At 42.4% G+C, this 60,948-nt stretch overlaps 1 protein-coding gene across 7 annotated transcripts; it reads left to right on the forward strand.

Annotated features, from left to right (window-relative positions):
* The first annotated feature begins 9,386 nt into the window (after positions 1–9,386).
* On the forward strand, positions 9,387–58,474 carry MRAP2 (melanocortin 2 receptor accessory protein 2). Of its 7 annotated transcripts, none has more exons than XM_055330233.1 (4): positions 9,391–9,506; positions 32,222–32,355; positions 44,222–44,321; positions 56,887–58,474. In XM_055330233.1, exons 2-4 carry the CDS (start codon positions 32,229–32,231, stop codon positions 57,278–57,280), a joined length of 621 nt encoding a protein of 206 aa, XP_055186208.1. In that variant the 5' UTR covers positions 9,391–9,506; positions 32,222–32,228; the 3' UTR covers positions 57,281–58,474. The 7 variants fall into 7 exon arrangements, with proteins under 7 accessions (XP_055186212.1, XP_055186208.1, XP_055186209.1 ...); XM_055330234.1 differs by lacking the exon at positions 9,391–9,506 and adding an exon at positions 9,513–9,667; XM_055330235.1 differs by lacking the exon at positions 9,391–9,506 and adding an exon at positions 9,932–9,963.
* The last annotated feature ends 2,474 nt before the right edge of the window (positions 58,475–60,948 follow it).

Below are 60,948 nucleotides of genomic sequence, written 5' to 3' on the forward strand. Positions count from 1 at the left end.
GCCTGCCTCCCCCTAAGGCCACAAACCAATTCTCCCCCAATTCCTTCACCTTCAAATATTTGGTTGTCATCTCTCCCTGCCCTCAGATTTCTCACATCCAGGTTAAATTGAGTGGTTTCTCATTTATGAACTTATATGCTTCATAACTAGATTTCTTGTTAATAGGATAATTAGAGATTTACAGTTTGTAAATAAAAACAAAACAAAAACTTTTACTAGTATACATCTGCTATTATTTATAGTGGGCTCTTGCAAAGGTGGTTGTTGTTAACTCCACTTATGGGCATGCATCTGAAAAATGTTTGGAAATGTAAAATGAATAGTAAGGTACAGAGAGCATAACTGCTGTGTCTTTTGTTATATCTGCCATTATATAAGATAAATACAAATATTGCAGCAAAACTTATAGTAGAAAAAACCTGGAATCTAAATGTCTATCAATAATGAGACAGTTGGAGTAATTATGGCACCTACTTAATGAACTATTACAGCCATTAAGGTTGATGCTTACCAAAAATATACAATAAAATAGAAAATGCTTACAATATAACAGGATTAAGTGAAATTGATATGTATTATCATATACATATATATCATATATATACATATCATATATGTATATGATAATCACATATATATTCACATACATTTACAGGTACTATATGATTATAATGTAAACAACCATGTTTTACAGCAGTCTAAAAGGAAATGCAAAAATGCTGTAATTGGTAGCTTTATGGTAGTGAAGTTACAGGTGCTTTTTTTTCTTCTTTTTGGCGTTCCATAAAGTGCTGATGCTACTTTAAAAATAATAATTTAAATGTTTTTGCATTTAACATTTCTTTGATATTTTATACACAAGTACACATACTTCGATACATGCATGTACACGTGTGCAAGCATGTGCGCACACATACATCTTCCCTTCCTTCTGTTCCTCCTCATTATTATTCATCTTCTGTTATTCATCATTGGGTCAGTTTCTACAAATAGAGACATGCCCTTTGGGGGAATCAGAAACATTAAGAATGGGTATTAGTGATGATTTGAGGAGAGGTAGAAGTACGCTGAATGATTTCAGCACATAGGAGCATATTTCTATCTTTGTTAAGCCGTAGTTTCTTCCACTGTAAAATGGGGATTGTGATAATAGCAGTAGCTATTTCATAGGGTTGTTGTGAGGCTTGAATATGATGTTTGCAAAATGCTTGGAAAGGCGCAGTGCTGAGTGTTGTTATTGGCTTCTCCTCTAAGATAACTGTAAAATTGCAATGGATGGAAGTTGTGTGTGTGTGTTTATGTAATGTGTGAGCTGTCAAGCAAGGCCTGAGGGGAAGGTGGCCAGGGTGACAAGACTGTGGCTGAGAGGTAGAGGCAGTCTCCCCTGGGGCTAGTCCCCCAGAGGCCTGACTTCCTGATGCTCCTGGGAGATGAGGGAGAAGCAAAGAGGGTATGCATAGGTTCTGGGCCAGCAGTGCTAAAGAGCCTGCGGAAATTCAGCAAATGCAGGTGACGGTGGGCTGCCATTGAAGCAGGTGGCACTTTAGGGTTTGCATCTGGGTCAATTTGTGTTTTGTGAGGGCAGGGTATACTGGCTTGGTCATAGACTAAAACCGGAAAATGAAATCTTTCATGTAAAGATGATGAGTGCAGTAGACCCCCGAGGCAAAGGGATCAGGAAGAGAAAAATGGGGAGAAAGGTAGACTCTGTGGGAGCGTGAAGCCGTGCAGAGTTGCAAGATTTCATTCTGTCCTCATCTACCTACCTGCATGTAGGTAGGCATGCAGACCCAGAGATGTATGAATACTTGGGACACACACGTGGGCATAATCTCCAATATCAGAGTGGAGTCAACATGTTTTTCCATTTTGGAATCATTCTTGCATGCCTTATACTGGCTGGGATATACTTTAAGGAATGATAGGAAGCAAGGAGCCAAAACAAACTATCTCTTCTTTCCATTTGCTTTCGGTGAGTCAATGAGCCCAGAGCCAATAAACTGCAGCTTTGTCATCATTGTGTGATAGTAAACAAATAAGAAGACAGCAGAAATTCACTCTAAATGCACAATTTGATTTTGAGAAAAGCAAATATGAGTGTTAGAGCCTAGGGCTACGAGTTACCACTGAGAGACTGTAGTGTCTCCCTGGTACACTCTGTCTCTCTCTCTCTGGTGGTGTACAATGCATTCAGGTTGACATTTCAGAGTGGCTCAAAGCTCCGTCTTCCTGATTGAATGTCAAACATGAACTAAAATACATTAGATGTTTTGTCTGCTTGGTCCCACGCTCTGTGGGTGGAAGTCTGTGCTGCTCTGCCAGAGGAACAATAGGATTAGCTGCCAGAGGGAAGCTCCAAACAAATGTGTGAGCCCTGGAAGGGAAGGAATGGGATACATACCATGAGGAGGGGTCCTGTCTGTGCACATGCATGTGTATGACATTCACTGGTACGTGTTTGCTCCATAGAGTAAAAGGAAGCAGTTGGCAAGGGAGAGCAGTTTACATAGCACTCAGGAATAATTGCACTAATTTAAAAAGAACAACAGTATAAAGCCAAGATAAGGCACTAACATACAATATATGCACAGTACGGAAAAGGTGACAATTCTCAAATCATCTAGGATATTAGGTGGAGAGCTACCACTATTAATGACTTGGAAGAGATTCATGATTAAAAATGTTACTGACTGCAGCCCGCATACCTCACATCTTAGAAGTATCAGCATTTCTTTTTTTATTATTTTTAAGATTTTATTTATTTATTCATGAGAGACATGGAGAGAGAGAGAGAGAGAGAGAGAGAGAGAGAGAGAGAGAGAGAGGCAGAGACACAGGCAGAGGGAGAAGCAGCCTCCATGCAGGGAGCCTGACGTGGGACTGGATGTCGGGTCTCCAGGATCATGCCCTGGGCTGAAGACAGGTGCTCAACCGCTGAGCCACCCAGGGATCCCCAAGTCTCAGCATTCTAAACACCATTCTATTTATTTTCAGAAACTTAATTGAGCAACTATATCACCTAAGTGAGTTGTGCTTCCTGCCCCTTGGATAACTGCATAGTGGAGTGCCTGTGTCCATGTGTGTGTATGTGTATGTGTGTGATTTCACCTTTGATGTGAGTTGATGATGGATTATCCTGTTCTTTGAAGAAAACAATCAAGTTAGAGAGGTAACTGTGTTATATATTTTAACATCTGAAAACAATGTCTATTTTTCTTTCTCATTTTCTTCATTTGGTTCTGGCCATATTTATTATTGGACTCTCTGAAACACTGCCAAATTTTCCTCACCCAGACAGATTAGCCATTAGGGAGGTGTCCTTCTCTGAGACAGGTCTGGATTTTTACTGCTTCCTGCTGGGCGCATTGGCCTGGGTCCTAGTTAACTGAAAATAAGTGGAGCTGTCTCAGGTCCTGGGGCGACACTGAGGCCCTGCCTTCCAGATGCTGAAAACTGCCGGCCAGCCCATTGCCAGCAGGCCAAACCAGAAGCCACCTTCCTCTCGTTCTTCTCTGCTTCGTTTTCCCTATTTCCTCTCCTTTTCTGCAGTGGATTTTCCTAATGCCTCCAGGTTTTCTATCTGTTCATTCTGCTTCCAAGTCTTTATTACTCAGACACTTGGGATCATCCTTGCTGTGTTTCATCATTGTTTATCTTTTTCCATGAGAAATTTCTTAACTAGATAGTGCCATCCCGAATAGCTGGAAGGGAGTAGCTCTTTTGTTTGTTTTTGTACTACCTTCCCCTTCCTAGAAGTTCCCCATGCCCTGTAGGATCCAAGATAAGGCAAGGTAGTTACCGCTGAATGAATAAAGGAATTTCCCAAAGGATGATTCAGATAAAATTTTTCTTTGTCTCTAGTATTTATGTTGATTTATTTTCTTACTCTGTTCCCCAGTATCTTATTTCATCAATTCTTTCCTCTCTCAAATCTTCAGCTTCTCTCCTCCTTCTGGGTCCTTCCTCTTAATCTATAAATATGTTTAAGACTTTTTCATCTGAAACAAATTAATAAATGATGGTAAAACAAAACAAATACAACCTGCCACTTGACTCTGCATCCCATTCATTTATTCAGCATATGTTACTATACCTACTGTGTGCCAGGAGCCGCAGTGAGTGCCTGACGGAGACAAAACAGTTGCTGCTCTCATGGAGCAGGAGGGGAGACCCTCCCAATAATAAATAGACAAATCAGAAAAGCTCTAGTTACAGCCTTGTTATTCAAGGCTAGGCAATTTGGTGCCTCTGCCAGAAGACCTTCCATCGACCTGCAGGCTGAGGCAGGGGACAGAATATGGGGCTGGGGTTTAGTCCTGGATCCCTGGACCTTCCTACGCCTGCACAGAGGTCCTCAACAGTCTCACCTCCAGCTGCTCCTCAGCCTCCTTAAGGGAGTAGCCCCTTACTGCCGTCCTGACTCCCTAACCAACAGAAATCTGACCTCAGTTTACAGCACATGACCTCTATGCAAAGACAAATGGGCTCTAGTTCTTAATCGCATAACCTTGGGCCTTTGACACTATTGCCCATTTCTCCATCAGGTTCCACCTTCTCTCATTCATCTCCTATTTCTCTAGTTTCTCTCTCTCTGTCTTCCTTCCAGGTTTGTATTCCAAGCTTCTGATACCTACCCTTTCTCTCCTCTTGTCTTTTCACTGTGTGTTCCTGGGGAGCAATTGCTCCCATTCCCAAAGCTTTAGTCACGCCTCTTCGCTCCCAGATCCCAAGTTTTCTGAAGATTGTCACTCCCCTGTTCCCAAGACCTGCCTGTGACCAGTAGAGTGGCACTAGATTCCATGCTTAGGAAGGACCTCATTTGAGATTTAATGTTTTGTGGCCACCATATTAAATTTCTTAAAACTTTCATCTTTGAATTTACTTTTTGTAAATCTATTAGTTTTCTAGGGCTATCACAATAAAATATCACAGGCTAAATGGCTTAAACAACAGAAATGTATTGTTTCATTGTTTTAGAGACTGGAAGTCCAAGATCAAGGTACCAACAAGATTAATTTCCTCTAAGGACTCTCTTCTTGGCTGGCACATGGCCTTCCTTGGTGCCTCTCCCCATGGCCATCCCTCTGTGTACACAAGTCTCTGTATGCCTTTACTCTTCTTATAAAGACATAAATCAAATAGGATTAGGGCCCGTTCTTATGGCCTCATTTAAACTCAATCACTTCTTCAAAGGCCCTGTCTCCAAATACTATCATATTGTGAGGTATTGGGGGTTAAGACTTCAGCATAAGAAGTTGGGGTGGGGTCATAAGTCTGGTAGGGCAATGGAGCAGGCACTGAGGGTTTAGAATCTTGGTTCACTGTCGTCCTGCTTTCCACTGCCTCCCTGGTAAACGTTCTCAGCTGTCAGCTCCCTACCTTCTGGTATGTTGGCTGCCCAACTACTCCCTCCTTCTGTCCTGGGAGGGGATCTGGGTGCAGGTGCTGGGAGGGTCAGGGGTCAGCTATCCTTACTCAGGGCTGGCAATGCACTGCATATTTGGAGATGACTTGGCAGGAGTGAGCCTTGTGCCTCCCCCCCATTCCTGCTGCTGCCATCCCTTGTGGGTTTGCCTGTGTTCTGTGGATTGGGCAGCAGATCATGGCAAGGGAAACTGACTGCCCCACCTCCTGGCCCTGGGGCAGTCAACCCCTTGGAGAATTTCACTAGAGCTCTCAGACCTCTTCCCTGGAAAGCACACATACAGACATCCAGAAATTTGTACATTTTCAGAAGGTAATGGGCTCCATGCAGCCAATCCACGGACCCCTGTGTTTTGACTGTGCCTACCTTTCCAGCTTCATCTCAGTACTGCTCTTACCATGCTGCAGCCCCCTTGTATCACTGTAGTCATTCCCCAGATGTGCCTTATTCCTCCTTGCTTCCATATTTTTGCATATGCTCTTGTCTTTGCCTACTGTATGCTTTTCTCCATTATCATTGTAACACAGTATTATATATCCTTCAAAATTAAAATTATATTCAATCTTCTCAGTGAATCCTTATTGTCATTATCTAATCTAAAACAAAGGGCCCCTTTAGGGCCTCTCCTCATCCCTTTGATAAGATTTATAATGCTGAAGTCTGAGCATTTCTAGCTTGTCTGTCCCTTCTACTAGATCGCAAGCAGTTTTGAGGGCGACAACTCTGTTTTTCCGCCCAGTTTTATGGAGATGTAAATGACAGACATCACTGTATAGGTTAAAGGTGTGTACCATGATGGTTGGACTTACGTATATTGTGAAGTGATTGCTGCCACACATTTAGTTAGCATCCATTATCTCATACAGATACAGTAAAAAGAAAAGACAAAAACAGGACAAAAGTTTCCTCATGATGAGAAATCTTAGCACCTATCTTCTTAGCAACTTTCACACATATCCTGCAGCAGTCATTGGGTCCTACATTATCTCCTCATGCCTGACTATTTATCTTATAACTGGAAGTTTGTTCCTTTGGATCACCTCCCTTCAGTTCCCCAAGGACTGTGTTTGAATCATTGCTATTTTGTCAATGCCTGCTGCAGAGTAGAGACAGTAAATCTAAATATTGATTGAAAGCCCAACGAATGTATGCATCAATGGATGATGGAATAAGGAGCAGCATGAGCTTGTAGTGAAGAGCATGCACCTTGGAGTCTTGGCTCAAGCAATGATTAGTATTGTGACCTTAGAGAAATTACCCTTAAGCCTCAGTTTTCTTTCTTTCTTTCTTTCTTGCTTTCTTTCTTTCTTTCTTTCTTTCTTTCTTTCTTTCTTTCTTTCTTTCTTCTTTTTTTAAAGATTTTATTTATGAGAGAGAGAGAGAGGCAGAGACACAGGCAGAGGGAGAAGCAGGCTCCATGCAGGGAGCCCGATATGGAACTCGATCCCAGGACTCCAGGATCACACCCTGGGCGGAAGGCAGGCGCTAAACTGCTGAGCCACCCAGGGATCCCCAAACCTCAGTTTTTGAAGGTCAGAATGGGGTAAATAGAATGTAGCTCAAAGTAAAACTGTTGTCAATGTATATTGACAATCAAAGCTATAGGTACATATAACTCAGTCTTGCACTAAATTACTGGGGGCTTAAAAACTATTTTGGAATGAAAAAACAAAATTAAGGAACACCTGGGTAGCTCAGTGGTTAAGTGCCTGCCTTAGGCTCAGGGTGTGATCCCAGAGTCCTGGGATCGAGTCCCACGTTGGGCTTCCTGCATGGAGCCTCCTTCTCCCTCAGCCTGTGTCTCTGCCTTTCTCTTTCTCTGTGTCTCTCATGAATAAATAAAATCTTAAAAAAAAAAAGACAAAATTAAGAGACAATGAAATGGTATTTTCATAAATTAATTTATTAACAACAAAATACTCATTAAAGGTCCACTGGGTGCAAGGCAGTATGCTACGACATGTGGATAAATTAAACAGAAAGCAGGCCTATGGAGGGACAGGAGGAGGCTGTTTTAGAGCTAAACTTCAAATTACAGATGCTGTAAGAGAAGGATCAGAGTTTAGAAGAAGAGTTCATTTGTAGCTGGAGCAATGAGGAAGGCTTCCTGAAACCAGTGGCATTTGGGGCAGACCTTGGAGGACAGGTGGGAAAATGCTGCTGGCACTGGGGCAGGGAAGAAGGGAATGGAATGGATGCAGCCAGGAGAAGGCAGGGAGGCCTAGGAGAGAAAAGGGAGCCCCACTATCCTATTGATGGTGTCACTTGCACAGGAGGCTGCAGTCCCAGCCCCTGAAACTGATGGTTCTTGATCTCTGCCACATAGGACAATGTGCCCTAGTTTTCTGCCTCATGAACCGTTGGGACTCTGCCCCAAAGAAGCCATCAGATTCTGACGGCTAAGGCAGAGACCGGTTGGTTTGCTGTTGCCTCAGTGCGGGTGGTTCTGCTACCCTGCTCTCTGATGGCTTCACTGCTCCCTACTGACATGCGTGCAGGCTCCAAGGCTGGGGTGATGGATGGTGTCCACATAAACGAGTGTGTGCCGCTGAAAGCAATGCACAGAGTTAGGGGACAACTAATGAATCTCATCACAGATGGTCAGATTATGTCATTGAGAACTGAACTGCCTGAGGACTGAGGATTGTACACACAGCAGTAAAGACGGCTTGCAAAATAGTTCATATTATGAGTAATAATGAAACTAGCAGCTGAAAAAAATCAATGAAATCAGGAAATATTTTTCTGACGCTGTGAGATGGAGTTAATCACACAGCCACCAGCCTGCCTGTGTGCTGCTAGAGTTGCGTTTCCCCCACTGCACTGTAGTCCTGTTTTTTTAAATAAATTTATTTTTTATTGGTGTTCAATTTGTCAACATACAGAATAACACCCAGTGCTCATCCCGTCAAGTGCCCACCTCAGTGCCCCAGTCACCCCCACCCCCTGCCCACCTCCCCTTCTATCACCCCTAGTTCGTTTCCCAGAGTTAGGAGTCTTTCATGTGTAGTCCTGGTTAAACCACCCTTGTGGGGGCACCAGGCTTCCTGAGCTCCTCCATTTACAAATCTGTGGCCTCAGGCAATTCGTTTAACCTCCCTAAACTCCAGTTTCCTCATCTGTAAACTGGCAATAATACTGCCTGATAAGGCACGCATGAGTAGTAAAGGAAATGCCTCCCACAATTAAGAACATCTCAGTCCGTGGAGCATAGCAAGGGCTTTCTCCCCAGATGCCAGCAGAACTTGCTTTCCCATCTTCAGTTCTTCTTTTTTTTTTTTTTTTTTTAAAGATTTTATTTATCTACTCATGAGAGACACAGAGAAGCAGAGACACAGGCAGCTGATCTGTGGCACTATTGTATTGCTACAGATTTCAGGAGAGAGAGCCAAAAGAATGAAGCTAAAACACATGCAAAAAGATTAAAACCAGTTTTGAATGCTTGGGAGCAAAGGAGGACAGGAGTTTACAAACACAACTTAAAATATGTTGAGGATGAAAAACTTACATATATATTTTAAAGACTTTATTTATTTATTCGTGGGAGACACACAGAGAGAGAGAGAGGCAGAGGGAGAAGCAGGCTCCATGCAGGGAGCCCGATGTGGGACTCGACCCTGGGTCTCCAGGATCACGCCCTGGGCCAAAGGCGGTCCGCCGAGCCACCCAGGGATCCCCCTCATCTCCAGTTCTTTGCTCAAAGCCACCTTCCCTTTGGGGCCACCTCCCATCACCGAATTAAGACCCCTCCCCATCAACATCCTTTAAGCCCTTCCTGAGTTATTTTTCCTCTGTAGCTCTTACTGCGACTGCGGATGCTACGCCTCTCCCGTATTTCTGTGTCCTGGGTGCCTCCTTAGGGGAATATAAGCTGCAGGAGGTGGTACCCCCAGCGCCCAGGGCAAGGTCTGGCGTGGAACGCGGACTCAGCAAATGTTTCCTGGGAGGGAGGAGTGAGCCACGTCTGCTAACTCGAAACTACTCTTGGTCCAGTCCTATCCTTTCGAGGCCCTGTTGGGGGGGACATTTCCACGGTCCGTTTCCTCCAGCGCCCAGAAGCGGAGGGAAGAAGTGAATTGAGGTAATTTTAGCAGCTCGCGAGGGAGGACCCCTTGGCCTTAGTGAACTTGCACTCGACGCGGAGGCTCTCGCATAGATCTCTCTGCTGCGTGCCCCCCACTCCTCCTTGCTCAGCTCGTCAGTCAAAATTGGCCCGAGGGACCCGCCGCGGAGCTGGGGCGGGTAAAGAATCCTCGGGTTCCTCTTCCCTATCGTCGCGGGCAGCGGTCCTCCAGACGGCGAGGGGCCGCCGAGCAGGGCGCGGCGCTGCCAGGCAAGCCCGGGGCTCCGGAGGCGGCCCCCGCGGCCCCCGCGCCCCTCGCCGCCCGGGCTGCGGGGCGGGAGCGCGCGTCCCCGCCGCACCGCGGCGCCTGGAGCGGCTCGCCGAGGCCCGGGCGGCCGCAGGGGGCGGAGGCGGAGGTGGAGGTGGAGGTGGAGGTGGGGGCCGGGGCGGCGCTCAGGCCCCTCGGAGGAGCCAGGTAACCGCGGGCGGGACGGGGCGCCCAGGGCCACGCAAGCCGAGGCGCCGGGGTCTGGGGGGAGGGGGGCTCGGGGGCTCGGGGTCAGGCAGTCGGGCTCCATCGGGTTTGGCGGGGGTTTTTAGTCGGGGGGGATGTGTGGGAGGACGGCATCGGCAAGGGGGCAGCCGGGTTTTGAGGGTGCCCGGGGGCAGGGGTGAGACCCCGCGCAGAGCATCCTAGTTCCAGAGCTCCCCGGCAGCCCGCGGACGCCGGCGTCCTGCCCGAGGCGGTCGGGAGGGGCCGGGCGCGCTGGAGCGGGGGGGGGGGGCGGAGCGGGGGGCCTGGGCGGGTTCCCTGCCCTCGGCTGCGAGGAGGGCCCTGGGACACCCTCTCCCCCCGGTGAGAAAACTTCCCGCGCCCTGGCCCGCCTGCCACGGCTGCGCCCTCCGACGGAGCCCCTCTGGGCGCGGGCGCCCTGCGCATCCCGGGCGAACGCTTGGCCGCTCGGGCCCGGGGTGCGCGCCCCCCGCAGGGGGCAGGGTTCCCAGGATCAGTCCGGGCCTGTCAGTTCGTTCCTTTCGTTTGCACTAGGGAGCCTGCCTGCGGGTCGTCCTGCTGATTAGAGGGAGACAGTTGTTTCGTTTTTCTTCCTGTTCCATGCTTTCCGCATAATGAACTGAGGAAGACAAAAGGTGGCCTCCTTGGAAACTTGTTCTGAGGCTTTGTGGTTTCCGCAGCGGTGTAGAGGACTTGAGGGGTCCCAGCTATTACTCGGGATTTAAAATCATGACAAAAGGAAACATTTAATGGTGTCCGGAAAGCAAAGGGGACGCGCGGGGTGGGGTGGGGTGGGGTGGGGGTGCGGGACTGTCCATGCTACTCCAGGGAAAAGAAGCACACTTCCATATAGATAGATCCTCATGAAAGCCCCAAAGGTAAGTGGTGGTGTTTCCAGTTTGCACATGGAAGAAAGAAAAAAAAAAAAAAAGCAACTTAGGTTGAGGTATAAGAGAAGTTATCCAACCCAATCCCCCAGTCAATAGTGGGGTGTAGGGGCCTGAGAACTAGGACTGTGAGGCCAGTGGCCCTCAGCTACATCAGGTGGGGTGCATTGCCAAGAATGCAGGCAAGGAAAGTGGTCTGGACCTGCCAAGGGTAGGGTCCCGAATGGGAGAGGCTTCCACGAGCTGGGGTGCCCACGTCAAGGAATTAGGTTCTGGTCAGGAAGATGAGACGATATCAACAGGTACAGGAGAAGGCAGGGTTGCCCCCGGTTTATTTCTCCCTGGGAGCAAAGAAATAAGACCCCTTTAAGAGGTCTTGAAACCCGACTGGGCTGGCTTGCTCGACGTCCAAACAACAGGCATCCGAAAGCAGTGGGAGTGGTCACAGTCACCTTTGAGCTGGCTTGATAGAAGAGCACCGAGCCAGACTTTTCAAAACAGACAAACGTTGGATCCTGGCAACATTCCAGAACAGCTTTGTAAAGGAGAAAGCTCAAGACCTCCTAGGAAAGGATTTGCAAAGACCATTTATGCCAAACTAACCTCTTTCCTTTTCTAGCAATTTACCCGGTGGCCGGTTGGGACACGCCATATCCATCGTTTTTCAAATGTGGGTTATGAATGTAGTGAGTTGCACCAGCCTTTTTTTTTTTTTTTTTGAAAACATGACATTAAATAGAAGGGAGGAGAACACACCAGAGTGTGTTATATATGCAAGGGAGAATATTGTTTTGTGAAACATGAGTCAGTGTATTCTGTGTTGTTTATCCTGCTCCCTCTGCAGAGGTGTGCATACTTACCTCTGGCTGCCCCCACTGATCCTTCTGGCTAACGCCACTCTGGTGGGAGTCACCTTTTACTGTGCAAATTATATCATCTATGCATTCTAGAAAATGTAGCCTTCCTCCTCTTCCGTTCTCTAGGCCTGATAATTTGCCAATCAGAATTCCCCTGAATCCTTTATTTTTGACCTCTTGTTTATTTTTTTGAAGTGTTTAATTCCAGTTAGCATACAGTGTTATCTTAGTTTTAGGAGTACAATATAGTGATTCTACAATTCCATACATCACCCAGTGCTCATCACAACAGGTGCACTCCTTAATCCCCATCACCTGTTTCACCAATCCCCCACCCATCCCCTCTGGTAACCCGCAATTTGTTCTCTATAGTTAACAGTCTGTTTCTTAGTTTGCCTCTCTTTATCCCTTTGCTCATTTGTTTTGTTTCTTAAATTCCACATGTAAGTAAAATCATATGGTATTTGTCTTTCTCTGACAGACTTACTTCGCTTGGCATAATACTCTCTAGTTCATCCATGTAGTCGCAAATGGCAAGATTTCATTTTTCTTACACTGAGTAATATTCCATTGTTTATAAACACTGCTGCTGCTTTATCCATTCATCAGTCGATGGACATTTGGGCTCTTTCCATAATTTGGCTATTGTTGATAATGCCGCTATAAACATTGGGGTGCATGTATCCCTCTGAATTATTGTTTTTGTATTCTTTGGGTATATACCAAATAACGTAATGACTAAACTGTAGTAAATTGTAAAGCTAAATTTTAGCTTTCTTGGGAAGCTCCATACTGTTTGCCACAGTGGCTGCACCAGTTTGCATTCCCACAAACAGGGTGAGCAGGTTCCCCTTTCTCCACATCCTCACCAACACCTGTTTTGTTTCATGTGTTGTTGATTTTAGTCACACCTCACAGGTGTGAGATATCTCATTGTATTGACTTGCAGTTGATAAGTGATGTTAAGCATCTATTCATGTGTCGGTTGACCATCTGGATGTCTTCTTTGGAAGAATGTCTATTCATGTCTTCTGCCCGTTAAGTGTATTATTTGTTTTTTGAATATTGAGTTTATAAGTTCTTCATGTATTTTGTTGACTAGCCCTTTATCTGATATGTCATTTGCAAATATCTTCTCCCATTCCACAGGTTTCCTTTTAGGTTTGTTGATGGTTTCCTTTGCTGTGCAGAAGCTTTTTATTTTGATGTAATCCCAATTGTATATTTTGTTTTCTTTGCTTCAAGAGACCTATCTAGAAAAGGTTGCTACAGCCAGTGTCAGAGAAATTATTGCCTATGATCTCTTCAAGGATTTTTATGGTTTCAGGTCTCACATTTAGGTCTGTAATCCATTTTGAGTTTATCTTTGTGTATGGTGTAAGAGAATGGTCCAGTTTCATTCTTTTGCATGTTGCTGTCCAGTTTTCCCAGCACCAGTTATTGAAGAGACTGTTTTTTTCCCCCCATTGCATATTCTTGCCTGCTTTGTTGGAGATTGACCATATAATTGTGGGTTCATTCGTGTTTTCTATTCTGCTCTATTGATGTATGTATCTGTTTTTGTGCCAGTACCATACTGTTTTGATTACTACGGCTTAGTAATATAACTTGAAGTCCAGAATTGTGATGCCTCCAGCTTTGCATTTCTTTTTCAATATTGAATTGGCATTCTGGGTCTTTAGTTAATAGTTTAACATTTGTTCTTCTAATCAATGACTATGGACAGTCTTTCCATTTCTTTGAATCATCTTCAGTCTCTTTCATCAGTGTTTTGTAGTTTTCAGAGTATAGATCTTTGGTTAGGTTTATTCCTAAACCAGACCATTCCTGGATATCTATTTTTGGTGCAATTGTAAATGTGACTGTTTTCTTAATTTCTCTTTCTGCTGCTTCATTCTTAGTGTATAGAAATGTAACAGATTTCTGTATATTAATTTTGTATCCTGTAACTTTACTGAATTCATTTATGAATTCTAGTAGTTTTTTGGTGGAGTCTTTCAGGTTTTCTATATAGAGTATCATGTCATCTGTGAATAGTGAAAATTTTACTTCTAGTCAATTAGGATGCCTCTTTATTTCTTTTAGTTGTCTGACTGCTGAGGCTGAGATTTCAAGTACTATATTGAATAAAAATGGTAAGAGTGGACCTCTTTGTCTTGTTCCTGACCTTAGGGGAAAAGCTCTCACTTTTTCCCTATTTAGGATCATATTAACTGTGGAGTTTTCATATATGGCCTTTATTATGTTGAGGTATGTTCCCTCTAAACCTACTTTGTTGAGTTTTTATCATGAGTAGATGTTGTACTTGTCAAATGCTTTATCTGCATCGATTCAAATGATTATATGGTTCTTGTCTTTTATTAATGTGATGTATCCTGTTTATTTGCAAATATTGAACCATGCTTGCAACCCAGGGAAAAAAAAATCCCATGATTTATTTTTTAAAATGTTTTAAAAATAATTTATTCATGAGAGACACATAGAGGCAGAGACACAGGCAGAGGGAGAAGCAGGCTCCATGCAGAGAGCCCGACATGGGACTCAATCCTGAGACCCCAGGATCAAGCCCTGAGCTGAAGGCAGACGCCCAACCGCTGAGCCACCCAGGCGTCCCCCATGATTTTTTTTTAATGTATTGTTGGATTTGATCTGCTAAAAGTATTTTATTGAGGATATTTGTGTCTGTTCACCAGAGGTATTGGCCTATAGTTCTCTTTTTTGTGTGTGGTGTCTTTATCTGGTTTTGATACCAAGGTAAAGCTGGCTTCATAGAATAAATTTGCAAATTTTCCTTCCATTTCTATTTTTTGGAATAGTTTGAGAATAATAAGTATTAGCTCTATCTCAAATGTTTGATAAAGTTCGCCTGTGAAGCCGTCTGGCCTAAGACTTTTGTTGGGGTTTTTTTGACTACTAATTCAATTTCCTTGCTGATTATCAGTCTCTTCAAATTTCTTTTTCTTCCTGTTTCAGTTTTGTAGTTTGTATATTTCTACAAACTTGTCCATTTCTTCTAGGTTGTCTAATTTGTTGGCATATAGTTTTTCATAGTTCTTTTATAATTGTATTTCTGTGGCATTGGTTGTGATTTCTCCTCTCTCATTTGTAATATTATTTATTTGACTCTTTTTTTCTTGATAAGTCTCGCTAAGGGTTTATCAATTTTCTTGATTTTTTTTTTTTCAAAGAACTAGCTCCTGGTTTCATTGATTTATTCTATTTGTTTTTTTTTTCAGTTTCTATATCATTTCTGCTCTAATATTTATTGTTTTCTTCCTTTTGTTGTTTTTAGGCTTTCTTTTTTTCTTTTTCTAGCTCCTATAGGTGTAAGAAGAGGTTTTTATTTGAGACTTTTCTTGCTTCTTCAGATAGCCCTGTATTGTGTACTTTCCTCCTAGGACCACTTTTTCTGCATCCCAAAGGTTTTGGACCATTGTGTTCTTATTTTCATTTGTTTCCATGTATTTTTTAAATTTCTTTTTTTAATTTCCTGGTTGACCCATTCATTATTTAGTAGCATATAATTTAACCTCCATGTATTTGTGGTCTTTCCAGATTTTTTTTCCTTGTGGTTGACTTTTAGTTTCATAGTGTTGTGGTCAGAAAAGGGGCATGGTATGACTTTGATCTTCTTGTATTTGTTGAGACTGGGTTTATAGCCTAATATGTGATCCCTTCCAGAGAATGTTTATTTTTGACCTAATAATGTTTTTAGTGTGACAATGACTTGGCTCAATGCTTCCTAATGCACAGTCTCCTTTACTATTCACAGCTAGGTGGCTTTGGTTATTTACATTTTGCAAAGAGGGGTTCCCAAAGCTAGGGGCATACATATAATTCATCACTGGTCCCTGCCTCCCATTATGGATCATCCAAAGTGTGTTCTGCCTTTGCAGAAGCATTTTACAAAGTCTCATACTATCCCTAAGGAAAAAGTCGGGGAAGAGAGGATGTACAACAAGACTCTGTCCCTGTCCCTGCACCTCTTTGATATTATTCACTGGGAGGAAGACATGGAGGGGACGTACATCCGAGATGTGGCAACTCTAAATCTGGGAGGGTACTCTACGAGGCACATTTGATATCTGGACAAGAGATAATAATACAGAAGGTTGAGCTCACAGAAGGTTGAAGTTCTAGTCCTGTACTTAGGTTCATAGTCAATTTAAAAATAAAAGATAGATTGGCCTCCTGAGTAGCAATTCATGTGAAAAAAAATTCCAGGGATTTCAATGCTCCCCACCCCCCCCCCAAGCTCTGAATGGACCATCATGTGAAGTAGCTGCTCAATAGCAAACTTAGGTTGCACTGACAAGGACAGACCTTTACTTATAGACATTTGTGTGAAGCTTATTATGTGCCAAGCATATTTATGAGTGTTTTGCAGCTTTATCTCAATCCCTGTAACAAGCAAATAAAGTAGGGAATATAATCACCATTCTCATATAACAGATAAAGAAGTTGAAGCACAGAAGGATTAAGTAATTTGCCTAAGATTACATAGCCAATAAGTAGTAGAGCAGGATTAGAACCTGGGCCCATAGTCACTATCATCTACCTGACTGAATCAAGGGAGCCCAGGGTCCTTCCACCATAGCATCCCCTTCTGGTGGCCCCTTAGTATAGGACAGAAATGAACTTTGCAGCATCCAGAGGAAGGTAACCTAGATGATGAGGGTCTGAAGACTAGGCCATATGAGGAACAGTGAGTGTTTAACCTGCCGGAGAGGAGCTCTGGCCAGTTATAAGGCAAGTCCTCAGATATCTGAGGAAGAGGAAATGGGTTTGTTCCCAGTGTCCGATCAAGCCAATGCTGGGTGATCTTGTGTCAGGAGTGGGGGAGGATTCTTCACCAGTGAGGTAGTATTGACTTTTATATCTCTGAATGCCCCTTTCAATGGTTGAATTCCTCAACTTAACTAGATATGTAAGAGTAAAATACACTTTAAAAATAATTGGGAATTAATAATCTATCCTAAACATTTATGTGTGTGTATATATAAAGTACTGAATTCAAGTTTTGACTGAGCCACACATTCAGATTATGTGAAAATCAAAAGGAAAGTGCTAGACACCCCCCCACCCCCGCCCAAGTAGAAACTTTAATGTAGATATTTGAGAACTTTTTGTTAGGGTAAGAGATGCCAGAGGATTTCCAGGTGGGACCATGTGGGAGAGGACTGGCCTGGGGCCACTGTAAATTCAGCCCAAGAGTGGGACACCCTAGCAGCTAGATTTTCCAGAAATTCAGAGGCTAAGGTAAGACTGAGCAGTCAGCTGAAGGAAAATGAATATCACTAAAGCACCCATAAACAGTGTGTGCAAAGGCAGTTAATACAGTCCTGTACTACTTTGATCTTGGTGGGGTGAGAAACTGGCTGGCAGTTGGACATTAGGTAGAAAAAAAGAAAAGAGGTCAACTTTCCCTCAGTCCCTGCAGGAGACCAACATGCAGCAGGACCTAGCTGGCATAGGGCAGGACATTTAATGTTATAACCAAGTTGGAGTTTATTTTGTTTCCAGACTGCACATTTGAATTCTTTTGGAACTTTTAAATGGTTGCTTGAGCAGAAAAGTCATAGGATCTACTCAAGTGTTCATCTGAGAACAGGGAGGGTAAATCCATTGAATCCATATTAAAAGGGCAATGGAAGAGAATAATAAATTTGACATTTGATCAGGTCCCATAGTTGTGCCAGCTCAGAATATGGATTATATATGCTTGGTTTGAACTAGTGAAGAGTAATAATCTGTTTGCTTGACGTTACATGTATTTTAGACGTGGAGGTAGAAACACTTAGAAAAGGAAATACTTACTTGCCTACAGCTCAAAGGAGTCAGGCTCAGAAGACTGGCTCATCAAATAAAAACACAATAAATACTTAAGAGAAAATACTCCATGAGATTATCAGAGTTCTCAAGTGTACATTAATTAGTCTGTTGTTCATGGTTGAAAGCAACTTTTGCGCATGATTACCATATTCCCCAGAGTCATGACTTATCTTTAGATATTCTGTAGCAAATAAAAAGGAAGAATATTGTTTTTCTGTAGGGAGTCCAGGTTTATGGGACATGTTCTGGGTTTTATTTTGGAGACCAACTTTCAGGCAGGATGATCATGTTATTTTTGGCTTATCTCAGGGTGCAAAGTGATTTTTCTTTCTGACTGGAGAATAAGAAATGCTTAGTCCAAGATGTGGTTTATGTATACAATGGAATATTACTCAGCCATTAGAAACGACAAATACCCACCATTTGTTTCGACGTGGATGGAACTGGAGGGTATTATGCTGAGTGAAATAAGTCAATCGGGGATCCCTGGGTGGCGCAGCGGTTTGGCGCCTGCCTTTGGCCCAGGGCACGATCCTGGAGACCCAGGATCGAATCCCACATCGGGTTCCCGGTGCATGGAGCCTGCTTCTCCCTCTGCCTGTGTCTCTGCCTCTCTCTCTCTCTCTCTCTCTCTCTCTCTCTCTGTGACTATCATAAATCAATAAATTAAAATAAATAAATAAGTCAATCGGAGAAGGACAAAAATTATATGGTCTCATTCATTTGGGGAATATAAAAAATAGTGAAAGGGAATAAAGGGGAAAGGAGAAAAAACAAGTGGGAAATATCAGAAAGGGAGAGAGAACATGAAAGACTCCTAACTCTGGGAAACGAACTAGGGGAGGTGGGCGGCAGGTGGGGGTTGACTGGGTGGCGGGCACTGAGGTGGGCACTTAACGGGATGAGCACTGGGTGTTATTCTGTATGTTGACGAATTGAACACCAATAAAAAATAAATTTATTTAAAAAAAAGAAATGCTTAGTCCTATTAGGAAGGGAGAAAGTCTACATATTTTACTTCTCCTTCCTTGCAAACATGATTCTTTTATCCATTATGGCGTTGCTGAGATATGAAGTAAAAAAGCAGAAGTTGAGCATCTTTTTATGGGATGCTAAAATTATGGCTATTAAAGTCTGGGTAGAATTGTTGTTTGTGTCTCTGTTACCAAGATCTATGGGATTTTCACTTGACTAGAGAACACTAATAAATTGTATAACCCTTCAAGTGCAAATAATTTATAAGCTTCAAATAGTTATCCTCCCCAAAGGTGCCTTCGTTTTCCTCATGTCCTTGATAACAGCAAAAACAATTAAAGGCAAAGGCGGGGCAGCCTGAGGGAGCTGCCTCCTACAGGTCAGCTCTACAGTTGCCTAGTTGATCAAGAAAGACTTCTTTCTTCAAGATAAGTGAGGATATGTGGGTGTATACAGCGCCTGTCTTTCTATAAACCTTTGTGCAGATTTTCCCCCAAAATATCATTCTCTTGTGAAGAAAAAAAAAAAGGGGGAAAGAAACAGATGACCTAAAGATCTGGAAACTGTATCCTGTAAACTGACATATATTCCTACCAGGGCTCCACTAAGATCTCCATTAAATTACTTCAACAGGAGAGGATGATTAACCCACATTTCTGGGATGCTGAAGCAGAGGCCAGGGCAACCAGAACCAAGTATGTGTTCATCTTGAACATTCATTCATTTGATATTTGCAGTTTACTCTATAACATATCTGTACATATTTAATATAAAAAATCATCTTTCAAGACTTCTCTTAAAAGTGATGATCCAGGTATGTTCTAAGATGGGGGGCTGACATCCCCAGTACCTAGGAAGGCAGAACAGGGAACTGACTTTCTGACCCTTGCTGTGCTGGCTTGGTCTGGCTCTCTTCTGACCAGCCCCTCCCTGCAGATGAGGAGCCTGGAGCCTGCCTGGCCTTGCTCTCCCAGACTATGGTTGGCATACAATTTGGGATTGTACTAGGTTGGCAGTGGGTGTGGTAGCTGGAGAAACTAGAAGAGACCCACATCCTAGTTTAAGAATCCAAGATTGAGGAGGATAAGATGATCATTAGAAAATGTAGCCTTCCTGTGGCTCTGTCTGGAGCTCTGCTTTAGTTTACATTTCTGTTTCTGTGGAATGGGTATTGAAACACCTGGTCCTTCTTTTGGCTTGTTTTGTCAAAAGAATGATTCAGCTCAGGGCTGTAAAGAACAGTGAGTGCTGTTTGGAGGCAGATAGCATGAGCAATAAATACAACACAGGCTTGTTTGCTAGATCATCCTCAAAGTGATTTAAGATATGGCCAGTCTCATTCTCCTTAGCCCTATTATGCCAAGTGTTTCAACAACTCCAGTAATTAAAATGGAAAGGGTGGTTGTTTCCCTAGTACTGTTAAAATGGTAATTCACCTGGCTGTGATGTTTTATAATAGCAGCTCTATAAATTGGCAAGAGAATTCAGCGACAGGCGAAGTCTGATCCTGAGGGAGTCTGATTTATACTCTCATTATCTGAGAGATTCTGGTAATCCATGGGATGGGATTTGAAGGAAGGGAGACAGTCCTTTTGGGCTTGGGCAGGACACTGTGGGTGAAATGATGACTGAGCACTACTCTCAAAGGATGGCAGGAATCTCAAGTGGGGGTAGATGACAGTCCATGCTGGCAAGTGGAATAGAGTAGGCAAGGGCTCAGAGGGACTGTCTTTGAGCCCCCCCCCCCCCCCCGCCCCGGCTCCTGTGCTATAATGAGTCTCCCTTTTGTGATGAACCTGTTCACCTGTTGCCTACTTGTGTCATCGGGTTTTTGTGTCACACCTTAATCTCCCCATGTGCATATTTGAAGGGCTGACATTTAACAGGAGAGTTCGATTTCAAATACAAGCCCAAATTCTTTGAGGGCACAGGCCTTGACTTCTCAACGTCCACTAAATCTTTCATGGTTGAGCTCATAGTGTTTAAAATATCCTCAGTGGGCTGAATTGACCCAAACTAGTTTTAGCATGTGCAAAACTAGTGAGTGCTCTTTCTTCCTGAAGGAACGTCAGAAATGTATTTGTTGAAGATGGCGTATAGTGGGGCAGATTAATGACATTTTGAAAATGGTTTTCTTTCCAGAAATATATTTGTTTTTTAGGTACAGTAAAAGTGGTTGGTATAAAGCAAGTCATTTTTAATGGGCTTTCTAGGACAGTTTTTATCTAATTAATCAAAGCTGTATTAGTTCACTATGGCTGTCATAACAAAATACCAAAGACTGAGTTGCTTACACATCAGAAATTTGTTTTCATACAGTTCTGGAGATTAGAAGTCCAAGATCAAGGTGTCAAGACTGGTTTCTCCTGTGAACTAAGGGAAAGATCTGTTCTGGGCCGTTTTCCTTGCTTTGTAAGTGGCCATCCATTGGCTCCTTCTCATGGTTTTCCCTCTGTGCACAAGTGGCCTTGGTGTCTCTGTGTGTCCTTATCACTTCCTGTAAGAACACCAGTCAGATTGAATTAGGGCCTACCCTGATGCCTTCATTTTAACTTACTTTTGTAAAGACCCTATCTTTTTTTTTTTTTTAAATTTTTTTTTTAATTTATTTATTTATGATAGTCACGCAGAGAGAGAGAGAGAGAGAGAGGCAGAGACACAGGCAGAGGGAGAAGCAGGCTCCACGCACCGGGAGCCCGATATGGGACTCGATCCCAGGTCTCCAGGATCGCGCCCTGAGCCAAAGGCAGGCGCCAAATGGCTGCGCCACCCAAAGACCCTATCTTAAAATATAGCCACATTCTGAGGTATGGGAGGTTTTAGGGCTACAGCATTTCAATTTTAGAGGGACACAGCTCAGCCTGTGACAGCACCATATCCATACTGCACTATGTATATACACACACAGGCACGCATACACAGTTTTTACAAATAGACACACATCGTTGACTTTGTGCCGCAAATGGGAAGCAACTGGGTATTAAGTTACAGAATCATTGATTCTGTAGAAAAGCAATCTTACGTTGTCCCTCTCAGTCCTTTCCTTTGGTTTCAGAGAGAATGAATATGTAAGCCATTTTAGTCAGCTATCACGTGAATGCAGGGGACAGAGGCGATGTAATGCACACCCACGTAAGAGTATCTGCTTGCTATGAAGATGTGGATGTCAGACTGCTAACTTTCCTTTCTTGCAGAGGACCACTGTTACTGCGAGGTTATCTCTTCCTCACTTAGAAGGTGCTTAAAATGACTTTTTGTTTATGGGACGCTAATTGTCTTAAAAAAATTTCCTTATTTGGCAAAAAAAAAAAAATATATATTGGGCAGTTCTGTTTTCCAAGGCCATGAATTCTAGCTGGTCTCCAAAGAACATTCCCCCAGGGCCTTGAGCTAGTTTTAGGAGATTATGTGCCTCCTCTTTGTGACTTTATTTTTTTAAGACTTACCTATATGAGAAAGGGAGAGAGCGCGTGTGTGCAAGCTATGGGCAAAGACAGAGGCTGAGGGAGAGAATCCTCAAGCAGACAGTGTCAGACACCGGGCTTGATCTCACGATCCTGAGGTTAGGACCTGAGCCAAAATCAAGAGCCAGGGCAGCCCGGGTGGCTCGGCGGTTTGGCGCCGCCTTCAGCCCAGGGCATGATCCTGGAGACCTGGGGTCAAGTCCCACGTCGAGTCCCACATCGGGCTCCCTGCATGGAGCCTGCTTCTCCCTTTGCCTGTGTCTCTGCCTCTCTGTCTCTGTGTGTCTCTCATGCATACATAAATAAAATCTTTAAAAAAAACCCAAAAAAACAAAATCAAGAGCCAGCTGCTTAACCCACTGAGCCACCTGGGTGTCCTGTCCTCTCTGTGACTTTAAAGGTAATCCACAAGAATGTTCTGGAAGCTTTGGAAGGATAATATGGACTTCTGCTGAAATGAGGTTGGCTAATGACAGGGACAGCAGAAGGCGAAGCTGGTCAGAAGGAGAGCTTGGGAAGCAGTCAGTGCATTTCCAGGCCTGGCAGAGGTAAGGGGACCACAGCTAGGGCAGCACCAGTATTCTCACAGCTGCCCAGGGCTCTCTCCGACACGGAGAAGGAGGATTCCTCCCAACCGAGACAGAATATTCCTTTTACCTGGAAAGGAATCACCACAGGGTCTCTTGAAAAGAGCAAAGCCAAATACAACTTGAAGGTTGGCCATAGAAGAAGGACCCACACGGGGTGCCTGGAAGTCCCCAAGTGGGATATTTTGCTTTGGAGAGCTCTCAATTACATTTCCCTCAGGTACACTGGGTGGAAAGTGCTGATTTTTATTATTTTCTTATGAGAAAAATTTTTAGAAGTTTAAAAAATGTTGGTAAAATGTATATAATATAAAATTCACATTGTTGTGCAACCACCGCTACTGTCTCCAGAACCTTTTCATCATCTCAAACTGAAACTCTGAATCCACTCAACAGTAACTTCCCATCCCCTGTTTCTCCCAGCCCTCAGCATCCACCCTTCAACTTTCTGTCTCTCCAAATAGGAGTACTCTGGGTACCTCATATAAGGGCAATTATGCAATATTTGTCCTCGTATGCCCAGCTTATTTCACTTAGCATAATGTTTTGAGGATTCATCCACATTGTAGCATGTGTCATAATTTCTTTTTAAGGCTGAATAATATCCCACTGCGTGTACGTACTACATTTTGATTATCCATTCATCTGCCAATCTACATTTGGATTGCTTCCAGCTTGTGGCTATTGTGAGTAATGCTGCTGTGGACCTCAGTGTACAAATATCTGTTGGAGTCTCTGCTTTCGATTCTTTGGGGAATATTCCCAGAGGCAAAATTGCCAGATTATAAAGTATTCATGTTTAAATTTTTGAGGAGCCACATTACTGCCTTTGATAGCAGCTGCAACACTTTGCATTCCCACCAACAACACACAAGGGTCCCAATTTCTCTACATCCTTGCTAACACTGATATTTTATTTTTTGTTTTTTTTTCTGTAGAACAGCTATCCTATGAGTGTGAAGTGATATCTCATTGTGAAGCCCTGCTTTTTGACAGTTTTTTTTTCTTTAGTGATTTTTAACATTTTATAAAGATTTTACTTAGCATGAGTGGGGAGGAGGGGCAGGAGAAGCAGACTCCCTGCTGAGCAGGGAGCCCAACATGGGACTTGATCCCAGGATCCTTGGATCATGACCTGAGCCAAAGGCAGATGCTTATCTGACTGAGCCACCTAGGTACCCAACCTTAGTAAAAGCACCTATTTTTTCTGAAGGCTCGGGAATAGAGCAAAAATAAATAGACAATATTGAGGACTGAGAAAACCTGCTGTAATAGAGTGGCCAACTTGGGATTCTACCGATATGCTCAAAATCCCTAGAATTTCTCGAAGTCCACACCAAGGAAAGCAAGGTGTGTAGAAAGAGGTAAGAGTTAAACTTCTGGCATTTCTGGGGCAAAGATCCCAACCCACCATAGGTAGGCCTACAGCAGGACAAACATGTTGGGATATACAGCATGGCATCTTGACATTCGTGTAGTGGAGTAAAGGAGTAGAACCCTGTTTTATTATTTGACTCCTTTGCCCTAACTCCACAGTCATCCTTAATCTTTGGATCTTTAGAGTTTGTTTTGGAGATCATGTGAAGTACTTGCTCTGGTCTGCTTGGCCATTTTATTCCTCGTTGTAGTTCACCAAATTGATGCTGTGGTTATAAATCATTCTCCTATGCTTGGTCAGTGTGACTCAGTTCATTACCTTTCTCATCCCTGGAGGACTGGGAAAACGCAGCTTCCTTAATCTTAAGAGCTGGGGCTGAGGTGTGGTTGCTAGGAGCTGTGTGCCTTCCACCCCCACATCTATCTCTGAGCCATGCCTCATCTCTTTTTGGGAAATTCATTCCAGATGGAGGCATCTTGGCTTTCTTATGGGGTGTTTTTCTCCCCCTGTGTGAGTATGATGTTCTTCTCACTGTCCAGCTGAAGTTTCTGTTCGAATGGGAGAATTCTGCTCTCAGGTTAAGGGTCGAGTAAGAGAATGAAAGAAGATAATTCTGTGGCTTCTCCACAGAATGAGAAATGAGTTCAACAAGTATTTATTGCATTTCCGCTATGAACCAGGCCTTGTGTGGGTTGCTGGAAATACAGGGGAGCGAAGCAGAAGAGGCTCTGCCCTGTTGGTGCTTATGGAAAAGAGACCAGCGTGAAGAGAAGGGCACTGTGGACTGGTCTGCACAGTCCCAGCACAGGCTGTTCTATGGTGTAATGCAAAGATCTCTTACCATCCCCAAAGGGCTCAAGGATAGTCTTTGTATCCCAGCACCTAGTAGTTCATGCAGTAACCATTTGCTGGACTGAAGTAGGGAGTCTGACAGAGTCAGGAAATGATAACTCTAAAAAAAATTACTTTCTAATCTACCTACTATGTGGATGCCCAGGGCATAAGTGGAGGAGGTAGATTTAAGAGTCTAAACCGCTGTCCTCTTGGAGGCACCCACTGATGGAAGAAGGAAGCCCACCTGTTATTTAAGCATCTCTCCATTTCAGATGGTGACTGAATATCTGCACAAAATATAAAGTCCTGTGTCTAGCTTTGGAAGTCATTCTTCTATCAGCATTGATTCTGATTTTAATTCCGAGGTAGTCTCCAAGCCTGGGAACACTGTCCATTCCATGCTTTGCTCCTGGAACAAGTTGCTACTGTGAGGCAGAGATGTGAGGATAGGCAGGAAGAAGATGCATTCAGAATTTCTCTGCCAAATGTCAGTCACCACATTTTTGAAGTCTGCTGGGTAACTGAGTATGTTCTAGGAAATACTGAGGAATAGCATAAAACTTGGTAGTGTAGAGACCTTTGGGAATATGTCCATTTGAGAAGGGAACAGGTGCATGTGTATGTATATTTGTGTGTGAGTGTGTGATATCTCTAGGCCGACCTAAGTGGCCAGAGATTCAGAATTCAAAAGTAAGATGCACGCTCCACTCAAAAGATAGTAGTTAGGAGGAGAAGACTTCAAAATCCCAGAGGCAAGACCTCTTCAACTGGAAGAAATAAAAATCCACACTCCGTGAAAGAAGTTGCTGATTTAAAATGGGTTCACAGAAAAGAAATCTGCAAACTTGAGAATTAAAGTGATGAGTCCAAACAGAAGGTAGTGGCTCACACATAATCTATAAAAAGGAAAAGTAAACTGGGGGAAAACGTCTGCAGTTTTTTTTTAAGCACTGCCCTGGGAGGAGACCACAGAGGCTCCAATTTTAGAAGGTAAGGCATACATAATTCCTTGCTGGGATGTGTTGCCTTATGGAAATGCTTTAGGAATACTCAGGGGCTCTAATGAATCTGACTCATAATCTTGCAGACTCTCATCTGATCTCTGTGTGGTCCTACTCACTGAGATGCAGGTCAACTGAGTGCACCAACAGTCTTCACTTGGGGGCCTCATCACATCTCTGTGCAATGAGAGAATTAAGCTTCTAAAGATACGATTCAGAAGATCTGACCTTGGGCTCCTTAGCCACCAGAGTGCAGCCTAACCAGGCTTTACTTTTGGTTTCTGAAATGCCTTTGCTTGGAGAGACCAAGGATGATGACTTAAGAGAGTGACTTCTCTGTGTTTTGCTGGGGAAGTTTGTTCTTAGGAATAGAAGGGAGAAAGAGATGAGAACAGATAACCAATGAGACCTGGATAGGACAGAACAGAGATTGCATCCTGGGTGGTAGGCCCACTACTGGAGTTTGGAGATTAAAGAAAAAGAAGATAGTGCACAATTGGAAATTTTGACCTCAAATCTGAATGGGTCATTCGGTCTTCCTCCAGACATGCTGGTTACTATGGGCTTCCCATCTGTGGCACTGGTCAGAAGCTTTGTGGAGTACCTTTCTGGCTAGGCTGCCATGTGTGTGTACGTGTGTGCTCATTTTGTAGGGTTTATAGGCATCTTCGGCATCTTCTGGATCTCCTTAATGTTCTAGTCCTGTGACTGAATTGGTAGCCACTGGGAAAACACTTTTGCTGATGTTTACACTTTAATATGGAAATCAAGGTCCAACTTCAAGAAAATAGCCCTGCTGGCATGCCTACAGAGCATGGCCCTCCAAGGAGATGGATGAAGGGCCTTTATTCTCTCCACAGGTATCGTCCCAGTTTGAAGGTGGTGGAGAGAGTTGCTTGACCTGTCTTTTTTTTTTTTTTTTATAAATTAATTTTTATTGGTGTTCAATTTACCAACATACAGAATAACACCCAGTGCTCATCCCGTCAAGTGTCCCCCTCCGTGCCCGTCACCCATTCACCCCCACCCCCCGCCCTCCTCCCCTTCCACCACCCCTAGTTCATTTCCCAGAGTTAGAAGTCTTTATGTTCTGTCTCCCTTTCTGATATCTCCCACACATTTCTTCTCCCTTCCCTTATATTCCCCTTCACTATTATTCATATTCCCCAAATGAATGAGAACATACACTGTTTGTCCTTCTCCGATTGACTTACTTCACTCAGCATAATACCCTCCAGTTCCATCCACGTTGAAGCAAATGGTGGGTATTTGTCGTTGACCTGTCTTTAAGAAGGACACAGTGTGCCCAGGAGTGGTGTAGGAAGCTGGATTGGAGGAAGGAAGATGGGGTAACTGGGAGGAATGAGAGTGTTGGAAATGTGTACGGGAGAAGGGGTGATGCTTACAAGGCCTTGATTGCTGTCTGGGGCTGCTAGCCATGCTTTCTCAGTTTGGGTTTGAGATCTTCCTCCCTCCTCCAGGCCTATATAAATTGGCCTAAACTACCACATGTGCACCTGGAAAAAGTAAGCTTCCTTCTCAGGTGTGGCTTAAAGGCTCAGTTATAATTTTTCACCATTGTTGGCAGGAGTGTTTTCAGCTGCTTGGTCTCTCGGCTGCTGGGCTGCTCTAGGAACCTTGCTTAGGATGCATTTCCTCTGGAAGTAGTTGTTTTTCAGGATGCTAATATTATGAAGAAATCTGACATTAAGGACGTCTGGGGAGGGGCTGCTCAGGAGCAGCAGAGGCATAGAAGGCAGCCACATCGCTGAGCCCTGCATTTCCTGTTTGCTGTGTTCTGGAGAGAGCAGCTGTTTGCTTTCAGCACCCCAGTGAGCAAGCCTTGGCGCCAGGCTGCCTCTCCCACACTGGGTGTTGTGGCCCAGATATTTTCACTGTAGTGGAAATATCAGACTCTGGGGGGCCACAGCCCAGAGGTGCTGGCACTTCCCAGATGGTGAGACAGTGCCAGCCTCTGTTTCTGCAAAACTCCAACAGGCAACTCTGAGCTTCAGAAATAGGCAGTGTACAAAATCCTGCCAGACTACAGTCTTCTGTTTGTTTCATGCCCTTGTATGTTTGATGGCCCAAGCCAATGAATTTGAGACTTGGATGAAAAATGTTGTCCCATGGGCTTTCTCAAGGGTGCTAGGTGACTGCTTGAGGGGGTGGGGGCAGAGACACTGTCCTCCAAACCCAACTTTGGGATTCAAGAACCTAGATGAAATAGCTGGTGACAGCAAAAGCCTCCTCCTGCTCCACCCCACCCCCTGTTATCTAAAGGCTACCAAAGTGATGGCCACTCTGGGAGAGGCTGTCTAGCATTTCATTCTTCTTCACTGGAGAACCTGTGATAAGACTGGCTCTGCTCTTCACTCCTCTCATCTCCAGGCATTTGTCAGCACTTTGCTTCTCTCTTAAAGGATGGACTTTCCACTTTCAGGATCTTTGCACATGTGCCTTTCATTACCCTTTGATCTGTAGCCATCCCTAAATAGTTCATTTAGGTCAACAGGAATGGTGTAAGGGAGAGTAAAAGAAGGAATGACAAAACCCTTTCTCTGTGGTGAATGAAGCATTGAGATTTCTGGATATCTGATGTTTTGTACACACATAGTCTATTTGCTAGTTCCTGGCCAGCCCTGTGAGGGTGGCCAGAATGCTTCTTTCTAACTTGAGAGAGTAGCAGGGAGGCCTGCTGGGCACATCGGCCTGGGCAGGCACAGGGATCACTGCTAGGTACAGATGTGGAGAACAGCTTATACAGAGAATGGAAAACCCTCCCCTCTTTATTTCCTTCATTGTTTTATGTACTTTTTGCTATTTTTCCATTATCTATTTCAATACTAGATGAAGTCTAGTGCCTCCCTCTGCTCTGCTTATTACACTGCCTGTAATACCTGACTTCCAATAAAAATGAGATGGTCAAACCAGACTTCATATTATTTTCCTTAAAAACCAGGAGAGATTATTACCATATTTTTGACTTGTTGGAACAGCAGGAATCCCATGATGGACATATTTCTCATTAAAAGTTTTAAAGCATCTAAATGAATGCCTTTTGAGTTATTTTTATTATAATTTTATTCATTTTTCTAGGGTGCACAGATCAATGAACCACATGGTGAATTTGATGCGAATTGGCTGACAGGGAAGTTGGTGATGCTTGAAGAAGAAGTCTAGGCTTTTCTGTGTCAGACTAGCATTTAATAATAGTGCTGGCTGCTATGTGTTGACCTTAACTGGGTGCTGACTACCCATACTTCACGTAATATCACATTTAATCTTTACAGTAACTCCATGAAATGGGTAGTTATCATCATCATTTTCCTGATGAGAAAATTGAAGCTTAGATTTTTACCCCCATTGTTCTAGAGGAGGGCTGGCAAACTTTTTCTATAAAATAACAGAAAGTATATGTTTTGAGCTTTTTGGACCATACTATCTCTGTTGCCACTACACAGCTCTGCTGTTATAATACTAGAGAAACCATAAAAAAAATACAAAAACAAGAGTGGCTGTGTTCCAATAAAACTTTATTTATGGACTCCAATATTTGAATTTCATAAAATTTTTTTATGTCACAAAATATTATTTAAAAATTGTTTTCCAGGAGTGCCGGGGTAGCTCAGTCAGTTAAGCATCCAACTCTTGATTTCAGCTCAGGTCATGATCTCAGGGTTGTAAGATCGAGCCCAACATTAGGCTCTGCACTGAGCATGGAGCCTGTTTAAGATTCTCTCTCTCCCTCTGCCCCTTTCCCCATGCTCACATATGAGCTCTCTAAAAAAAATTGTTTTCCAATCATGAAAAATTATAAAAAACATTCTTCACTTGGAGGTTGTACAAAAATAGGTGGTGGGCCAGATTTGTAGATAAGAATAAGCAGGCAAGGAGGAATGGGATAGGATGGGCTGGTAAAGGCACACTCTTACCAGAGGGAAGAGCATGTGAGCAGGGAACACAGAGCATGATGTCTCTGAGGAACTGCAGGGAATGTGAGCACAGTTTGGTAGCGTATGAGGCAAGATGAGAGGAGACAGCAAGACCCAAATCATGACCTTGTAGGACCTTTCAAAGATTTTGGACTTTGTCCTTAGAGCAATAGGAAGCCATTGAAAAATATTAACCAAAGAAGTGATAAAGGCAATTTTTTCTTTTTTAAATTACTGGCTGAGGGGCAGCCCGGGTGGCTCAGGGGTTTAGTGCTGCCTTCAGCCCAGGGCATGATCCTGAAGACTCAGGATCGAGTCCCACGTCGGGCTCCCTGCATGGAGCCTGCTTCTCCCTGTGCCCCCCCTCCCCCTCTCCCTCTCCCACTCTCCCCCCTCTCCCTCCCTCCCTCCCTCATGAATAAATAAATAAATAAAATCTAATGACTAACTAACTGGCTGATAGGTGAAGAGTGGATCACAATTGGTCAGTAAGAGCAGAAGCAGAAAAACCAGTTAGGCAGCTGGAGAAGGGGGATGATGATGGTGTCTACTAGTAACGGTAGCCAGAACCATTTCCTGGCAACACATCAAATGGAGGTAGAACACATATGAAAACTCTGGTCCTCCATCTTCAAATCTCATGTCTTCCCTGCATGGTGTGAAATTCTTAACAGTCTCAAATGGACATTATGTATATCTGAATCTACCATTTATCTTTGAATCCTAAAACTGAAGAGCTACTCTTCCCTCACGCACAATTCTCTTCTTCTGGAGGAAGTGCTCATAAATGAGGATAATGTTTCTTGGGTTTGAGTTATTAATTTTCATTTCCTGAGGAAATTTATTTCATCAAGGGAAATAATCCCTTGTTCAAATAATAAAAAGACCAAAGACAATACTGTGGTAATGAGTTTATGTTATTTTTGTGCTGATGTTAGAAAGGTTACCGAATACTTCGTTGAAGGTCAGCTTTTCTTAAAATTTGTGTACCTTTCTCTTCCAAAATAGAAGTGGTACGTTCTCTTTTACTTTTGCAGGAATTATTTGTCTGGTTGGGCACTCACAGTGACATTCCGGTTTTGATACTAGCATATATCTCTGGATCAGAGCACACTATCCTTTGAACAATATGATGCTGAGGGGTTGGAGTTTGTTTCTGTGGAGTCCAGGACTGGGGATTAAGGAAGAAAGGAAAAAGGAAAGATGAGACACAGGCCTTTGGGCGGAGGAGTGATAGTGATTTTGCCTCAGCTTCTCTATAGGTTGTGACCCAGAGGTAGTAGTGGGTGATACTGACCCAAGGTAGGTGGAAGAAAGGGAACTTGAGAAAGTTATTAGGGATGAGAACCAGTGGTTATGACTTCTCAGTGAACGTTGGTTTGGGCTGATTTTTCATTTCAAATTTTCCTTATATTACTGCTATTTGTTACTTTGTATTCTTTCCTCCAATATAAAGCAAGATCTGTGGAGTCCGTGTCTGTATTTTAAGCATCTTCTCCCATTCTATAATCTACAGTGTCTTACACACAGTGGATGCTCAATATTGAACATTGGCTCTGTTGATTTGTTGCCTTTGGCATTCATGCTGCACAGTGCAACCTCTTGTCTCAAGGGCATCAGAGTTTTTAAATCTAAAATCATCACAAAGGAGACACTCAGCATATCCTGAAAGTAGGACAAATTTTGGGAATAAGCAGTAGGCAAGATTCAGGCTTCCACCGAGGATCTTCTCCTATTATGGGACTTTTGTTGACCACGTCTCTTTTTTTTCTACTCCATTTAATTAGCCTTTGATTACTTGTCTTTTTTTTAAGATTTATTTTTTTTTTATTCATGAGAGACACAGAGAGAAAGAGAGGCAGAGGGAGAAGCAGGCTCCATGCAGGTAGCCTGACGTGGGACTCGATCTCGGGTCTCCAGGATCATGCCCTGGGTTGAAGGCGATGCTAAACTGCTGAGCCACCAGGGCTGCCCTGATTACTTGTCTTTATTTTTGCATAGCAGGTGCTCAATATGCCAGAAGTTCACTTCTGGTATTGATTTTATTTATTTTCTCTAGACTCTTCGCATACTCATGCAGGTGTACATGGTGGGACTGAAGTTATAAGGTCAGAGATTTTGATATACTCTCTCCCTTCTTCCTTTCCTTTTTAAAAAATCAGTTTTTGAAAGTTGGTTATGTGCCAGGCACTGGGTTAAGTTCTGGGGGACAACAACAAAAGACATGGGGTCTGATTTCAAAAACATTCCAGTCTAGTGGAGATGTTAAAAAAAAAAAAAAAAAAAAAACTATGGCCATTTGGTGTGAAATATAGGCAGCCAGTGAGGACCTCTCCCTGCCCTAGTGGGTGGGACTTCTCTGATGACTTTGCCTTCTGAACTGCTAAATGTGGTCAAGAGCAGTTAAAGTATCTGTGCAGTTGAGGATGAATTAACAGGTTCTATATTTGCCTTTCTCCATTTGTGCAGGGTGGAGATGTCTGCCCAGAGATTAATTTCTAACAGAACGTCCCAGCCATCTGCACCTAATTCTGATTACACCTGGGAATATGAATATTATGAAATTGGACCAGTGTCCTTTGAAGGACTGAAGGCTCATAAATGTAAGTCTTATACCATTCCCCATTGTAAACATAATGTATTTGTCTTAACCTGTGAAATCTCCAGTGATTAATTTTCCTGAACATTCTTTTTATACAACTCTGTTCTGTATCCCTCAAGTCACAGAAAACACCCCTTCCAAACATAGGCAGATTGCCCAGGGACGGTATTACATGAGTGATAAAGAACTTGAAAGAATTCCTTAATGGGAGAACTTGGTCTCAAATTGAGATTTGTTTTAAAGTATTAATGATTCCACCTCTCCCAAACTGTGTGAACATTTGGTCCAACATTTGGACCAAGAATATGTACAAAAGAAAAGTCTGGAACTATTATTTGAAGAACTTTCTTTTGGGGGGATCCCTGGGTGGCGCACCGGTTTAGCGCCTGCCTTTGGCCCAGGGCGTGATCCTGGAGACCCGGGATCGAATCCCACATCGGGCTCCTGGTGCATGGAGCCTGCTTCTCCCTCTGCCTGTGTCTCTGCCTCTCTCTCTCTCTGTGTGACTATCATAAATAAATAAAAATTAAAAAAAAAAAGAACTTTCTCTTTTGTAATACATGGTCAGTGGCATCCTTTCAGCCCTCCTGGTTTTCTGGGACTGTAGAAAGCAGTCTATCTGTGTGTGTTCACAATGATGGACTGGAACATTCTGCAACCATTCCTAACTGCGTGATAGGCATGAATTGTGCTTCATGATATTGGAGTGATTAATAATCTAGCACAGAGTGAGGAAATACAGTTCTGTGCAACGTTATTGTTCAACTCCAGTCATAACTGCATGCTGACTGGCCAACTCAAAGCATCTGTTTTCCAGGAACTACTGCCCACTCCCAGGTAGGGAGTGGTTACCCCATAAATATTCCAGAGATGTTTGGTTGTTTCAGAATGAATATCCAGAGCACCATAAACACTTTAGGCTCTTAACAGCTTCAGCATAATGGGACGCATTACGAACTCTAAGAAAGATTAGAAATGGAGATGCAAATATGGCAAAGGAAATGCTTTTGCACTTTTAGTATTTCCTGGATGGTGCCACTCTGACCTGTCTTGGTGTTCATGATGCCTCACATTCACTTGCTGCTCCCTTGAAAGGAAGAATTTCTAATTTTTTTCAGCTTTCTTGAGATATAATTGACAAAACTGTAATACATTTAAAGGGTACAAAGTGATGATTTAATATATGGAGACATTGTGAAAAGATTCCCTCCGTGGAGTTAATGGACACACTCATCACCTCAGATATTTTTCTTTCTTTCTTTTCTGGTGAGAACATTTAAGTTCTACTGTCTTGCAAATTTTAGTTATACAATACACATTGTCAACTATACTAACCATGTTTTATGTTAGCTCCTCAGACCATATTCCTCTTATAACTGAAAGTTTGTACCCTTTTACCAACTTCTCCCTGTTTCCCCCAGCCCCTGGCAACCACTTTTGTACTCCCTCTTCTATGAGTTTGAGGGTGTTTTTTTTTTTTTTTTTGGTTCCACATATAAGTGTTACCATGCAGTATTTGTCTGCGCTCTATTTGCCTTATTTCACATAGCATAATGCCCTCCAGGGTTCATCCATGTTGTCATAAATCACAAGAGACTTTCTTCTTTTTAAAAGCTGACTGATATTTGTGTGTGTGTGTGTGCATCTATGTAAGTGGTGCTTCCGTGCCTTAGTTATAGTGAATAATGCTGCGGTGAACGTGGGAATATAGATATCTCCTTAAGATAATGGTTTTGTTTCCTTTGGATATCTAGCTAGAAGTGAGAATGCTGGATCACAGGTAGTTCTATTTTTACTTTTTTGAGGAACCTTCTTCAGACTATGTATTATAGTGGCTGTACCAGTTTACATTTCCACCAGCAGTGCACTTATAGTTTCTTTCTTTTCTTCACATCCTTGCCAGCACTTTTTATCTCTTGTCTTTTTTGATAATAGATGTCCAAATAGGGATGTAGTATCTCGTTGAGGTTTTGGTTTGCATTTCCCTGATGATTAGTGATGTTGAGCACCTTTTCATGTACCTGTTGGCAATTTGGATGTCTTTGGAAAATATCTATTTGGGTCCTTCTCCCATTTTTTAATTGGATTGCTTTTAGATATTGAATTGTATGAGTTCCTTATATTTAGATATTAACCCCTTATCAGATATGTGGTTTGGAAATATTTTCTCCCATTCCAGAGGTTCCCTTTTCCTTTCATTGGTGCTTTCTTTTGATGTGCAGAGGCTTTTGAGTTTGATATAGTCCCACTTATTTATTTTGTTGCATTTGCCTTTGCTTTTGGTATCAAATCAAAAAAATCATTGTTAAGACCAATGTCAAGGAGCTTGCTTGCTATGTTTATGACCATTATTTCGAACTCTCTATCAGACAAATCACTTATTTCCATTTCATTAGGATCTGTTTTTGGAGATTTATCTTGTTTTTCAACTTGAAACATAGTCCTCTATTTCTACACTTTCCTTGACTCTCTGTGCTAGTTTCCTTGCATTAGAGAAAACAGCTGCCTCTCCCAGTTTTGGGTGGTCTTGTGTAAGAGAACAACCTTGTCATTTAGCCTAGCCTGGCATCCTAGTTGCCTCTTGAATTTTTATGATTGTCAAAGCAAACTTCTTTGTTCTCTGTGGCTCTCAGTAGTTCAGGGCATGTCAAGACTTGTCTGTGTCCCCAAGGGGAAGACTGTGGTGAGCTCCTAAACGCAGCCTGATTAGAACCCAGATCCTTAGGCAGTAGCTGGGAAAGTATGCAATTAAACCCCTCCCAGGGAGAAACTAGGAGATGGAAGTATTGTAGCAGGGGTGCAGGGGTGCAAGAGCACCCAGCTCTGGGGTTCCTAAACATATCAGGTTTGGCCACTTGTAGCTGACAAAATCCAAAGGCAGAAAGATGAGTGCTGGTGGAACAAGAAAGGAATTTGTTTCAGTGAGGCTAACATCAAGAAGACAGCAGACTAGTGTCTCAGACTGTCTCCAAAGTGACACGGATACTTCCAGGTTTATTTAAGGAAAATGTGAGACAAAGGTGGGCGGTAAAAGTCAGATTGATCATTGTCTTAGAGTCAGTCATGGGCAGGGTCTTGCTGACTCAGGTTAGTCTTTTATTGCTGGATGGGGTAGTTTCGGTTCCCATCAGGGGATGCTTTGCCCAGGAATCTTTTTCCTGAGTTAAGAGATAAGCTGGAAAGAAGTACTTAATTAGAAAGTTTGAGGTTTAAATGGAGGTAGTAGAGTTCTTTCAATTTTTGCCTGAGTCCTCTCTTCTAGGCCAAGTAGATAGCTGTAAAAGTGCTCCTATGCTTGTTTAGAACTGCTTCTTTGTTTGCTATAGTCCTATAGGACTCTCAAATGTAAGCACTATTGGTATCAGAGCCAGCAGACTGGGAGCCCATCCTTTGGGTTGTAGCCACAAGAACTAGGGTGTCAGACTTGTATATAAGCTCTTTACAGGGAAATACTGGTGACTCAACCAAGTCTCCCAGTTTTCATTGGAACAGACTGGAGGGAGAAGTCAGGGTTGGTTGCCAGCTTCCCTGCACTCTGGGAAAGATTGCAGGAAACCACTAGATGTGTGCTAAATTAGAAGCCTGGCATTAAGGCAGCATCCTTTAAAGTATGCAGGTAAACCCCTTTCAGGCAAAGAATGGGAAATGAGTGTTTTGGCCTGCTTCCTCTGCATTGAGCCTTGGTGGGATAGCTGTGGTGAAGCCTTGCATGCCCTTGAATTGCTGCTTTTTTGTTTGCTATAGTCTTTGGGTTCTCATGGCCCCAGCCCTTGTGGCCTTCAGAGCTAGCTATTTTAGGGGCTCATCTCTGTGCAGTAGTCTTAAAAGTGGAGCTCTAGATGTGCTGTCCAAACCCTTCCCTTCTTACGGAGAAGCTGGAAGTTGGAGGTTTCCACCCAACCGTAGGTTGCTCTCTGCTGGGGGTGGAGGTTTGTCAAGAGTGTGTCTCAGCTCTTCTTCATTTGCTAGAGGTATAGGAGTGACTTAGCTAGTTTCTGGATATCTTTCAGAGGAAATTCCTTCATACATAGCTGTATATTCAGTGTTTTTGTGGAAAGAGGGGAGCTCAGGAGCCTCCTAAGTCTCCATCCTGGTCAACTGCCCATTCGAGCTAATTAAGTGATCTAGCCTTTGTCCCCATTTCCCTGTTGCAGAAAGGACTGCAAGATCCCAGGCTTCATTTGTGGGTCTTTGAGACCTGGAAGCCACTGTTGATTGGTGGCAGTGGTAGAGCCTCTAGTGGGGCAATTGGAGGGCAGCGATACTGTTAGAAGTTAGTTGGACAGTTAAGTAGTCAGGGTCAGGATCCCCAACAAGAAAGGAATCAGGACAGCTAAACCAAAACCCTAACATCCTGTTTTGCAGCTTAGAGAGGACTATATTAGCATTCTGTTTTGCAGCCTTTGCAGAAATGACTTCTGCAAAACATCCTAAAATAAGGCAAATAACCACCAAGCATTTGTCAGTATTACACGCAAGGGACAATTAAGACCTAAGGCCCTAGATGTCAACCAAAAAAAAAAAAGAAAAAAGGAAAAAAAAAAAAAAAGACCATCAGCACATTGACATTAACCTAGACTTTAACCTAGGTATGTGACCAAAGCCCTGATTGGCATGACTCAGCACACTCTGATTGTTTAAGATAGTTCCACAAAGAGCTCATAAAACCCCTAAACTTCCTCGGACACCCCGTCCCTCTCTCAGAGTTTTATATTATTGCTTAATAAACATTGCTTTGCTGCCCACCACTCTTCATCTGGTCTACCTCTTCATTCTTTGAAGTGATGTGACCAAGAACTGTGGACACTAAAGGCAGAGAAAATCCTGTAACAATATTCTGGCTGGTTCCACATCCTGGTATCCACTAGTGGGGCGCAAAGGGCTTCAGTTTCTCATTTATTGGATCAAGGACTTACTATATTTTTTCCTTAAGAAGTCATTAATTAAACCATATATCATTTATCCCTGAAGTGAATAGTAATAGTTAGATGCTTTCACTCCTTCCTTTATTGATATTTTCTCAGTATTTCTTTGTGGGGATTTTAAAAAGCACATGCATTTCATTAGGGTATGCTGTCATTGATTATCCAATGGAAGGCTGCTACTGTCAAGGTGTGAAATCATCCTCCTTCATTTACTTTAATTCTTTAACCTGTTGTTTTTCTGAGGGCAATCTTTAGGTAAGAACACTTGCTTGTTAAGAATTTTAGTGGAGGGACGCCTGGGTGGCCCAGCGGTTGAGCATCTGCCTTTTACTCAGGCCATGATCCCGGGGTCTAGGATTGAGTCCCGCATGGGGCTCCCTGTGAGGAGCCTGCTTCTCCCTCTGCCTGTGTCTCGGTCTCTCTCTGTGTCTCTCATGAATAAATAAATAAATCTAAAAGAATTTTAGTGGAAAGCAAAATGACTGGGAAAATTGCCATATATTTCCCAACAATATGCACTTTAACAGCATAGTACACAAGTTTTATTTTTCTGTCAGTTTGCTCTTATCACTTTTCCTTAGTTTAAGGGACAAAGAAGACAGGCCTGCTGCTATTATTTTGGTTGGTACATTTCTAGAGACAATTGAAAATCTTTTTTAGCATATTATATTCTAGAAATGATTATAGCTGGCAAGAATTCCTGCAAAATGTAGGCAGACGGGTGACACATTGAATACTAACCTTACCTACTATACTATTAATAAGGCGTGCCTTTGTTAGTTTTAGCATTCACATCAGAAAAAAACAAAATGCCTAGGTGAATCCTTACTGTTCTGATTTAAGAAATCTGATCAAAGTAGAGGTCCTTCGTTTCAGGAACCTGACAATATATAGACATATAGAAAAGAATAATAAGTGTAAAACACAGACATACAGGAAAATAGAAAAGATTAAGTCAACTATTGTACAGTGTATTTTGGTTTAGTCTCTTCCATCTTAAAATGCTGTGATTCTGACCTTCAGGTGTGTCTTCTTGTATTGCAGAGCAGTATTCAAAGCCAGTTAGGTGCAGGTTCAGAAAAATAGAAGTAAGACATCTCAAAGGGAAGCATTTCTTGAAGATAACAGTTACTTTCATTTACTTTACCTATAACAGATCATACTTGCTCCATCTTCAGTTAGATCAGATTCTTCTGCTTGTTGAAATAAAGACTCCTACCTTTAAAAGGTTTTTCATCTGAGAAACAATCTCTGATGGTAATTGCGAATTTTCCTCTTGGTCTCAGTTTTGCATCTGGTATTAAACCTTATAATATATCAGAGCTGGACATATATCTAATATATATATTTGGTGCCAGCAGAATGGACACACACTCATTCACTCTTTTTTTCAGCATATATTTACTGACCACAGGTTATGTAAGCATTGTTTTAGGTACCGGAGATACAATAGTGAACAGAAAAGACAAAAATATGTCATCTTATAGATCTTGCCTTCTAGTAGAAGAGATAAACAATAACTAAGTTAAATAAACAAACCCATGCATTATGGTGATAGAAAAAGAAGAATAAATTAGGGAAAGGGGATGTGGAGTTCGGAGGTAAAATTATACAGAGTGAGCATGAAAGGCCATACTGAGAAGGAGAAATTTGAGAAGTGACCTGAAGGAAGTGAGAGATTGAATTGTAGGATATCTGGGGAAGAGCATTCTAGAAAATGCTTCATGGCAAGAATGAAATGGAACATGCAAGGAACAACAAGGAGACCAGCATGATGCCAGAGGAATGGATGAAGCAGCGTGGCAAAAGGAGTCAGGGAATAGAAAAGAGGAAAGAGGTATTAAAGCCTTTGAGGTCATGCTAAGGACTTTGACTTTTTCTCTGAGATGTCATTTGGAGAAGAGGAATAGCATCTGGCTTAAATTTCTTTTTTTTTTTTTTTGGCTTAAATTTCAATAAGACCTCCTGCAGGGGAGTGGGGGGGAAGGAAGGAGATGAGATTGGAAGCAGAAAGCCAGTCTAGGGGGCTATTGCAATAGTCCAGGCAGCTGATGATGGTGGCTTGGCCATGGTGAGGACAGTGGAGTCGTGAATGGTGCATAAATTCTGGATATTTCTTAACAATAGATCTGATAGGATTTGTCAATAGATTGGTCATGGGGCATAATAGAAAGTGAAGAGCCAAACATGATTTGAAGGTTTGTGATCTAATTGACAAGATGAATTGCCATGAACTGAGAAGACTATGGGAGAAGCAGGAATATCAGGAGCTCAGCTTTAGACTTGTAAATCGAGACCTGTCAGACATCCAATAGGACATGGCAGGAGAGGTATGCTGTGAACATGTGAATTTAAGCATCACAGCATATGAATAATATTCAATGTTATGAGGCTGGATGAATGAGAATAGACAGAAAACTGAAGAGGTACAAAAACTGAGCCCTGGCACATGCTAGCATTTAGAAGTTGGGGGTGTTGGGAGGAAAATAGCAAAGGAGCCTAAATGGAATGTACAGAAAGGTAGGAATAAAACAGGGCACTTGTGTTTCCTGGAAGCCAAATAAAGAACTTGAAGTATGAGTCAGTGGTCTGTGTCAAATGCTGCTATTAGGTCAGGTAAGTTGAGGATTGTGACTTGACGGTTGGATTTACAATGTAGAAGTTATTGGAAATGATTTGAAAATAGTCTTTGTGGAGTGAGTGGGAGTAAAAGGCTGATGGAATTGGTTCAAGAAAAAAGAACTGGAAACCAGACAAATCTCTCAAGAATTTTGCTATAAAGGGAAAGAGAAATAGGACATTTAAGAAGACCCTGGCTACATGAGACAAGATGTTCCTAGAGAAGCAGAAGCAAAGCCCATGGGTCAACGTGTGGCCACTTCTACATTTTAGCAGGGCCATTTGAGATGTTGTGTTGAGGAAAGACTGAAGGAGCATTCTCTTATTCTGAGCCACCAGTGAAGGCCATATCTCATGCCTTTTTTCATATGCCAGCTTGCAGAAAATGACAGCGACACACATGGATGAGTTAGCAAGAAGCCAGGTCATCAAAATGAGAAGCAGAGCTAGAGCTGGGAAAGGCTTAGATATATCATTGGGAGCATAGTAAAAGCAAGTTCTGGAACAACCTTGTTGGCTCCTTGCCAAGAATTCATACCACAAAATTGTCCCTAATGCATTAGAAACCAGAAGTGGTATAAGGACAGTTCTGGCTCTCATATCCTGAACCCTCTTTCAGTTAAGTATTAAGCTTTGTTTTTCATACAACCACAAGATGGAAAGGTCATCATTTATTCTTAGGAGGTGTAAGGGAGGGGACTGGGATGGGGTAGTTGCTCTAATGCTACCCTAGAGTGGAAAAGATAATCATGGAGAAAAACAGGATCACACCAGTGAAAGCCAAGCTGTCATCAGCTTTTGACTCTGTTTCATTCCATTCATTAATGGTCAGGTTGAGGGAAAGTGATTTTATTTTGACACACTCCATTTGGAATTCCCCTTGGCAATTTGCTCTACCTCTGTGCTGTAATGATCCCTACATAGGCAGGACAGAAACGGCTGTTGGGCTCTGTTAGAAACAGTTTTAGAAGGCTTCTCTTGGCCTTCATGACCAACTGGCCTCATTGGAACTTCAGTTTATGTAAACCTTTGAATCCTTCTCAGGAAAGGGCCAGGGCCTTTGCTTTCCCTGTTTTACTGCAACACCCATGTCCATGAAACTTGATATATAAATAAAACTGCAAGAGAGTTTGGATATGTTTGAAGTGAGATGGAGATCTCTGATAATCTCTGAAAGGGGCTCAGGGTAAAAAAGTACTCTAGAGTCAGGCCAACGTGGTAGAGGGTGAGGTAGAGGAAAATTAGTGGAAATAGTCACAGGAACCAAAATTCCGTTTGAAGAGGAATATGAATAACCAGAGCCACTTAATACATATTGTGATAGGAAATGTAGATGCCATGTTGTCAAGAAAGTGCTTGGAAATGCTGTTGGATCCCTGGGATTTTCAAATCCTAACCACAGCCCTGCTTCCTAGTCTGCTCCCCTGTGACTTCAAGGAAGGGCTATGACCTTCTCATGCCCCATATTATTGCTGCTTTTTGATCAGCTCCCTGGGGTACTAGGAAGGCAGAGAGAAGAAACTAGACTGGGTAAAGGCAACCCTCCTCCATATTATCCCACCCTGAGCTAGAGAAGTGAAGGACTGACTGATGGGGATCCAGACATTGTTTGGAAAACAATGTGTGAAAGTTGCCTAATGCAAACACCTTCCAATATGAATCAACATGACTAGGCCAAATTCTCAACTGAGAACTTCAATATAAGTCTTGCCTATACTTTTAGAATTTGCTTTTGTTACGCAGGCAGTTGATAAAGTGCAGGATGCTGAACTGTCATTATCTGTACAGTGGTGCTTCATAGGCTCTGCCCCCCAAATTAGACATTATTGTTGCATATTGGTTGCACTTGTGTATATGTATTTTTTGGTATTTGTCCTTTTAGGCTTCATTTTCACTGTATTATAAGGCAAAGTCAGTAATTTCTATTTCTTTGGCACTCTTGATCCAAGGAAAGATATATTAGTTTTATATGCAGAGCACTGAATAAACCTTGTTGAATAATAGTTAAATGACACATGCCAGAAGTTTCTGGGCAATCCTGTATGTAGAATGAAATATGAATTATTCAGAATAAATTGCTAATCTGATTTCTTCATTTTAGTAAAAGGGCAATACATAATTTAATTAGAATGATGCTTTGCATTTAAACACATTTAATGTATAAGCACCAATTCTTTTTTTTTTAAAATTTCTAAGCATCCTTTCTTTGAATAGATCAGAAAATGTAAAATATTTTTAGCCATTCTGACTAATACGAGGTGGTATCTCATTTGTGAGGATGCGGAGAAAGGGGAACCCTCTTACAGTGCTCACGAGAATGCAAGCTGGTACAGCCATTGTAGAAAAACAGTGTGGAAAAACTTTCCTCAAAAAAGTTAAAAATAGAGCTACCCTACAACTCAGCAATTGCACTACTTGCTATCTACCCAAAGGATACAAATATAGTGATCTAAAGGGGCAGTTGCACCCCAGTGTTTATAGCAGCAATGTCCACAATAGCCAAAATATGGAAAGAACCCAAATGTCTATTGACAGATGACTGGATGAAGAAGATGTGAATATATATATATATATATATATATATATATATATATAATAAATATATAATATGAATATAAATATATATAATGGGATATTACTCATCCATCAAAAAAAAAAAAAAAGAAATCTTACCATTTGCAATGACCTGGATAGAACTAGAGGATATTATATTAAGCAAAATTACTCATTCAGAGAATGATAAAATACCATATGATTTCACTCATATGTGGAATTTAAGAAACACAATAGAGGATCACAGGGGAAGGGAGGGAAAAATAAAGTAAGACGAAATCAGAGATGGAGACAAAGAATAAGAGACTCTTAACCATAGGAAACAAAAGGGGTTGTTGGAGGGGGAGGTGGGTGGGAGAGTGGGGTAACTGGGTGAAATGGGGTAACTGGCATTAAGGAGGGCACTTGGGGTAATGAGCACTGGGTGTTATATGCAACTGATAAATTACCAAACCCTACCTCTGAAACTAATAATACAGTATACATTAATTAGCTGAATTTAAATTTTAAAAAGACTTTAAAAAAGAAAATGTAAAATAATTCAACTTTGGTGCCTCCCCCAGATTTGAGACCCTATAATATATGTGCCAGTTTGTGTAGACCATCCCGTCTCATCTCTGTCCCAAGGGATATCTTGGGGTGACTATTACCCAAGATGGGATCAAGGAAGGGCCCATGTAGAGAAGTAGAGAAGCATAAACATGCCATGGGGCTCAAAGGAGGGAGAAAACACATCAGTTAGGGAAGTTAGTCCAGGCTTTGTGAAGGAGATGGTGTAAGGAATGGGCTTTGAAGGATGGATAAGTTTTCATTAGCTCTGTGTTGGGGAAAGTTGTCCCAGCCAGGTGAGAGTAAGAGCCCCTGAAAAAGTATTGATCTTAGGAAGTTATGGCTAAGAGTTAAGGTAAATATGGGGACACAGTGTTCCTTTGTCTAATTGGAAACATGGGTTTTAAAGTATGGGTAAACTGATGATAATTTTAACCATAATAGCTGGCAAATATTTTCTCAGATGCCAGACACCATAGGAAGTGCTTTACATAAGGAATCTCTTTTAATTTGGGAAAGACAAGTCTGTTTTTGCTGAAGAGTTGTTTGTTTTGTTTTTGTTTTGCTGAAGAGATTTTTTATAAAGGAGCAATATTAACAGAGTTGTCATAAAGTAGGTTCATAGAGGCATAGGGAAAGGCAGAAGACAGGGAGAGTACTCAGGAGGTGATTCATATGTTCTCAAGAAGTAATGAGACTTGAGTTATTCCAGCATGAATATAAGTGAAAATACAAAATTGGGATGGTTTGAATCAGAATTCACTTTTTTAAATTAATCAGGCTCCATGCCCAATATGGGGCTTGAACTCATGACCTTGACATCAAAGTTCGTATGCTCTAAACCAGCTAGGGACTCCCAGAATTTATTTTAAATTTTATATTGCAGTCTCTGCGAAAAAGGGTATTTTCTAGCTCAGGACACGTTAGTGGAATCTTAAGGATCTCGATGGTCTACCTTCTGTCCTGGGTTCCTTCAAGATATGGAAACCAAGAATCAATAAGGCTAAAGTCGCTCAGTGTTATCTGAGACAGAAACCCAGAGGCATGCAGACTCTTCCATCTCCCTCATTCCCTACATCCTCTCTGTCCCTGGTTGACTATGGGGTCAAGAACGTTAGATTGTTGATTTTCTTCTCTTCTTGTAACAAAAAGCCCAGATTCCTTGGATGTTGAAGTTTTAAGCTGCCATGAAGTACTAATCCCAGTATTAACTGTTTACAGATTCCATTGTGATTGGATTTTGGGTTGGTCTCGCTGTCTTTGTGATTTTCATGTTTTTTGTGCTGACTTTGCTGACCAAGACGGGAGCTCCACACCAAGAGTAAGTTTGGGTCTTTCCTAAATTACCTATTCAGCCCCATGGGGAACTAAGTAAACAGACATACTATCCAGGTCTGGGGTTGCTTTCAATGGTGGAAAAAAGGGGGTGGTTATGGATTTACTGCCTGGATCCTGTTGCTTTGGGTGGGATCCATCTTCCTCCTGGTACTTTGCCTCTTGCCCTTTGGGCTTATTTTCAGGTGGACCCTTGTGAACCTAGGTTTCATGGTCCTTTATGATTGTCTTAATTCTGATCCAGGCCTGATTTTTTATTTTGAAATGTTTATTAATTAGGATGTATTTTCTCCTTACTCCCAAAAGAATTTAGATGACTCACCAGACCAAAAACAGTGGCAGGTGTAGGGGGGAGGCCGTAGCAAAGTGGGACGAAAACCAGTTTTAAGAAACATTTCAAGGAACAGAGAAGTAGTTGTAACTGGGTACTTAGTTGAATTATTGACAATAAACAGTGGGTTCAACACTGAGCTTTCCTGAAACTAGGATGAAAAAAGAAACACCAAGGATTATGTAATTCTCGTGGCAGGATAAAGGACATTTGTGTTGGGCTTTGGATTTATGGGGGAAATTATTATAGGGCGCTTGACATACTTTGAATAACATCAGAAGGTTATCTGTTCAGTTATGGATCTCAAAAAAACTCAGAAATGTTATAGAGGAGTTTTATTATCCCAACACTTCAAAAAAAGAGAAAAATAACATATGTTGAATACCTTTTTAGTCAGTCCCAGCTAGCAGAGATAGTGCACTCAAATTAGGCTAATTAGAAGAGCTTTTGTTGAAGGGACTATCCACGAGTTGTGGCCAGATGGCAGGATAACCCCATGAAATAGCACAGGACCCCTGTTTGGCAACACTGAGGGGCAGTTACCACCCTAGGCCTGAAGTGGACCAGGAATCCTGTGGAAAGTGTGGCAGAAAGGAGCCGTGACTTTGGGTTGAGTGACAGAGCTAGCCAGAGGCAACCTCTCAGGGAGGGACCTCAAAATAAATACCAAGACCTTTTTTTCCTCCCCTCCTTCCATCTCTCAATTGCTTGCCATTGGCTGACCACAGTGGCACCGCCTGCCACCAGTCTCCAGCAGAGGTCAGTTTCCTAGGGCACAGAGCACACAGCAGCACGCAGAATGATGGAGAGCCACCCGGGAGAGTAAATGGAAGAAATTTAGCACAAATCCTACCACTTTATGTCTGGTAGCTCACTTACTCCTCAGAGCCTGGCAATAGGATTCTCGTTGTTGGATCTCATCACACACTCTCCAGCATCTGCTGTTCAATCTTCAGCCTGTACTTGCACTCTAACAAGTGCCTGGATAGAGGGAGCAGTTCTGCTCTTCACTCAGCTATTTTCAGACATTAAGGTGTAGAAAAAAAAAGTTAAATACATTTTAAATGAAAGGAAAATAACCATTTTATTGAAGCATATGGAGACATCTTGTTGAGAATCTCTTTACAGCCACTAAAGCCACTAAGAAGACGGGGACCTTTCTTTTCTTCTGTGTCCTCTTAAAAGCCTGTACATGCCTTTCTTCTATTATACTAGTCCAGGGAATTCTAAGATATTGTGTGGGTTGCAACAGTAGTCAGAAGAGCTGAGGACAAACTCAGATTAGGGAACATCTCATAGAGTGGCCAGGGAACAACAACGCTGTTATCTTCCTTTTCTTCAAAGGGTCAGATGGGTTTTTGCAGGACTGTTGGGATATATTTGCTTGCTATAGGATGCAGGTGATCTTTATGGTTGAGAACACCCTACCCCAAAATAAAACATGACTTCATGTAATGATTAATTTTATGCATCAACTAGTCTAGGCCATGATACCCAGATATTTGATCAACTATTACTCTGTTTCTGTGTTTATTTTTTTTAACAAGGTAAGAGTTAAATCAGTAGACTCTGAGTAGAGCAGATCATCCTCCATAACGTGAGTGGGTTTCATCCAATCACTGGAAGGCCTTCCTTGAAAGAGAATGATATCTCTCAAGCAAAAAGGAATTCTGATAGAAGACTGCCTGCAGTCTCACACTGCAACTCTTCCCTGGGGTTTGGACTTGCTAGCCTCTACAATCACCTGAACCAATTGCTTAAAGTAAATCTCTCCCTTCCTCTCAGTAGTTAGATACAATCTCTCTCTCTCTCTCTCTCTCTCTCTCTCTCTCTCTCTCTCTCTCTCTCTCTCTCACACACACACACACACACACACACACACACACACACACACACACTCCTGTTTTTGTTTCTCTGGAGCCCTGACCGATACATTTCCTTAATATGTCATGGTGACCCTAGGTAGCTGAGAGTTGCATTTCTAATCTTTCAATTGGCAGTTCAGTCCTACTGTTAGATGGTTTTTCTTTTGATAGTGGTTCTGAATAATCTTATTCAAGGAACATGGGTTATTGTAACTCTGCTTTAATGAGGTTAAGGAGAAAGTGTAACCTTTTTTTTTCCTTTAATAAAATAATGGGTCAGCTCTCAGGGCCACATTTTAAATGCTTCTTTGAGTCTGAGGCAGTATAAGATATGGCATTTGGTTGTACTATATCATAATAGAAAACTGAAAGAAACAGACATGAGGCAAAATCCCTAAGTGGATCAGTTAAAAAGGCTTTTAGATCTTAGTAAAGTTGACATTTATTTGGCAGATATTTTCTCTAAAGGAGACATTATTTTTTCCACTCAGTCAACTTTAATATAAAACAACCAATTTAAGCTTCCTTGTGTGATAATTAGGCGTGGAGGAAGGAATGATAAATCATTGAGAATAAGAGCTTTTTTTTTTAATGTTTACCATATGCTAGGGTCTACTAATCACTTTCTATGTATCTCACTAAGTCCTTCACAGGAAGACAACGTAAATCCTGTAAGAGTTCCAACTTTACAGATGAGAAAAATGGATTCATTTTTCTGAGGGTTCACAGGTAAAAACAACTATTGGTCCAGGCCTCAAACCAAAGCCTCTTTGACTCTGAAGCCCCTGTTATTAACCACCACGTGGAGTGATCTCATATTGGTAATTTTTAATCTCTTCCTTCTACTGAACTAAAGATACTAACAATCAATCAGATTCATTTTCCTATATCACATCCTGGACCACGCATGGGCTCTGGAGTCAAAAATTTCCAGATTTGCTTGCCTGAGACTTTGGGTTGGATTCTTAACCTCTCTTTGCTTGAGTTTCCTCATTTGTAAAAATAAGATAGTATCTGCCTCCTAGGATAATTGTAAAGATTCAATGAGCCAATGCTTGTGGAATTGCTGACAAAGGTGTATTTACAGTGGTCCTCAATGAAGGTTGGTCATCCCTGGGCTGCTGGTGGAAGGCCTGCTGAGGGATGGGGATCTAGGAAAGCAGGAAGGAGAAGAAAAACCCATCCTCCCATGGGACAACCAGGCCCTAAGCATTCATATTTGATCTGCACTCGCCAGTGCTTTACCCCATCCTCACCCTGGGTGTGTCGTTCAGGCAAATGGTGGGATGACTTTGGAGAGGATGCTAAGTGATGGGTCAGATCAGAAGGACTGACACGTCTGAATTCTGACTGCTTTAGCTGTCTGGCTCCCTGGGTGGTTTGTCCCAAAGAACAGTTACTTCCTCGAGTAGGATATCAGGTAACATCCGTTTGGAATATGACTCCGACATTCTGGTTAAGATACCTGATCAAGTCTTCAACTTCAGAATGAACTAGTGCTGAGTCTACTGCTTAATTCTATCTCTTTCTCTACGGAAGTATTTCAAGGCAGGACGTGCATCTCTTTGAAAGCAGTAGGACACAAGGACGGCAGATACCACAACCCGTGACTCTACTCCTTGTGCCCATGCCCGCAACAGACCTCACTAATCGACTGTGCTATCTACCTGCATTGCTGAGACTTGGCCTCAGAATTGTTTTCAAAGCATCACTTTGGGGCACCTGGGTGGTTCAGTCAGTTAAGCGTCTGACTCCTAATTTTGGCTCAGCTCAAGGTCTCAGGGTTGTGAGATGGAGCTCTGAGGGGAGCTTTGTGCTAAGCAGGGAATCTGCTAGAGATTCTTTCTCTCCCTCTGCCCCACCCCAACTGCACTCATGCATGCATTCTTTCTCTCCTTTGCTATCAAAATAAGCAAATAAATCTTAAAAAAAAAAAAACACTTTGGGCAGCTTTGAGGAATCAATCACAGTTTTCACCCAAGAGAGAATATGTATTTGCCAACCCTGGCTGAACCTTCATTTAACAATGTTGGATGGTAGGAGTTGAGATCCATTTGCTACACAGAGCCAATGACATTACAATATGATGGGCAAGTTTTTTCTCTGGAGTTTTCAGATTGGATCATATTAGCATAAAAACTTCAATTCTGGAATCACTGACTTCTCAATGGCTTTTGTGAAGAGAGAGAATGTGTAATAATCAGTTTAGATTATGAGACAGTAACAAACTCCTCAAATCTCAGTATGACACAAACAGGTTTATTTCTCACTCAAGCTAACCTGTTTGGTTAGCAAATAGGTGGACAGAAGCTTCTCCACTCTCTCTAACACTCAGCCTCCTGGGTTACACTAATAGGGAAGGGCATCTGCGGAGACCTCACACCTTCCCTTCTGTTCTTCAGCCAGGAAGTGGTGCAAATCATCTTCCTCTCACAGCTCATTGGCCAGAACTAGCCACGCCCACTGCCTCTCCAGGCTGAGAAGGGTAATCAGTGGGCCCAGAAGAAGAGAACCAGGTACTGGTGAGCACTAGAGAAGTATACCGCAGAGGAAAAAAGACTATTATAAAGCTGACATCACCTTTCTTAAAAGCTTTTAGGCCCAAGAAACAGCTTTAATGGGGATTATTTTTCTTATGGAATATTTGCAGTTGTGTGCAGGGGATGGTGGGGCGGGGGGAACCCGCTTACCTGAATCCTTTATGGACAATGAAGATAAAAGAACCATTTTCTCCTGCTTTCTCAGAGAAAGAGGCATTCACTCTGTGCTGTCTTGTTAAAGCATTATAGCACCATTATCATAAATCTGCCAGGGAGAGAGTAACGGAAAAGGCTTGGATCACATTTTTATGTTGAATACTTCAGACTTCTAAAAAAAACTACCCAACTCCAGATATCATATGCCTCAAATACCCTCCTTTTATAGCCTTTGTTTAGTGCGCCTTGTCCAAGTGGGGATGTTCTTCATTTAGGAGTAAGTGCAGAATTGCTTGTGACCTTATAAAAATGGAAATTACATTTTACTTTGAATTGCAATTTACCCGAATATGGCACTTGCTAAAAAATGGGTACAGTGCACCTAAAAGCTAATAACAAGAAAATGTCAGTGCTTGATGTTTTTGATAATGACCAAGGCTGCAGGAGCTAGCTGGCAGCGTGCAGACATGGTGCATGTTCCTGAGGAAGTCCTGACATTCTGAGAGGTCTCCCATCATCAACAGGTCAAAAACCTGACTATTTTATGTATCAGATTCAATTTATACACTCTTTTGCAAGAGTTATTTTTAATTTCCCATCAACTGAATGTTGTTTTCTGAGTGCACAGCTGTGGTTTGCCCAGGACTGTGCTGGGGTCGTTCTAATGTAGTGAATGCTTTCTTGCCCCAGAGAGCCTGACCTCTTCCTAGTAAGTGAGAACTAGCAACTAGAGTTACCAAATGGCACTTCCACACCCAGGCAGAGGGTTGGGTCGGCACTTCTAGGGTTTGTTAAATGAAATAAAGCTTTCAGCACAGGCTACAGCCACATAAATATCAGTGGTTATTCTTGCTTTCTCATTAGTTGTTAATCACAGAGACTTCACTCTTAGCAGATCTCTGTTTAACTTAACACATCCCTAAAAGCCCACTGGGAATGACTTCTGGAAGTACAGGTGCCCACAGGCTGGACTGCCTACCACTCTTCATGAGCAAGGCAAACCCACAGGCAGTCATGGGTATACCAAGACTCAGCACAGCAGCAGACACTTCACTTGTTAAAAATTGTAATAAATCTGAAAAATCCCTAGAGGAATAACCCAGAGCATTACAGGTGTTTTCCTTCTCCAGATGAAGGTGAGAGGGGGCTGTCCTCCTGACCTGATTTCACTTTCAGATCTCAGAGGAAGGAGCACTGTGCTTAGCACTGGGGATGGCTGTGCCTTTCATGGGAATCAGGGCTTTGGACCACTGGACAGATACAGCTGTGCAGTATACTCATTGAGGGTCTAATGACTGCAAGGCCCTTTGGGAGATGCAAAGATGAACAAATACAGCCCAGCAGTGTAGAGGGGGAAAGGGTTGTACAAAAATAGCTCTGACATGAGGCAGGAACAGATGTGTCTTATAAGAGAAGGTCAGTGAAGTATAACAGGAGCTCAGAGAAGGGATAGATTCCTTCCCACTGGGAGTTCAGAGAGTCTCCTTAGAGACAGTGACATTTGCACTGGACAGTGAAGAAGGTATTTGACAGATACGGGTAGATGGGCCCATCAGGCAAGAGGAACAGCACAAGCAAAGCACAGAGAGGGACAATCCTGGGTACATCTGAGGATGGTCAGGTGCTATGTGGCTGGACCATAGAGTTAGCAAGGGGGCTGGTGGGAGAGCATATCAGGTGATGCAAGGGTAGGGAGCCTGAGCTATCAGGCAGAGAGTTTGGGGGAGTCAGAGAAAGATTGTGAGCAGGGAATATTATAGGAGTAATGCCAATCAGTGCAGGTGCCAGAGGACTGGATGTTAGAGGCTCTCTGTTCAGATACAAAAAAATTCCACAGGGACAGAGAATAGATGACACAACCCATGGGGAGAAGAGGGAAAAATCTAAGAATCCGAACAGTCTGAACAATCTTTTTATTCTGGCTGGTGGAGTTCAGCAATGTTGCAACAAATAGGTTAAGTCCCAGCTGCATTTCTTATAACAAGATGAAAATGAGGAATAACAAAATCTTTTTTTTAAAGATTTTATTTATTTATTCATGAGAATACATAGAGAGGAGAGAGAGAGGGGCAGAGACACAGGCAGAGGGAGAAGCAGGCTCCATGCAGGGAGCCCGACGTGGGACTCGACCCCAGGACCACGCCCTGGGCCGAAGGTGGCGCTAAACTGCTGAGCCACCCAGGCTGCCCTAGGAATAACAAAATCTTAAATAAAGAACATGATTTCGAGGGATTCCTGGGCAGCTCAGCAGTTGAGCATCTGCCTTCGGCTCAGAGCATGATCCTGGTCCGAGGATTGAGTCCCACATCGGGCTCCCTCTGAAGAGCCTACTTCTCCCTCTGTCTTTGTCTCTGCCTCTCTGTCTTTCATGAATAAATAAATACAATCTTTTTAAAAAAAACATGATTTCAAGGTTCAGTGTCCTATGAAAATGAACTATTGTAATTTTTAAAAAGTTCAGATGAAACAGGAGAACTTTTCTTGAACCTACCAGCTATATCATCAATTTCATGATGACAAGATCTAGAATAGGTAGGAATGTAACAAAAACAATTAAAAATGCTAAAATTATTAGCAATTTTAAATTTTCTGACAAATTGCCTTAGTTTGTGCAGGCTGCTATAGTAGAGTAGCATGGACTAGAAGGCTTATAAGTAACAAATCTATTTCTGACAGTATTGGGGGGCTGGGAAGATCAAGATCAGGGTGCTGGCATGTTTGGTATTTGATTCATAGATGGCAGACTTTTCACTGTGTCCTCACAGTGGGGAAGGAGCAAGGGATCTTCCTGAGGCCGCTTTATAAGGGCACTAATTCGGTTCACTAAGGTTAAATCTCCTTTTCTGAAGGCCCCACCTCCTAATACCATCACACAGGGAAGTAGATTTGAACATGTTAATTTTGGAAGGACACAGATGTTCAGCATATAGCACAAATATTCTTCAGTATTCTCTTTTCCTTGTGATAACTTATCACATGGTATTAATTACTAGTCTAGTAAGCGCCTTAAAGTTTCTCATTCCTTCAGTGTTTCAGTTTTTGAAGATTTTTGCTTTTTTTTTTTATTAAGGTTTTATTTATTCGTAAGAGACACAGAGAGAAATGCAGAAACATAGGCAGAGGGAAAAGCAGGCTCCCTGCAAGGACCCCGATGCTATACTTGATCCCGGACCCCGGGATCATGCCCTGAGCCGAAAGCAGACGCTTAACCACTGAGCCACCCAGGCATCCCTGGCTTCTGGCTTTAACCGTAATTTTAATCAAGGTGGAATTTAAGGTGTTTGGCACCTCAGTTTTTAATTTTCCCAGGTATAACCAAAGCCATAGGAGAACAAGTTGACTTTCAACTCTTAACTGATCTAATAGGTGCCATAGAGCATTGTTTTTCACTATGCCAGCTGAGTTTGAGAGATGAGAAAGTTGGAATTAGCTCTGTTCTCTTTATCATAGGAGCCTAACAACCCATAGAGTAGTCCCCAGACCATCTACAGGCTGGAAAGGCATCCTTAACAGCATGGCACATGTTTCTTTCCTAAAAACTGAATTAAGACAACATCCAGCTGCAAATCCCCCCCTGCCTAATAGTGAGAATCCTCTGATATTCACTGCATTACATATATAAGAATATTTTCGGGTGTGACTCAGGAGAACTAGGCTGCTCTAAAAAAAATGGGTAACCACTGAGGGGCAGTATTTTCACTGGCTTTCCTTGAAGCCATTCTTACCAATAAGTGGCAGGAAGCCTTCCCCATGGAACTTGAGCCCCTGCAGCCTCCAGGCCCGGCCAGCTGTAGTGAGTGCAAGATGCCCCTTGTTAGTGACTCTGTGGTATATGAGTTCCAAAGACCTATGTGTGAAGGCCCCACGGAAGACTGTGGACCAGAAGCTGAGGATGTGGGGAGTTCTGTAAGGGGCAGAGACAGGGTATCTCCCTTCATCAAAAGTAGGTGAAGGGCAGACATGGATGTGACTACTTTATGGGACCTCCTGCATCTCTCAGTCTAGAGTCCACACTCAGGATCTATTAATAAGCCATCTCTTATTAAGGCTTACCTGCTCTTACTTAGCTGGGTATACTGCCCTTGAATTAATTTTTGGCCCTATAAGAATTATAGAAGAGGCCTCCTGCCAAGGCCAAGATCTCTTCATCCATTCATTTGAGAGCAATTTATTAAGCAGCTATTATATGCCTAGTACTGTGCTAAAGGGAACATAGGCAAGAAACACACGATACCTGCCCTCAAGAGATCATAATCTTAATGAGGGGGGTGCCAGACAAGAGATCAGTATACTACAGAGTGAGAAGACAGATGGAGAGAAACTCCAAGTTCTTGAGGGGAAACATTCTAATTCAGACTGGAGGAGTCTGGGAAGACTTCTAGCAGGAGGTGGCACCATACATAACTCATGAAGGACCAAGAGGTGTTGGGTAGGTAGGTGGATTCCAGTTCCAGTCATGGCAGAGTAGCTCGCTTTAAATTACCTTGCAGATAACTATTATAAAATTTAGACAAGATGTAAAGAATGACTATTGGAAGGCATTGGAGACTAAACGTTGGCAGACAAAAACAGAAAGACTTTTGGCCCTTGAAAGGAGAAAACTTCATTAATTTATGTCTATGGCTTTATGGATTTCCACCTGAAATCTTCAATTCCAAGCATGGTGGGATGCTTGGGTGGCTCAGCGGTTGAGTGTCTGCCTTCGGCTCAGGGCATGATCAGGGGTCCTGGGATCAAGTCCTACATCAGGCTTCTTGTGGGGAGCCTGCTTCTCCCTCTGCGTATGTCTGCCTCTCTCTCTGGGTCTCTCATGAATAAATAAATAAAATCTTAAAAAAAATTACAAGCATGGTTTATTTTTCCATATACTAAGGTCTTCCCTAATTCCATTGGCAGTGTCTTAAAGTTTTCAGTGTACAGGTCTTGTACATTCTTTGTTAATTTTTTTGCTAAGTACAGTCATACCTTGTAGATGTTACAGGTATTAGACCACGGCAATAAAGTAAATACTGAAAAAAAGATAAAGCAAATACTGTAATAAAGTGAGTCAGATGAGTTTCTTGGTTTCACAGAGCATATAAAAATTATATTTACATTATACTATATTAAGTCATAATAGCATTATGTCCAAAAATTAAATGTACATACTTTAAAAGTACTTTATTGCCAAGAAAATACTGTCATCTGAGCTTTTAACAAGTAATCTTTTGCAGGTAGAAGGTCTGTTGCTGAAAGTGGGGGTGGTTGTGGCAATTTCTTAAAGTAAACATGAAGTTTGCTGCATTGATTGACTCTTTCTTTCACAAATGACTTATCTGTAGTATTGATGCTGTTTCATAGCATTTTATGCACAGAATTTCTCTCAAACTTGGAATCAGTCCTCTCTGACCCTGCTGCTTATTTATCAGCTAAGTTTATGTAATATTCTAAATCATTTGCTGTCATTTCAACAATCTTCAGAGCATCTTTAACAGGAGTAGACACCATCTCAAGAATCTACTTTCTTCGCTCATCCATAAGAAGCAGCTCCTCCTCCTTTCAAGTTTGGATCATGAGGGATGCCTGGGTGGCTCAGTTGTTGAGCATCCACCTTCAGCTCAGGTCATGATCCCGGGGTCCCCTCAGGGAGCCTGCTTCTCCCTCTGCCTATGTCTCTGCCTCTCTCTCTGGGTCTCTCATGAATAAATAAATAAATAAAATAATTTTTAAAAATGTTTGGATCGGGCAGCCCCGGTGGCTTAGTGGTTTAGCACTGCCTTCCGCCCAGGGTGTGATCCTGGAGACCCGGGATCAAGTCCCCACATCAGGCTCCCTGCATGGAACCTGTTTCTCTCTCTCTCTCTCTCTAATAAATAAATATAAAATCTTTTAAAAAAAAGTTTGAGTCATGAGATTGAAGTAATTCAGTCTCATCTTTAAACTCCATTTCTATTCTGGTTCTCTTGCTGTTTCCACCACATCTGCACTTACTTCCTCCACTGAAATCTTGAACCCCTCCAAGTCATGCATGAGGATTGGAATCAACTTCTTCCAAATTCCTGTTCATGTTCTTTTTTTTTTTTTTTTTTTTTTTTTACCTCTTTTCATAAATCGTGAATGCTCTTAGTGGTTTCTAAAATGGTGAGTCCTTTCCAGGAGGTTTTTACATGTCTTTGCCTAGATCCACCAGAGGAGTCACTATCTGTCACACCAACAGCTTTAAGAAATGTATTTCTTAAACAGTAAGACTCGAAAGTCAGAATTACTCCTGATTCATGGACCACAGAATGGATTTCATGTTAGTGGGCATGAAGACAACATGAATCTTATTTTCGTACATCTCCATCAGAGCTCTTGAGTGACCAAGTACATTGTCAATGAGCACTGTGTTTGGAAAGGAATCTTTATCTTGAGCAGTAGATCTCAACAGTGAGCTTAAGATATTCAGTAAGCCATGTTGTAAACAGATGTGCTATCATCTAGGCTTTGCTGTTCCATTTAAAGAGCACAGGCAGGGTAGATTTGGCATAATTCTTTAGCGCTGTGGGGTTTTTAGAATGCTGCATGACCACTGACTTCAATTTAAAGTCACCAGCTGCATTAGCTCCTAACAAGAGAATCAGCCTGTTCTTTGAAGCTTTGAAGGCAGGCATTGGTTTCTCTTCTCCAGCTATGAGAGTCCTAGTTGGCATCTTCTTCCAATAGAAGGCTGTTTTGTCTACACCGAAAATCTTTTGCTTATTGTAGCTGCCTGCATTAATTATTTTAGCTAGCTCTTTGGGATAACTTGCTGTAGCTTCTCCATCAGCACCTGCTGCTTCACATTGCACTTTGATGTTACAGAGATGGCTTCTTTTCCTTATGCATCATAAACCAAGCTTCAGACTTTCTGCAGCTTTGTCACCTCTCTCAGCCTTCATAGATTTGATGAGAGTTAGGGCCTTGCTCTGGATTGGGCTTTGGTTGAAGGGCACGTTGTGGCTGGTTTGATCTTCTATCTAGGCCGCTAAAACTTTCTCCATATCCACAATAAGGCTGTTTCACTTTCTTATCATTTGTGAGTTTACTGACAAAGGACTTCTAATTTCCTTCAAGAACTTTTCCTTTGCATTCACAACTTGGTTAACTATTTGACACAAAAGGAGTAGCTTTTGGTCTGTCTCGGTTTTTGAGATACCTTCCTCAGTATGCATAATTATTTTTAGCTTTTGCAAAAGTGAGAGATGTGTAACTCTTTCACTTAAACACTTAGGGCCATTGTAGGGTTATTAATTGGCATAATTTCAACATTGTTGTATCTTGGGAAATAGGGAGGCCCAAGTAGAGGGAGAGAGATGGGGAAGGCTGGTTAGTGGAGCATCAGAAGATTTATCACTTGAGTTTTTCATTCTGTGTGGGCACAGTTCATGGTACCCCCAAAACAATTAGGAAGGTTAACATTAAAGGTCACTGATTGCAGATCACATAATAAATATAATAATAATGAAAATGTTTGAACCACTTTGAGGATGACTGAAATGTGACACAGAAACACAAAGTGAGCAAATGCTGTTGAAAAAATGGTGCCAATAGACTTGCCAGATTCAGGGTTACCACAAATCTTCAGTTTGTAAAAACCATGATTTCGGCAGGTGAACAAGCTGGTGTGTAAGCAGTCTTTTCTTTTCCTTCTCTTTACAGCAATGCAGAATCTTCAGAGAAGAGATTTAGAATGAATAGCTTTGTGTCAGACTTTGGAAGACCACTGGAGCCAGATAAGGTGTTTTCTCGACAGGGCAATGATGAATCCCGGTCTCTCTTTCATTGCTACATCAATGAAGTGGAACACTTGGATAGGGCTAAAGTTTGTCATCAGACCACGGTCCTTGACAGCAGTGTTCAACTCCAGGAAGCCATTAGAAGCAATGGGCGTCGAGAGGAGGAGCTGAATAGGCTTATGAAGTTTGATATCCCTAACTTTGTGAATACAGACCAGAACTCCTCCTTTGGGGAGGATGATCTTCTAATTTCAGAACCACCTATTGTTCTAGAAAATAAGCCAGTTTCCCAGACCTCACATAAAGACCTGGATTGAGAAACTACTTCCTGAAGTAGGGGTAAAGTGTCTTCCTGAAGATGTTGGGTCTGTCTTTGTAAAGCAAGAAATCTCCATTCACCAAGATTGTGTGTGTGTGTGTGGGGGGGGTAGCTAAGTGGGGGTGTTATGAGAGATAGAAACAGAAAGAGAGAAGAGAGCCCCCTCAAAAACGAGCCGAATAAGCTGAGTTTCTATGCCTTTAAACACAGTTCAGGCTTTTTGGGGAATAAGGTACTTATATGGTTTCATCCTCTTTGTTGCTGAAAAATTTGGCCACATACTCAGTGTCAACGTTCTTGAATGGGGGTTAGCATACTGTGTTCCAGTCTGGCCCTGCCAATTCCATGCTCTACCTTTAGCAAGTTGCTTTACCTCTCTGGGCTGCCACATTGTTAACCGTAACGTGAGGAGTCTGGAGTAGATTATTCATCCTAGCTCTAATATTTTGTGAACTTGTGACTTTGCATCGAGAAGAGGCTGGGATGTACGTAAATCAATATAAACTATGGCGCTGCCTCCTATCTCTTGTAGGATCCCCCATGTCAGTACCTTCCACTCAATCTTAACTGAGCCCAGCTTTTGTCAGGGGTCCAAGCATCTAGAGGATGTCAGACGACTCGTCTCACAGTCACTGTGGCCAACATTTCTGTTGGTTGTATGAAAATAGCCCTTCTGAGAACCTCCAGCCACCCATGGTAAAACGTAGGGACAGCCATGCCCCTCCTCTTCTAGAATGAGTACCAATCCATGATACATTGCATGGCACTCCTATCCCCAGAAATGTAGGGAAGGTTGTCAGCTGAGTGATGACAGGTGCCTTTTGTGTCTCTGTTGGTGTACATGTGTCTGGTCACATTTCTGTGTGGTTGGCTACTGAACAAGAAAAGTGCTATTTGCCATGCTCTTTACTTGGTAGGGGTGTAGGTGATGGTCATGTGGCTCGTGTGTGAGCTTTGAGCTGAGGTGGTGAATGGATTGTAAATTCCCCACCAACAGATGTGCAGGGTGGCCTGGTGCAACACAGTTAATTTCATGAAGGAATCTAGTCCTGGTATTGGGAAAAACTTGGTCTTGCATACACAGTTGCATGTGCAGCCAGCTGCTAATCTCTGGGTGGCATTTTCATTATGAATTTGTTCACCATCTGTCTTGCTTAAGCAAAAAAAATAAATGCATTTGATTGCACAGGAATTTTCTCTGGTTCTTTGTTTTCACACATCCAAATTTTTCATTTCCTTTAGAAATTATTCCATGTTTCTAATGCTTCCTAATTTTTATCTCTAGGAGCCCAGTGCTCTGAATTATGCACCAGATTTTATTTAGGAGTTATTCTGCCCAAAGAAATCCCTTTCCCATAATATCTTTTGAGGAAAATATTATTCTTTAAGACTCCAACATTGAACAGTGGAACAAAGCATGGGGTATTTCTTATAATTAACACACTCTTACAAGTAAATACTTGATAGCATTAAAGAATGCTGATTTCATTAACTTTTACTAATATGAATATTATTCATAATTTAAACAACCAGATATAAACTATGGGCTGGTATCTTATTTTGAAGTAGATTTATTAATCAGAAGGCTGAAGAATATTACTAGAAGTTGGAAAAATACCCATGACCATATTAGCATTTTTATTAACTGAATGTCAAGAACTGTGAAGGGTCTAAGATCTTACCCCTCCTGCAAGCTATTGAGTTAGCTGGCCTGGTTTTGTGGATGCTGGCTAAAGACACGAGATTCCTGGCTCAGAGACAAAGAACTTCATCACAGCACAGCAGGCAGCATGGGCTTCATGTTCATGTTGGTTCCTGAATGTATTTCCTATTGCGACTCCAGCAAAGTACCACAGACTTAGTGGCTTGAGCAACACCAACTTATAACCTTATAGTCCTAGAGCCCAGAAGTCCAAAATTAGTGTCAGGGGGCTTAAATCAGGGGGTCATCATGGCTGTGTTCCACCTCAAGGCTTTAGGGAAAAATCCACTTCCTTGTCTTTTCCAGCTTCTAGAGGCTGCTCACGCTCTGGCTTATGACCTTGTATCACTGCATCCTCTGCTTCTACTTTACACCTCTCTCTGACCGTATGCTTCTCTCCTATAAGGACCCTTATGATATCATTGGATTACCCATGATAATCTCTCATCATAAGATTCTTAATCATGTCTGCAAAATCCCTTTTGTCACATAAGGTAGTAAGTATATTCACAAGTTCAAGGATTAGGATGTGGACATGTTTGGGGGACCATTGGCCTACCCCATGGGATCTTCCATTTGGCCCCAAAGATTCATGTGCATCTCACATGCAAAATACATTCACTTCATCCCAATGCCTCCAAAATCTCAATTATTACAACATTGACTCAAAGTCCAACATATAGTCTAAATCTTATTAGCTCAAAATCCCCAATCTCATAATCTTTTTTTAAAGATTTGTTTTTATGTATTTATTTTAGAGAGCACGGATGGGAGGAGCAGAGGGAGATGGAGAGAGAATCTCAAGCAGGCTCTACTGAATGTGCACGGAGCCCAATGCAAGGCTCCATCTTATGACCCTGAGATCATGAGCTAAGCTGAAACCAAGAGGTGGACGATTAACCGACTGTACCACCCGGGTGCCCCTCAGTCTCATCATCTTTATTATCTAAGTCAGGTATGGGTGAGACTCTGGGTATAATCCATCTTGGGGAAAAATTCTTTTTCTGTGGACCTGTAAAACTAGAGAACAAGTAATTTGTTCCCAAAATGTAATGGTGTGACAAGCACAGCATAATAGACATTTCTTCTCCTGTAGAAGGTGACACTGGATAGAAAAAAAAAGGAGCCAGTAGTCCCAAGCAATTTTGAAATCCCACTGGGCTAACTCCATTCATTTGCAAGTCCTGGAAATAATTCTCTGTGGCTTGTGGCTTCGCCCTCTGGGCCTGTAGTTCTGCCCTTGCAATTATGCCTCTTTTGCCATGAATGTATTTGTAACCTGCTTCCTGCAGGTAGAATTTTGCGGGCCTGACGGCCACCTTTCATCTTGTCCTCTCCCTGTCCCTTAAAGCCCAAGTTGGCAGTGTTTCTGCAGGTGTGGTATTCTCAGGAACATGATGAGCCACCTCAACACGTCACATGTATTCATTCCATTAGATAGGAGGTACAAAGTGCCCCACAGGATCATTCTCTCTTGAGGCAGGGACATGACCTTTTGTAACTCCAAGCTGGTCAGGGAAAGGTGACTTTTACCTTAACCAAGGGCAATTCCCTAGAGAAGGGAGCACTAGGGGGCCTATATCCCCAGCAGCTGGGACTGACACTCAGGCTAGTAAAGGAATCTGGCTGGGACATTACCATCACCCTTAGGAACCATAATGGATGACTTTTATTGGGCACTAAGCAGCCTCTGTGCTAACTTATTTTTTGTAACCCTACTCTGAGAACTCTCCACACAGAGGCTTAAATGATCCTTTTAAGTATGTTAAGTCAGGTTACTTGTTGCTCAAAATGCTGCAATGACTGCCAGTTGCAGTCAGCAAAGAAGCAAGAGTCCTTACCGTGACTGCAAAGCTGTCCTCCCTCATGTGCCAGCTGATCTCATCTCATCTACTGTTCTTCCCCTGGCTCACCCTGCTCTGGCCACACTGGCCTCCCTGCTGTCCCTTGGAAACAGCAGACAT

The sequence above is a fragment of the Nyctereutes procyonoides genome, unplaced genomic scaffold (genome assembly GCF_905146905.1).
Source record: "Nyctereutes procyonoides isolate TBG_1078 unplaced genomic scaffold, NYPRO_anot_genome, whole genome shotgun sequence".
NCBI classification, from domain to species: Eukaryota; Metazoa; Chordata; class Mammalia; order Carnivora; family Canidae; genus Nyctereutes; species Nyctereutes procyonoides.

Excerpts from the sequence above, each read along its gene's own strand:
- MRAP2 (XM_055330233.1), top strand. The coding sequence starts at position 32,229 with ATGTCTGCCCAGAGATTAATTTCTAACAGAACGTCCCAGCCATCTGCA. Across the intron at positions 32,356-44,221 it reads AGGACTGAAGGCTCATAAAT|ATTCCATTGTGATTGGATTT; the intron begins GTAAGTCTTATA and ends AACTGTTTACAG. Across the intron at positions 44,322-56,886 it reads ACGGGAGCTCCACACCAAGA|CAATGCAGAATCTTCAGAGA; the intron begins GTAAGTTTGGGT and ends TTCTCTTTACAG.